Source organism: Solanum dulcamara, chromosome 12 (assembly GCF_947179165.1).
Source record: "Solanum dulcamara chromosome 12, daSolDulc1.2, whole genome shotgun sequence".
Classification (NCBI taxonomy): Eukaryota; Viridiplantae; Streptophyta; class Magnoliopsida; order Solanales; family Solanaceae; genus Solanum; species Solanum dulcamara.
The window spans coordinates 11,456,542-11,517,489 of NC_077248.1; the positions used below are offsets into that span (position 1 = coordinate 11,456,542).

At 34.2% G+C, this 60,948-nt stretch overlaps 3 protein-coding genes and 1 long non-coding RNA gene across 4 annotated transcripts; all 4 read left to right on the forward strand.

The window, feature by feature from the left end:
• The first annotated feature begins 36,594 nt into the window (after positions 1-36,594).
• Positions 36,595-38,216, forward strand: LOC129877773 (peroxidase 22.3-like). The gene is made up of 3 exons (XM_055953303.1): positions 36,595-36,938; positions 37,015-37,209; positions 37,395-38,216. Exons 1-3 carry the CDS (start codon positions 36,726-36,728, stop codon positions 37,941-37,943), a joined length of 957 nt encoding a protein of 318 aa, XP_055809278.1. The 5' UTR covers positions 36,595-36,725; the 3' UTR covers positions 37,944-38,216.
• A 4,301-nt stretch (positions 38,217-42,517) lies between these two features.
• LOC129877774 (peroxidase 22.3-like) lies at positions 42,518-44,063 on the forward strand. Its single transcript, XM_055953304.1, has 3 exons — positions 42,518-42,782; positions 42,900-43,094; positions 43,293-44,063. The coding sequence occupies exons 1-3, from the start codon at positions 42,570-42,572 to the stop codon at positions 43,839-43,841; spliced, it is 957 nt and encodes a 318-aa protein (XP_055809279.1). The 5' UTR covers positions 42,518-42,569; the 3' UTR covers positions 43,842-44,063.
• Positions 44,064-53,377: 9,314 nt separating this feature from the next.
• On the forward strand, positions 53,378-55,221 carry LOC129876932 (uncharacterized). Its single transcript, XR_008763437.1, has 3 exons — positions 53,378-53,551; positions 54,440-54,490; positions 55,058-55,221. It is a non-coding gene; the product is annotated as an uncharacterized LOC129876932 (long non-coding RNA).
• A 4,104-nt stretch (positions 55,222-59,325) lies between these two features.
• On the forward strand, positions 59,326-60,716 carry LOC129876447 (peroxidase 4-like). The gene is made up of 3 exons (XM_055951896.1): positions 59,326-59,602; positions 59,692-59,886; positions 59,992-60,716. The coding sequence occupies exons 1-3, from the start codon at positions 59,390-59,392 to the stop codon at positions 60,541-60,543; spliced, it is 960 nt and encodes a 319-aa protein (XP_055807871.1). The 5' UTR covers positions 59,326-59,389; the 3' UTR covers positions 60,544-60,716.
• Positions 60,717-60,948: the final 232 nt, after the last annotated feature.

Consider the following 60,948-nt stretch of genomic DNA (forward strand, 5'->3'; position numbering starts at 1 on the left):
CTAAACCTCAGTTTAAGCTTATAGATGCTTGTATTTCCATGTTATGTGTATTGGGGAGTAATGAGAATTGGACTGGGTTATTGACTGTATGATTGGCCTTAAAAATAGAGATAAGGGATATAAAATGGTGATCTAATGACATGTATTGGTGGAATTGATATGTTGTGATTATGGGTTTATTTTGGACATGTGAAATGACTATGTTGATGTGAGATAGGAAAAATTATTATTGTTGTCATGTTATTATCGTGAATTATATGAACATAAATTGATTGCATTGGTTCTGACATATTATGTGAGACTGAAAATGATACGAAACAAAAAGGGTCGGGCCACACGCTCCGTGGCAGGTATTATAAAACAAAGGGGTCGGGCCACACGCTCCGTGGCAGGTATTATGAAACAAAGGGGTCGGGCCACACGCTCCGTGGCAAGTATTATAAAATAAAAGGGGTCGGGCCACACGCTCCGTGGTAGGATATATATATATTGAGGGGACGGGCCACACGCTCCGTGGCAGGTTACATGGACAGAAATGTCCCCCATGGGTTCCAGACTGTGATTCAGCGAATGTGTACCGATAGGACAGACATACATCATTTCATTGCACTGCATTGCACCTTTCTGATATTTGTGACTTTGTGTTTACCCCCATATTGCTTTGTGTGCTGAACTTGACTTGGTATGATTTATTGACGAGACTATTGATGAGTATTTGTGGACTGTATTACTGTTGTTATTGTACAAGTGTAGAGTTGGGCTAATTTTATGCAGGTTGTAGTTAAGGAGGTTCGGTTGGGAGGACAGGAGTACTTGTATCTATTAAACTTTGCTTAATTTTAGCTATCCACTTGCTGAGTACCGTGTTGTTTCGTACTCACCCCTTGCTTCCACACTTGTGTAGGTTGTGAGCCCGGACATGCTTGATCTTTTACTGTTTTCCACTACAACCGAGGTTATCAATTCTAAGTGTTGAGGTAGCTGTTACATCCATCTAGCGGACACCTCTTACTCTTTTATTATGTTTTAGTTCTATTCTAGAGACGAAGACATTATGACTGTATTTCTTTTCGTACTTCGATAATACATTAGTGGCTTGTACACGTGACAACCAGTCTTGGGGATTTTGAGATTATTTATTTGTTTTTGACTAAGTTAAACCTTGCTTTATCTCAATTACTTCCGCATTTACTTTCCGTTGAGTTTTAGGCTGACTTATCTCGGTGGGTTGAGATGAGTGTCATCACACCTGAATTCGGATCGTGACATTTATTTTGTAAAGATTAAGAAGCTTGTTAATTAATTAATGCCAATTCGTCTTATTTTATTTATGTTAACTGAATTCCCTAATTAAATTCAATTTAACTAATTTCTTAAATCAATATGGCTGATTTCTTAATTCAATTGGCCATAATTAAAATCATGTGACCCATTTATTAATTCCAAGTCTTGCCATTTTTAATCCCAAAATCCATTTTCTAACAACTATACCTATACTAACCGACATATATAATTCCATACACACAAATACCGTACCAAGAAGAATAACACATGAGCTATCCATTTTCCTAACACCTAATTCCAATTACAATTTTCCAAGCCTAAATTCCCACCACCCAATTGTTATACTACACATTAATACTACATGTGACCCACTTTTCAATTACAATAATACAACAACCTTCCATGCAACATACCCTTACTCCAATCCTTACACCTATACACCACGTGGCCACTCAAATATTCCCTTTCAATTCCTATCTTTAACTTTTAACTTTACAACTAGATATAATTATTATAAAAATTATTGTGACAAAATATTTTAGAGAAAGTAGGAGAAAGAAAAGAGAATAGAGGAGCAAAAGATTACATAACTTCACAAATCAAGAAGTAGAAAATATGAAGAAGAGAGAGAAAGATTAAGTTTTTTTCCTTATTCATTCTATTACAATGCCAAAACATGGCATTTATAGGGACGAAAAAAACAATGAGAAAGTGATGTCTATAAGGTGGGCAATCCACTTTCATAATGTGGACGATCCACCTTCATAACGCTCCCCCTTGGATATCCACGTGTAAAAAAAATACAAAAAATAATATACATAGTAATTCTCAACTCTCATAGATGTTGTGCCTCGTTAAAAAAACTTTACTAGGAAAAACCAAATGGAAAAAATCCTAGTGAAGGAAAAAGAGTACACACATCTGGTAATACGCCTTGAGTGCTGCCTCATTAAAAACCTTATCAGGAAAACCCAGTGGAACAAACCATGGTTAAGAGAAAAAGAGTGCAGTGCGTATTTTACTCCCCCTGATGAAAACTTCATTTGATATTTTGGAGAAGACGCATTCCAACCTTATATCTTAACTTCTCAAAAGTTGATATTGATAATGCTTTTATGAATAAATCTGCAAGATTATCACTTAAACGAACTTGTTGTACATCAATATCACCATTCTTATGTAGATCATGTGTGAAGAATAATTTTGGTGAAATATATTTCGTTCTGTCTCCTTTTATGAAGCCACCATTTAATTGGGCTATGCACGCGGCATTGTCTTCGAATATAACTATGGGTACTTTGACATCATTTTCAAGGCCGCATCTTTCTTTGATGAACTGTGTCATTGATCTCAACCACACGCATTCTCTACTTGCTTCATAAATTGCTATTATTTCAGCATGATTTGAAAAAGTAGCTACAATAGACTGCTTTGTAGATCGCCATGATATAGTAGTTCCTCCGTGTGTAAATAGATATCCTATCTGAGATCGAGCTTTATGTGGGTCTGATAAATAACTTGCATCTGCATAACCAATAAGTCTGCACAACCTTTTTTAGTATAAAACAAACCATATTAATAGTACTCTTAAGGTATCGCAAAATACGTTTGATACCGTTCCAATGCCTTTGCATTAGGGATGAACTATACCTTGCCAACAAATTAACAAAAAATATTATATCAGGTCGGATTGTGTTAGCAAGAAACATAAGTGCACCAATTGCACTTAGATATGGTACTTCAGGACCAAGAAGTTCTTCATCCTCTTTTGGAGGTCGAAATTGATCTTTTTCCACTTCAAGTGATCGAATAATCATTGAAGTACTTAATTGATGTGCTTTGTCCATGTAAAATTTTTTAAAGATTTTTTCAGTGTAGGCAGAATGATGGACAAAGACCTCGTTTGCTAAATGTTCAATTTGCAGACCTAGACAAAGTTTTGTCTTTGCTAGATCTTTCATCTCAAATTCTTTCTTTAGTTATTCAATTGCCTTTTGGACCTGTTCAGGTGTCCCAATGAGATTTATGTCATCAACATATATGACGAGTATAACAAACTTTGATTTCATTTTCTTAATAAAAACACATGGACAAATAACATCATTAATATAACCTTCATTTATTAAGTACTCACTTAGGCAATTATACCACATATGCCCTGATTATTTCAGACCATATAATAATCTTTGCAATTTCATTAAGTACATTTCCTGAGACTTATTACATGCTTGAGACAATTTTAATACTTATGGGATTTTCATGTAAATTTCATTATCTAGTGAACCATAAAAGTAAGTTGTAACTACATCCATTAGATGCATTTCAAAATTTTTATGTACAACTAAACTGATGAGATATCGATATGTTATTCCATCCATAATAGGTAAATATGTTTCTTCATAATTGACCCCGGATCTTTGAGAGAATCCTTGTGTAACAAGGTGTGCCTTGTATCTCACAATTTTATTTCTCTCATTTCTTTTTCGCATAAAAACTCATTTATAGTCAACTAGTTTTACACCTTCAGGGGTTTGGACTACATGTCCAAAAAAACCTCATGTTTAGCAAGTGAGTCTAATTTTGATTGAATTGTCTTTTGCCATTCTGGTCAATCACATCTACGTCGATATTTTTCGACGGATTTAGGATCAAGACTTTCACTAGTGTATGAGGTTAATTGCAACATTATATGCAAAAATATTATTCACCATAATTTTTGATCGATCTAAATTTATCTCATCACCGGTAGAATTTATTGAAAGTTCTTCATTCACTTGAGTCTCAGGTTCACTGATTTCTTCAGGAATATCAAGATTACTCAAATGGTCTACCACGCTTCAGGCATGTTTGGGATTCAGTAGCTATGATACTAGTAAATGGTCCATTTGGGACATCAATTCGGATAGGCACATTCACTGTAGAGACATGTGACTTAGTTATCCGTTTCAAATTAGTAAATACATCTGGCATTTGATTAGCTATTTTCTATAAGTGGATGATCTTCTGGACCTTCTACTCACATGTGCGGATACGTGGATCGAAATGAGATAGTGATGAAACTTTTTACGCAATTTCTTTTTCTGGTTCATTTTTCTCTCCTCCTAATGGCGGAAAAATTATTTTATCAAACCTACAATCTGTAAATCGAGCAGTGAATAAGTCTCTAGTCAACGGTTCAAGGTATCGAATTATGAAGGGTGAGTCAAACCCAACATATATGTCCAATCTTCATTGAGGGCCCATCTTTGTACGTTGTGGTGGTGCTACAAGCACACATACCGCACAACCAAAAATTCTTGGATGGGCTATATTTGGCTTATGACCAAATAGTAATTGTGACGGAGAGTATTTATTATAATGTGTTGGTTTGAGACGCACAAGTGGTGCTGCATGTAAAATAGCATGACCCCAAATAATAATTGACAATTTTGTTTTCATAAGTAGAGGTCTTGCTATTAATTTTAGGCGCTTAATAAATGACTCTGTAAGGCCATTTTGAGTATGAATATGAGTAACAGGATATTCAATTTTTATCCCAATTGACAAGCAATAATCATCAAAAGCTTAAGATGTAAATTCTCCAACATTATCAAGGCGAATGACCTTAGTTGGATAATCTGAGAATTGCGCCCTTAATCTTATTATTTGTGCCCACAACTTCGCAAATGCCAGATTGCAAAATGATAACAAGCACACATGAGACCATCTAGATGATACATCTATCAAGACCATAAAATATCTAAACAATCCACTAGGTGGATGAATATGTCCACATATATCTCCATGTATACGCTTTAAAAAGCCAGGATATTCAATACCAACCTTCAGGGTCGATGGTCTGACAATTAATTTGCTTTGATAACAAACAACACAAGAAAATTCATCATTCATAAGAATCTTCTGGTTCTTTAACGAATGTCCAGTTGAATTTTCAAGAATTCATCTCATAATTATTGATTCAAGATGACCTATTCGATCATGTCATAGCACAAATGTATTTGGATCAGTAAACTTCTGGTTTACGATCATATGTGATTCAATTGCACTAATATTTGCATAACATAGGCTAGACGATAAAGTTGATAATTTTTCCAAAACATATTTCTGGCTTGAGACACTCTTGGTTGTACCAAGATATTCAATATTCATTTCATTTAGTGTCTCAATATGATATCCATTTCTGCGGATATCTTTAAAAATTAACAAGTTTCTTGGAGATTTAGAAGAAAATAGTGCATCTTCTATAACATTTTTTTTCCCTTAGGCAGAATTATAATAGCTCTTTCGGAGCCTTCAATCATTTTTGAATTACCAGATATTATAGTAACATTAGCTTTTCTTCTAAGCAAATTGGAAAAATATTTCTCGTCTTGAAAAATAGCATGAGTTGTTTCACTATCAATTACACAAATATCTTCTTGATTGATCATTGATCCAAACAAGATTTGAGATATTTCCATATTTTCTTCAATAAGAAATAAAATAAGTATTAAAACAACACAAATTTAATTTATTTACATGGACTATAAAAATACAAATATAATATTTAGTACAGATAAATAAAAAGAAAAATTATTTACATATTGTTAATCTTATCGATATTCATATTTTTTTCTGAAGAATTAAAAAAATCAGCTACATCCAAATGCATAGGCTCAATATTATCCTCAGAGATAAAATTAATCTCTAGATTATTTTCTGTCCTTTTGAAGGATGTCTGATATAGCTGAACCAAACGTTTTGATGATCGGCAAGTCTGCGACCAGTGTCCCACATCTCCACATCTATGACATATACTTTCTAAATTTTTCTTTGGTAAAGCTTCTGGTTTTTTACCTTGTCTTTTATATTGATGATCATTTTTCGGTGCCAGCCGAGTATCATGATTATAATTTTTTTTTACTCATGACCATGACTGGGGCCATGACCTCTTTTTCGTTGGTTATAATTTGTTTGATTAATTTTTGGGAGTGACAAAGAACCAACGGGCCGACTATCATGATTTTTCATTAATAATTTATTATGTCGTTCAGCAATAAAAAGGTGAGATAACAATTCAGAATGTGGAGTATATTTTTTTTGAGTTTATCTTGCTCAGTGATTTTGTTTCCGCATAAATTTAACTGAGTTATAATTCTAAATAAGACAGAATTATATTCAGTTATATTTTTGAAGTCCATTAGTTTCAGATTTAACCAGTCAACTTCAGGTGGTCATATCTTTCTTTTAAATTTTTTCACAATATCAGGGGATACTTTAATGTAAGATATTGTAATTTGATCTTCTCGTCAAGATGGTGGCGGAGGAAAATCATAGCTTTTGCATGGTCTTGACTAGATGCCGTGCTTTGGTGGTGTCTGCCAGACTCATCGATTCTAGATGAATTTCGGCATCTAGTGCCATAGAGGAGTTACCTTTTCCAGAAATGTCCTGAGCTACAAATTCAAGTTTTGAAATATTTGTCATTTTATGAAAATAAAATTAAATAAAACTCTTACCACTTTTTATTACCTTAAAAAAAAATAGTCAGAGCCTCGTGCTGATAACGTGTTATAAAAATTATTGTGGCAAAATATTTTAAAAAAAGTAGGAGGAAGAAAAGAGAATAGAGGAGGAAAAGATTAAATAACTTCACAATTCAAAACGTAAAAAATATAAAGAAGAGAGAGGAAGATTAAATTATTTTCCTTATTTATTTTATTACAATGCCAAAATATGACATTTATAGAAATGAAAAAAACAATAAAAAAGTAATGTCTACAAGATGGGCAATCCACTTTCATAACTATAATAATATATACAACAATTCCCTCCAGCACACAATTCTATATTCCACCAACCTTACCAATCGTGCATGCCACCCACCCCATTCCTTCACATATAATATTAAACACAATAGAAGCCCATTATGTCATGTCCTTTACACATAATACTCAACAGCTCAACTGCACAGACCCACGCCCAAAAACCCATACACGTGCATACACCCATTCTTGATTGTCTTCTCCCTTGATAAGAATGACTTTCGACAAATAGTACAGAAGGGATGGCTCCTGGGCACGTTTTCCTGGTCCTTGGTTCGGTTTTGGGTTTGGGGGGGATATTTATTGAGATGAGAAAGAGAAGCAAAAAAAAAAAAAAAAAAAGGAGGGGGAGGGGGGACAAAAATTTTTTTTTGGAGAAAAGCTAAAGGCGACAATTGAAAATTTTATTTGTTGTTCATTGCTTCTCGAGGGAAATTGTGGTGGCGGAAGTCGGATACGGCTAGCTCATTGTCGTCTCTGGTTCGCTGCTCCAAAAAAGGTCAACCCTCTTGCTTTTTATTTTGATTTGTTTTAGTTACATCTATTTTTGGTTTTCCTGTATATACGTTGTGGTTTTGACTGAAGTGTGAATTTAGTCTTAGTTCTTGCCCTTAGTGATTTTAGCTTATTGATTTGTTCAGTCAATATGGGTTCTTTATATTGTTCTTGTTGCTATCATTGAGAAAAGTGGAATATCTTGATTTGGGTTCAAATATTTGCTCTCTTTTGTTGTTGTCTCAACCTTAGATTTTTATTTAAGTTTAGGCCTTAAATTATGGTATCTTAAGCTCATTGTTTGGTTCATCTATGTCTAACATGATGTCATACAAGTATGGATTTATTTTAATCTAAGTTTAGTTTTGTATAGCTGATTGCATTCCTATATTTCTAGCTCAACTTTTTTTTTTTAAAAAAAATAATAAATAAAATACATATTTGATTTTAAATTTGGAAGTTATGGTTGTTGCTACTTTTTGTTTAGATTATTGAAAATATGTTAGGGTATTAAATATTTAAGCGTTTGTTTACTGCAAAGCTTTTGATAGTTAAAATTACAATTGCTCTTATTATTGGTCACTGTAGTGCCGAACTTGTTAGGTAATTTAGTATTCGTATTGGAATTGAATTAGTTAAAATATGTGGCATTTGATAAGGATTCTCGTGTATGCTCGAAAATCTAGTTTTAGGTACTTAGTGTCACTAAGTCTCTGTGTTATTTCTAGCTTCCTAGAATATACTTAAAGTGATAAAAATGCAAAGCCATTTTACTTCGTACTTTTATATTTAAACTGTGAGTTTTGTTCTTTTCTCCTTGAATCCTCTATTTCAAGGATGAAATTAGTTTTCCTACTATGTTATATGTTTCTGATGTTGGCTTGAGAGTGTGGTTCGATAGTAATTTTATTTTATTTTTTACGCATGAACTGCATCGTGAGTTCATTGAACTCTTTCTTTTCCCTCACATCATCGAATGGGCCATGGGATCCCAATTTTTTTAAAGTCAATCCCTTCTCTGCGGTAAGAGGGAAGCTGGTATACAGATGGCGAAGATCGTATACGCCTAATATATGGTCAGATATACAGGGAATTTATGTTGTATACACTGATATATAGTATGTATACAACTGTGATATGAATGGCCCAAAAGTTTGAAATAAAGGTGGTCCAACAACTTAGTCCAGGCGTACAAACACTAAGTGTCGGGCCAGATTTTCATTACTTTATTCATTTATATTTAATTTGGATTGTAATAATTTATTTTTGTATTTACTTTATTTATATTGCTTAAATATTAATTATAGTTAGGTTTAACTTCTTAAATCCCCCTAAAAGAGAAATTGTTCTCTCTTATGACTAATTTATCCTTTTAAAAATAATTTACCTAAATGATACACACACACATATATATATATATATATATATACACACACACATATATATATATATATCTACATACATCAGTTTTTCTTTTCTTGTTCATTTTGACCATAAATCCTCCTTTCAAAATATTTTAAAGTATTTTCAAATAACTAAATTTCGTTAAAACAAACTCAAGCGTCTTTTCTTTAAATATTTTCTAAATAGTCAAATGATTTATATCGTTGGACAACCGCATGTTAGCGGCTATTTTGAATACTAAAACATTCTTAAAATAGTACTATGAATCTCATACCTTTTCTCTAAATTTTTAAGACTTATTTCTGTTAAAGTCTTTTAAATTAATATTTTCTTAATTTTTTTAAAAAATTAAGTGGCAACTCCTTTTAATTGGCTTATTTCTAAATCAATTTTAAACCCCGTCTATTTCTCGACATAACCTCTGGGGAATTTAGTAGGTGCTAATCATTAGATTTGATTATTTATTTAAATTTTCCAAATTATAACTATTGCACTTCATGACATTAAATTCCGCCAAATGGCGGATAGTTTGCATTAAGATTAAGGAAGGTTACGCAGTCACCTACGGCTGTTCCTTCAGAAAATAACCATTACTTTTTGAATTAATAAACGGGTAGTTGGTTCGTGGTTGTCCAACGCCGTTTATTATATTCAGCCCAATGTCTGTCTGACTTGGGTATCTAGTCTCTTTTCAAAGCCCACTCTAGTCCTCCTAGCGTAGAGCGAAACCAAATTCCTATTTAAGGATTAGCCTAAGGTGTCTTAATACCAAAGGTGTATTAAGTCCATTAGTAAACTGTCAAAACATGTCTCAGGTCCATATCTAAAGACATATCATTCTTATGTGGCATTTGAAAGATGTATGTGTGCAACCAAATTGTTACCCATGGAGGAGGGGGATGCTAACAGTACCTTGTTTTGTAGATATGACTCATTCTCTTAAATTCGACATGGTTATAGAAACGCCCTTGAATCATAAAATGTGGTGGAACAATCTCAATAGAGACCACAAAAAGATGCTTAATCGGCACATGAGGCTATTGCCATCACTCTTGAAAATGCTCGCTTGGCCTGAATTGATTGAAGCCCTCATTGGATACTGGATAATAAAAATATGGTATTTTGTTTTGGGACCGTCACCCCGACAATTGAGGAAATTCGAGATGCTATAGACACCATCGATACAGGATTAAAAAGAAGGTTCAAAAAAGAAGAGAACATTCTTATTCCCAATAAGCCAACCACTGAAGATATTATAAAATACCTCAAGCTGAAAAGGGATCGAGCTGATTGGGTTCGTGGATCAAGCGTTTCTTTCAGGGATCTGTACAATCAATTTGGTCATACAGATTTCTATATAACTATTAATCAGGATTTCTAGTCATACAAAAAATGGGATGAAACACGACCACTAGCATTTGCAATTGCACTATTAGGAACCATGGTGTTTCCTCAAGGTCCGAGCCTTGCTATTAACACTCGGATAATCATGTTTGCTCACACCACCTTCCATGGGCTTATTAGTCAAGGAGTAGTAAATTACTACCCGCTTGCACCTACTATCTTAATCGACATGTACCGCGCCTTGCGAAGGTGAAAGAATGGGCATAATTATTTTCAAAGATGTAATATGCTTCTCCAATGGTGGATAATGAGTCACTTACTCAAGGTACAAGGAACTCAAGAGCTCACTATTCTAGACGATAGAGACCCTCTCTTAGGTCTTAAACATGGAGTAAATTGGGGGGTATCTTGATAGGAGAAGAACTAAGAAGGAATGGGCTCGAATTTTCCTTGGGTTAGAAGACGATGACATACAATGGATGTTCAGTAGGTTCATTTCATACGAAATCGTGATATGAGGCCATAGGCAGTTTGGGAGAAAACAAATCATACCTCCAACAGGATATCCCAATATTTATGTGTTCGACCACGAAGACGAAAAGTCCCAAATGTAGGGAATATATTAAAAGAATTGAATAATCCCCCAAAATTGGTCGAAGGTACTCTTGCCAAAGATTGATTCAATGCCGAATACGTGAAGTGGCTAAGAAACAATGTGAAAGGTCTTTCATTTTCAGTTATAAACATTTATCGAAGTATTGAAGATAAAGTGTAATAAGCAAAGATAAAATTGGAACAAGTCAAGAGTGAAGCACAGGGAATACACAAGGTGTTTCTCTAAAAAACAAGAAGAGGATATGCATACTATAGAAATCCACCAACATACTATAGAAAACCTAACCCAAGAATTGAAAGACTTGAGGGGTAGTTTGAGAAATTTAGATACTTGGATGGAAGCGCAGAAAGCAAGCACAAGGTCTCCAAACTCGGGAGGAGAAGGGGCGTTGGTATGATGGTTAGTGGTTAATGGCTCAGTATACACTTCGTCAAGCTATGGGTCAAACAAAGAAGAGCCGAGGAAAAAAAAATCGTCCGGAGAACCTCAGTAGTTTCACCTAGGGCTGTTCACAGTTTTGATTAAAATCAAAACTAAACCGAAAATTTAACCAAACCGAATAAAAAACCGACATTTGGTTTTGTTTTAAATTTGAAAAACCAATAATATTTGGTTTGGTTATGGTTATTATAAAAAATAATCGAATCAAACCGATAATTATATACATAAAATTTATAATTATTTATATGTATAATACTAATTTTTCATAAATAATTAAAAATATTTTATACCTTTTAATTATTAATTTAATTTTGATCTACTTATTTTTAAGGCCCAACAATTCAAGCCCAACTCTCAAACCCAATTCTAAATTCTAATAAGCACTAAACAACAGTCCAAGTCCAACAATCCAACCCCGTTAGACCAATTCTAAATCCTCAATTTTAAATCCTAAATTCCTAATTAATAAACACTAAGCACTTAAGCAGCATACAACAACATAAGGTAAAAGTTAAAACTTTAAAACTCTAGTATTAGTTTTCCTTTTACATTTCTGTTCCTCCTCCAAGTTTTCAGTTCTCACGTTGGTTTCTCACAAAGTCACAGACGCATAATCATAGTCTCATAGACTAACAGTGAAGGCTCAAGAGCAACCTCAACTCCTCAACTCGAAGTACAAGATTGTCAAATTTTGAGAAGGTTTGTAAGAAGTTTTTCGAATTTTAAGTTGTTTTCTTTTTTGTTTCGAATGTTTAAGTTGATTTTAAGTTGTTTCCTTTGCTAGCTACTTGATTTTAACTTAAGTTGTTTCCTTTTCTATTTTGAATTACCTTTATTTTTTCTTGTCCGAATGGGTTCTAAACTTCTAAAAAATTTTAGATGAAAAGGATAGTTATAGAGGTTGAAGATTTGGAGGTTGAACATTTGGATCTTCCTGAAGATAGTTCAGTAACACCAACATCTGCTGTAACTCAAGCACATGTTAATGCTCCTAATACTTCTTTAGTGTGTAAACCTCCTAAAAAGCAGAAAAGAACTACTCCTTGTAGTCGAGACCCTAGGCCTGGGGATAATGGTAGAAGAACATCTAAAATTTGGGATCATTATACACAATTTACTAATAAAATAGGGAAATTGCAGGCAAAATGCAAGTACTGCCCAAAGACTTAGCTTGCCTGTCTAATTATGAGATTTCTAATCTTTGGGGACATTTACTTAATAAGTGTGAGAAATACCCTTTTAAGACCATTGATAGGAAGCAGACAACACTCAATATTAAACCTATTGAAGGAGAGGGATAGGGAGGTTTGGAAAAAGTTGTTTATAATATTGTCGAAGTTAGAAGGGCCATTGCCGAGTTTGTTATAATAGATGAACAACCATTTAGAGTCGTTGAGGGGGAAGGCTTTAAGAGGCTAATGACGGTTGTTTTACCTAATTTTGAGTTACCTTCTTGCATTACTGTTGCTAGACAATGTTTAAAAATTTATAAAGAAGAGAAACAAAAGCTTAAAGACTTGTTAAAGATCAACGTGTTTGTTTTACTAGCGACACATCGATGTCAATCTAAAATTTGACTTATATGGTCATTACTGCTCACTAGAATGATGATCAGTGGAATTTGCAAAAAAAGATTCTTAACTTTTTTCAAACTCCAGATCATAAAGGTGAGATAATTGCAAAAGGAATTGAAGCTTGTTTGTTAGATTGGGAGATCGAGAACATATTCGTGGTGACACTAGATAATGCATCAGCTAATGATGTTGCAATTAGGTACTTAAAAGAGAGAATTAATGATTGGAATGGTGTCATCTTGAGAAATGATTTTTTACACGTTCGATGTAATGCTCATATCTTGAATTTGATTGTAAAAGAAGGATTGAGTGAAAAAAATGAGTCCATTTCTCGGGTAAGGTGTGTTGTGAAATATGTTAAGTCTTCTCCTGCAAGATTTTCTTCCTTTAAGTCATATGTTGAGAAGGTAAAACTAGACACTCATGGACTTTTGAGTTTGGATGTTGAGACGAGGTGAAACTCTATATATTTGATGTTAAATATAGTTGTACAATTTGAAAAAGCCTTGTCAAGAATGTATATTGATGATCATAAGTACTTTAACTATTGTCTTGAATTGAGTGGAATAGCAGGGCATCCATCTTCGGAAGATTGGAAGAATGTGAAAGTCTTTCTCAAGTTTCTTGAGATTTTCTATAAAACCACTTTGAAATTTTCAAGTACTTTGCATGTTACTTCAAATTATTTCTTCTATTAGCTTTTTAATCTTCAAAGCATAATTGTCCAGTATTCGAATTTTAGCGATTCAATTTTGACTGATATGGCTAGGAAGATGAAATTTAAATTTGATAAATATTGGGGTGATTTTGAGGATATGAACATGTTGTTATTTGTTGCTGTGGATCCTCGCTATAAAATGAAGTATGTGAAGTTCCTTTTTAATAATTTTTATGATCGTGTCGAGTGAAATAGAAAGTCTACTAAAGTGGTGAACACTTTAACTTGCTTGTATAATCATTATAATAATTCTATTTCTGGGCCTTCTAGTGAAAATACTGGAGATCAAACTAGTGTGATGAGTAAAATTAGTGCAATCAATAGTTCTGATGTATGGCAATCGCAATGGGAGAAATTTCTTAAAGATGAGAATGATGTTGATAATAAGTCTGATCTTGAAATGTATTTAATGGATGATTTGGAGAAGATTAAGGATTTTAATATCTTGACTTGGTGGAAATGTTCATCGGAAAGATGTCTTATTGTCTCTAGGATTGCAAGAGATGTGCTTGCTATTCCTACATCTATTATTGCCTCAAAATCAGTTTTTAGCACCGGTGGTTGAATACTTGATTGTTATCAAAGTTCTCTATCGACAAAGATGGCTGAAGCTCTTGTTTGTTGTCAACAATGTTTACGGTCAACATCTAAAGAAAGCAAACTTAAAGACCTTTTAGAAGAAATTCAAAAATTTGAGATTGCTGAAAAAGATAATTTTACATAATTAACTATATGAATATTTGTTTCATTTGCTATAAATTACTATCTTAGAACGATAGTTGTTGAAACTTTGAGCTTTCTATGGTATTTTAGCTAATTGTTGCCACTTTAATATATGTTGCTACACTTTAATATTGAGAGCTAAAAACTGAGCTGCTGCTGTTGCTGAACTGTGCTGCTGCCACAGTTTTAGCAGTGCTACTGCCGCTGCTGAACTTTGTTGAATTTAGAAAAAAAATCCTTCTATGTTGGATCCATTATTGCAAGTCTGCAGGTTGCTGCTAGTTGTTGGATGTTGCAGGTTCCAAGTATCGTTGTGTTGGAGGTGTGTAAGTGGTTGTATAGTTGAGGTACATATTGTTGGAGGTTGTTAGGTGTTAGGTGTTGTTGTTGTTGGGTACTGCATCTCTGCATTATCTGAAAAGCTTCATGAGGTTGTTTCTACAAATAGAAAAACTCCAAGAGTAGCTCAACTGCTGTTAGCTGCTGAAGTTGTTGTAATTGTTGGTTGCTGAAGATGTTACAGTTGTTGGATGCTAAAGTTGTTGTTATATAGTTGAAAGATTTGTTAATGGTTGTTGCAACTTGCTACAGCTCTGTAATGTGTTGAAGATTGTTGGGTACTGTTGTTGTGGATGTTGCAGCTTGTTGTAGCTCTGCAATATGTTGAAAGTTGTTGGGTACTATTTTTGTGGATGTTGCAGCTTGCTACAGCTCTGCAATGTGTTGAAGGTTGTTAGGTACTATTGTTGTGGATATTGCAGCTCTACAATGTGTTGCAGGTTGCTGAGAACTGTTGTAAGGTGTTGTTCAGTAGCTCTTGGATGAACAAGTTATAGTTCTTGGATTCTTCAAGTTGTTTGAAGTTTGGTGGTGATGGAGAACACCATGGGGGGTCATATTGTAGCTTCTTGAGCTTGCAGGTACATGATGATTAGAGTACTTGAAAAAATCTTTGGATAATGTTTGTATTGGAAGCACTGCATGAATTGGATAATTTGTTGCAGGTCTGCAGTGTATGCTGCATCTCTTCCTTGTTTGATCCTTTTCAGATGTTGCAGTGCTGCAAATTGTTGCAGCTTGTTGGGTGTTGTTTAAGTCCAACTGCACCTTCTTGCATACTGCAGGTCCTGGATGTACCTACACAAAAGAAGCAAACAAGGAGAGAACTCCAAATGTAAAGTGTTCAGGTCTTCACAGCACAACAGTACAACAGCACAGCAGCACAACACTCTAAATTATTCAGCTGTGCTGCTGTTTTTTTTTTTAAGTTGCACTAATTTTTTTGCAAAGTTGTTGCTATATTTATTGGGTGAACTGCTATACGCCTATACCTTTATATTTTTAGACATTTAATGCCTTATATCGTGATTTCTTTTGCAGATTCTTTGGGCACTGTTTTGAGCATTGATTAGTTTGGACTTTGGAGCTTAAGCTAAGGAAGATGAAGTACTTTTGATTATATTATAGATCTTCTAGTTAGTTTAGTTTAAATATGTAATTTTTTTATTTTAATGAACAAAGTTGTTTGTATTTTGGAACTTCCGTGGGCCATGAGTAAAAAAGAGCTTAGTAAGAATTGGAAGAATGTAGAGAGAGAATATTTAAATTATCTCGACTAGTCATAAATTGAATAACCGAACCAAACCGAACTAAACCGACAATAACCAAACTCGTAGTTATTATTTTACTTGGTTTCGTTATGGTTTTAGATATTTAATAACCGATTAAATTGGTTTGATTATGATTTTAATCAATAACCGACCCAAATTGGACCATGAAAACCCCTAGTTTTGCCCCTGCGTGGGCTTCGTTTCATGTATTTTCAATTATTCACCTCTACGTGGGTTGACCTTTACGTATTTTATTTTGATGCATTTTTCTGAAATGACCCCTGCGTGGGCCTTTTTTGCTTTTTGTATTTCTCTTAATCCCATAGGTTTCATTTCGTTTTTGTCCTCTTGGAGGAACTCTTTATTATTTATGCAAATTATCTCGAGGTAATGGAATAGTTTAAATTTTCTTAATTTCTCTAAAAAATTAAGTGATAACTCCTTTTAATTGGCTTATTTCTAAATCAATTTTAAACCCCTTCTATTTCTTGACATAACAGCCGTAATCTAGATATCTATGTGTATCTAATGAAATACTTGACAATCTATTATGATTGCAATTTATTTGAATTGATTATTCCTCGTTACTTATGCGAGCATGTTGTTTGCATTGGTTCTGAAAGCACTGTGATGAGAGGCATATGATTGTGTGGTCAAGGTCATTTTTAGTCAGAGATATGATATTGTCGAGGTCATTTTTGATAAGAGATTGATAGGTCGAGGTCATTTTCGGCGGAATTATATTGCCTAGGTTATTTCTGATGAAATTATATGGCCGAGGTTATTTCCTAAGGTATTGTATTGCCAAGGTTATTTACGATTGAATAATATTGCCGAGGTCGTTACATACGGATTATATTGCCAAAGTCATTACCAGTGAGATTATATTGTCAAGGTCATTTTCGGTGAGGTTGTGGGACTGAGGACATTTCCGATTAGAGATCATGAGACCAAGGTCATTTCCTATTAGATTCTATTATATGGAGGTCTTTGCCGGTAATTGCACACATGCATGATCATTGAGTGTGCATATATATGTTTTGCATATCTGTGTGATACTTTTGATGTCTATTTATGACTTGTGATTATTTTTATGATATATCTGCTGACATTGATCTGAGATTTGGACCTTATTGAACTGTTTAGTATGAACTGTTAGATTGGGTTGATTTCTGTGTAGGTTGTAGTTATGGAGGTTCGGTTGAGTTGGGAAGGAGTTCTTGTATTCTATTAGATTAACTTAGTTTTTCTAGATAGTTTGCTGGGTACCGTAATATTTGGTACTCACTCTTGCTTCTACACTTGTATAGGTTCTGAACTTGGACTATGATCATCGTCTCTTTCCGATCATTCAAGGCTTCTAGGAGTTTGAAAGGTATCTATTGATATCCAGCGTACTAGGAAATTCTGATTTCCTATACTTTTATGCTTTAATTTATTTGAGAGTTGAAGACATATTGAGACTTGTATTTCATTTTAATTTTGTTTTCTTTAGCGGTTTGTATATGTGACAACCAATCTTTCGGGGTATTTAGGTTGAAATACTCTCTTTTGCTTATTACTTACTCGTTTAGACTGTTTTCTCTTTACTTTCTGTAAATGTTGGGTTTTAGGTTGACATGTCCAGTGGGAAAGGATAGGTGCCATCACATCCGAATTTGAGTCTTGATAAATTGGTATCAGAGTTCCAAGTTCATAAATCTCACGTGTACAAGCGAAGCCTAAGTAGAGTTTTGAGGATCGGTACGGAGACTTATATACTTATCTTTGAGAAGCTATGAAGACTATTAGGAAACTCTCTTTATTCATTATTTCTTATCATATTAAGTCATTATCGCTAGTGCTGAGTGTCGCGTGTTGTTTTGACAGATGTCAATGACCAGATCTATGTCTATTGGCAGAGGAAAGGTAGTCCCCGAAGCAGCTATTGAGACCTCAGCTAGGGGTAGAGGTAGGGGCCGAGTGAGAGGCAAAAGTCTTGGAGCGGTTGCTGGTAGAGGCCATGCCCGAGGAGAAGCACCTACCCAAGGTTGTGTTAGAGAGGCCTTCCAAGAGCCACAGGTTGAGGATGCTGAGGACCAGGTTCCTTCACAGCCCGCACCACTGTTGCTTCAGGAGACCTTTTTAAGGATGCTAGGTATGTTGGAGAGTTTCACTTAGGGTGTTGCAGGCACGCCAAAAGGTTTAAAAACTAGAATTGGTGTACAGACACCAGAGTAGCATCAGGTCCTAGTAGTTCAAGATTAGGTGGGCCAGCCATCATTGGTTGTCGCACCAGCTTTCGATGCACAGATTACTCTAAATATAATTATGACTATAAAAGATCAACAATTCTATTCCAGGGTGGTAAGAGTGAGGATGCACATAAGTTTTTGATATTTTACCGTGAGATGTTGGAGGTAGTGAGCATGGTTGATGCTCGGGATGTTCGATTTGTTACACTCCAGCTCCGTAGGTCGGCCAAGAAGTGGTGTAGGACATTCATAAGGTCCAGACCAGTTGGATCCCCTCCGATTAAGTGAAGAGCTTTTTCTAGTGCTTTTGAGGATCACTTCATCCCATAGAGAATACAAGAGGAGAGTTGATTGAGATTCGAGAGTTTGACTCAGGGTGGCATGTCAGTTGTTGTGTATGAGGCTTATTTCTACCAGTTGTCGAGGCATTCTACAATGTTGACCCTAGATGAGACGGAGAGAGTCTACAAGTTCGTGAAGGGTTTGACCTTCTCTATTCAATATTATTTGTCCAGATTTGCCCGTGAGGGGCTTCTTTCCTATCCATTGTGAGCACCGCCAAGGAGGCAGAATTCATAGTTAGAGAAGAGTTTGGGGACCCCAAGAGGACCCATGCTAATAGTTAGTTTTCGGGTACCATGTTTGGAGGTATAGGTTCAGAAAGAGGCGACAGCCAATTTTAATGCCAGAGACCTGTTCATGCTTCTTTGCTAACAACCGATAGTTAGCAGTTAGTCTGAGGGTCTCTGAGTTTAGTTGGAGGTAGTTATAGTTTTCCATCAGGGTCATCACAGTAGCCTGTTCTGAGGTCGTGTTTTAGTTGTAGAGATCTGGGTTATTTGATGTGCCAGTGCCCACTACAGACTCAATCAAGTCCCCAATACACTTATTCAGCAGCTCTAGAGAGAGATTCAGTGCCTTTAATTTAAGGTCGATATAGAGCTCAGATAGGTAGATGTGGTAGAGCCTATAGTTGTGGTACTATAGTTCCATAAAGTAGGGATACGGTTTACGAGGGTGGTGGTTAAGGAGATTAGTGTTATGCTTTTTCGTGGAGACCCTTGGCTGAGGCTTCTGATGCGGTCATTACAGTTATCATCCTGATTTGACATCGACCTGCATTTGTGTTATTTGATCCTAGATCTACATTTTCTTACGTGTCTATTTATTTTGCATCTGGATTTGATTTGACTTGTGATCGCATGCCCATGCCTGTACATGTCTCTACACCCGTGGGTGAGCCCTTAATAGTGGATCGAGTCTATCGATCCTATCTTGTTTCTTTAGCTGGGTATGATACTTGGATAGACATGATTATACTGGGATGGTAGACTTTGATGTGATATTGGGTATGTATTATCTTTCCCCTTATCATGCTATTCTTGATTGCTATGCTAAGACTGTGACTTTAACGATACTGAGTGTTCCGAGGATCATATGGAAGGGAATTATTGGTTCCTATCCTAGTAAGGCCATCTTCTATATGCGTGCTCAGATATAGATTGATAGAGGATGTATATCCTATTTATCTTTTATTCAGGATACTAGCGCTAAGTCACCTCCCATGAAGTCTATTCCCGTAGTTAAGGAGTTTGCCGATGTGTTTCCTACTGATCTTCTGAGAGTTCCTCCAGATAAGGATATTGACTTTACTATTAACTTAGAGTCAAACACTAAGCCCATTTTTATTCCACCTTATCGTATGGCTCTGGCATAATTGAAGAAGTTGAATGACCAGTTGAAGGATCTGTTGAGTAAAGGGTTTATTCTCCCTAGTATGTCACCTTGGGGTACGTCGGTCCAATTTATGAAAAAGGATGGGTCTATAAGGATGTGCATCGATTATAGAAGTTGAACGAGGTGATAGTTAAGAACAAATATCCTCTTCTTCATATTGATGATTTGTTTGATCAACTTCAGAGAGCGACCTTATTCTCCAAGATCGACTTGAGATTTGGGTACTATCATTTAAGGATTATATCGTCATTATGAGTTTCTTATAATAATATTTGGGATGACTAATGGTCTAACAACGTTCATGATGTTGATGAATGAGGTGTTTAGGCCGTATTTGGACTTTTGTGATTGTTTTCATTGATGATATCTTGGTGTACTCCAAGATAGAGGAGGATCATGCTAGTTATTTGAGGTTGGTGCTTCAGAATTTGAGGGAGCAAAATTTGTATGTCAAGTTCTCCAAATGTGAGGTTTGGCTTGATTTCGTGGTATTTCTAGGGCACGTGGTGTCCAAAGAGGGTATTAGGGTGGTTCCAGCCAAGATTGAGGCAGTTAGAGTCTGGACTAGGCCTATTTCCCCCATAGAGATTTTTTTTTTAGGTTTGGTTGGATATTACTGACGCTTTGTGTAGGGGTTCTCTACTATAATAGCCCCATTGACTAGACTGACTTAGAAGGCAGTAGAATTTTATTGGTCCAATGAGTGTGAAGCGAGCTTCCAAAAGCTCAAGACGTTTTTTGACTTCAACTCTTGTTTTAACCTACCCGAGGAGGGTGTAGACTTCACCATATATTGTGATGCTTCCGGTGTTGGTTTGGGTGGATTTTTGATGTAGAAAAGAAAGGTAGTTGCCTATGCATCTAGATAGTTGAAGGCTCATGAGAAAAACTACCATACCTATGATTTAGAGTTAGCGACAGTGGTATTTGTGTTGAACCTATGACATCATTACTTGTATAACATGCATTGTGAGATATTCATTAATCACCAGAGTCTTTAGTACATCTTAATTTAGAGGGAGATGAATTTGAAACAACGTAGATGGCTTGAGCTACTGAAGGACTGTGATATTACTATTTTGTATCACTCGGAAAAGGACAATGTGGTGGCTAATTCTTTGAGTAGTAAAAGGCTCTTAGTATGGGGAGTCTCACGGTGATTAGTGTTGATAGGAGGCCCTTGGCTAGGGATTTCCAAAGTTTAGCCAATTGCCTTGTTCGATTACGAGGTTCTCAGCAGAGTGGAGGATTTATCACTTCTATTGAGGCCCGATCTTCTTTGGTTGATCACTTTCTGGAGAGGCAATTTTATTATGAAAAGCTATGTCTTATTTTAGACAAGGTGTTGAGGGTTGAAGCCAAGGAGGCTAGACTTGATTCAGAGGGTGTTTTGAGGATTGAGGGTCGGATTTGTGTGCCCAAGGAGGCTAGACTTGATTCAGAGGGTGTTTTGAGGATTGAGGGTCGGATTTGTGTGCCCAAGGTGGGCGACTTGGTCAGATTGATACTAGAAGAGGCTCATTGTTCTTGATATTCCATTCATCCAGATACGACAAAGATTTATTATGACCTTTATCAGTATTATTGGTGGTGTGGGATGAAGAGGGACATCGCAGAGTTCGTGTCCAAGTGTTTAGCCTGTCAACGGGTCAAGTGTGAGCACCAACCAGAGGATGCCCATTCCTACTTGGAAGTGGGAGTGGATCACCATAGACTTTGTTGTGGGATTACCTCCCACCGTAGGTGGGTGTGACTCTATATGAGTGGTTGTCGACAGACTGACCAAGTTGCTCATTTCATCCCCGTTAAGGTGAAGTACACGTCGAATAAACTAGCTCAGTTGTATATCAATTAGATTGTTCAGCTTTATAGTGTACCAGTATCTATTTTTTCGGATCGGGGTTCAGTGTTTACTTCGCACTTTTGGTAGGCCTTACAGAAGGGCCTAGGCACTAGGCTTGAAATTAGTATAACTTTTCACACACAGACTAATGTCCAGTATGAGTAGATGATTTAGATGTTGGAGGATATGATCCGAGCTTGTATTATTGATTTTGATGATAGGTGGGATCAAAATTTGCCCTTAGCAGAGTTTTCCTACAATAATAGTAATCATTTCAGCATTCAAATGGCCCCATTCAAGGCATTGTATAGTAGGCGATATCGATCTCCTATTGGGTGGTTCAATTCAGTTGAGATGGACTCTTTAGACATGGACTTGCTTAGACATGCCAAGGAGCAAGTCCGGATGATCCAGGGTAGGCTCTTGACAGCCTAGAGTAGACAAAAGAGTTATGCGGATAGGAGAGTTCGACCATTAAAGTTTATAGAGGGTGATTATTTTTGGCTCTGAGTGTCACTCATGAAGGGAGTGATGTAGTTCGGAAAAAGGGTAAATTCAGCCCCTGGTTTAGCCCATTTGAGATTTTGGGGCGAATGGGAGAGGTGGCTTATAGATTGGCCTTGCGACCTAGCTTATCAACGGTACATCCTATGTTTCATGTTTTTATGCTTCGGGAGTATGTTTTGGACAATTCTCATGTGTTATCTCTTGACACGGTAGAGTTGCGTCCAGATTTGACTTTTAAGGAGGAGCCCATAACATTTCTTGATAGACAGGTCCATAAGCTTAGGACTAAGGAGATAGCTTCAGTGAAGGCACAGTGGAGGCACCGCTTAATTGAAAAGTTGACCTGGGAGTCATAGGACGACATACGGGCCCGATATCTATAGCTTTTTGAGGCTTCAGGTACTTTCTTTTACTTTATACTCAAGGACGAACATGCTTTTTAATAATGGATAATGTAGTGACCATAAAGGTCATTTTTTAAAAATATTTTGTAAAAAGAACATTTTACCCCTATCGATAGTTTTTTTGATTCATATTTGACTGATATTTGATGTCGGTACTATGGTTTTCTTGAAAAGTTATGATTTTTGGTAAACTTTGAGTTTTAGAGGTTTTGAATGACTCAAAGTGGTATTTGAGATCATTTAGAATTTTTGGTCTCAGAACAGAATTCCATCGATTTCATCAGTTTTAGAATGTTTAAATTTGTCAAAAAGAGTTGACAGAATCATATTTGGGGTCATATCGTGGATTTAGGGTGTTGAATTAAAAATATTTGAATTTTTGGCAATGAGTTTGACTTTGGTCAATATATGGAGATCGAATGCTCGGAACTGAATTCCGACGACTCCATTGTATTTGGAGGATGATTTTAGATCTGGAGAGAGTTCATGTGTATTTTTTGGAAGCTTCGAGGGCATTTTAGTCTTTTGAGGTATAAAGTTGATTTAGTTGTGACTTTTTGGTTTTTGGGTCAGGGAGACCTCGAAATCAAATTTTGATGATTTCATTGAGTCTGAAACGACGAGTTTAGTGGGATTGCATAAATGGTTTGTATGTACGGGATTCCAAATAAATCCCGCGGTCATTTAAAAACTTTGAAACTTGGTAAAATTGGAGACTTCAGTTGTGTCTGGTGCAGGCCTTGCTTTAGCGAGGGGGTGTCGCTAAAGAGACATCCACTTTAACGACAAGCCTATCGCTTTTGCGATAAGAGTCACTTAGGAGGAGTTAGATTAAGCGAGCCCCTGGTCGCTTAAGAGATGAGTCGAAGGTCGCTAAAGTGACCAAATGTCTACGATAGAGAACATTGCTTAAGCGAACCCCCAGCCACTTAAGCGACATTCGAGAGGGGTTTTGGTCGGGATTTATACTATTTTTTCCATTTTTGAACTTTGGAGCACGGTAGGGGCAATTTGACGAGGAATTTCTCGTGGGATTTCATTGGGTAAGTTATTTTGACTCTACTTCGTCATTTCCCAATGATTAATTGTTGTTTTTAACATGAATTTGGAAATTTCAATGGGTGAAAATGATCCTTTTTCAAGTACTTTGAGAATTTCTTAAAATGGTGATTGTGACTTGATTTGGGTTAAATTTTTGAAATGGTTTTCACTATTGAGTTCCTAAGACTAAGAGAAACAGTTTTATCCAACAATTCTCGGATTTAAACCTCTATTTTCAAAGTCGAATTTTTAGCCTTTGACCTCTTTTTTCACCGAATTTCGCATTCTTAGTATCGTTGGATTTGATTTTTGATTGTGAAACAATACTTGAATAGATTGTGGCGATTCAAGGTATAATCGGAAGGGCAAGACTCACTTGGATTGATATTAAGGCAAATGGATTCTTAAAACTCCGTGAATTTCTTAAAATCTTGAATATCCCATTGTGTATGTGTTGGGGCGTAATGAGGATGAGGTTACGGGTTTAATTGTTATATGAACTATCTAAATGAATCGATGGGGTTAGTAAAAGATGATGCATGTTATTGTTGAAAAATTGAATGTTACATGCCGTAATCTAGATATCTATGTGTATTTAATGAAATACTTGATAGTCTATTATGATTGCGGTTTGTTTGAATTGATTATTCCTCATTAATTGTGTGAGCATGTTGTTTGCATTGGTTTTGAAAATACCGTGATGAGAAGCATATAATTGTGAGACCAAGGTTACTTTCGGTCAGAGATATGATATTGCCAGGTCATTTTCGGGCAAGAGATTGATAGGACGATGCGGGATTATATTGCTGATGTTATTTCCGATGGGATTATATGGACGAGGTTATTTCCGGTGCGATAATATTATCGAGGTCATTTCTGATGGGATTATATTGTTGAGGTCATTACCGATGGGATTATATTACCGAGGTCACTACCGAGGGATTATATTGCTAAGGTCATTTCTGGTGAGGTTGTGGGACCGAGGTCATTTCCGGTCAGATATCATGAGACCTAGGTCATTGCCGATTAGAGTCTATTATGACGAGGTCTTTGCCGGCAATTGCAGACATGCATGATCATTGAGTGTGCATATACATGTTCTGCATATCTGTGTGTGACAGTTTTGATGCTTATTTGTGACTTGTGATTATTTGTACGATATATCTTGTTATATTGAGCTGACATGTTAACTTTATTGAACTGTTTAGTATGAATTGTTAGGTTGAGATGATTTCTGTGCAGGTTGTAGTTATGGAGGTTCGGTTGGATTGGAAAGGAGTTCGTATATTCTATTAGATTTACTTAATTTTTCTAGTTAGCTTGCTGGGTACCGTGTTGTTTGGTACTCACCCTTCCTTTTACACTTGTATAGGTTCTGAGCTTGGACTTTTATCACCGTCTCTTTCTGATCATTCAAGGCTTCCAGAAGTTTGGGAGATGTAGCTATTGATATCCAACATACTATCAAATTTCCTGTACTTTTATGTTTTTCTCTATTTGAGAGTTGAAGACATATTGAGACTTGTATTTTCTTTCAGTTTTATTTTCTTTAACGGTTTGTACATGTGACAAACAATAGTTGGGGATATTTAAGTTGAAAGACTTTCGCTTTTGCTTATTACTTACTTGTTTAGACTGTTTCCGCTTTATTTTCTGTAAATATTGAGTTTAGGTTGACTTGTCCGATGGAAAAGGACAGGTGTCATCACATCCAGATTCAGGTCGCGATAATTTCCACCGCTGTTACCACCATCTTTTTCAGCCACCTTTCTCCCTCACCTCTATCATTTTCAACTGGAAATATTATTGCTATTTCCTTTTTCATTTTCTTTAAATCTGATGGATACTAGATCTTATTCACCGAAAAAATGGAGACTCACGCAATAACTACTCTATTTCTTCCTCCCTTCTTTTTTTTTCTTCTTGAAAAATATATATCTATACTTAAATAAATCAGATCTAAAATAAAAAAAAGAATCAGTTTCCTTCCTCCTTTCTTCATACTTTGCTTAATTTGCTATTTTCAAATTAAAAAAAAACAATCTGAAAAAACATGCAACTAACTCCTATGCATGCCATGAATCATTAGATCTGTAGCTGGGTCGATAACGACTTCAGTTATTCCTTTATTTCTTTTTTCCCCCTCAAAATGCCAGTTGTATGTCATTTATTTGTTAATTTGCAACGTCATCGCGAGTTTATTACACGCATTTCATATTTTTAGTTGATTATCAAAAAAATGTTCAAAATGTTCAAAGCCAAATTAATAGAAGTGTTCAATAGGTGCTAGTCTTAATTAAGGTATAAAGAATTGTCAATATCAAAATATAGAAAAAGGAACGGCAAGTTAGGACGTGTTGGTGGGAAGGAAAATGATTTTCATCAAAAATAATTGTTTGAAAAGTAAGTGGTTGGTTAGTTATTTTTTGGTGTTTGATAAGTCAACCGTCTCAAAAACATTTTTTCATGTGATGGAAGTGGGGAGGAGGCAATTAGTGTAGTAGATCTATCATCTATCATCTACCGACTTAGGCCATCTTCAATACATGTCAAATTTTACATTAAACTTGGTGTGTGAATAGTGTAGCACTGTTCATCACATTAATTGTCTTTTATTATATAATATTTTAAATTAAATATTATATAATTTGATATGTTTTAATTAAAACATTTTATTAGTTTTACGTAATATTTTTATAATATTAATTTTAGATTTTTTTATATATTATTTTTTTACTTGAATTTTTGTTGAAATTAAATTTATATTAATTCTACAATAAATTTGAATTGGATATAAGTACAATTAGCCTTGAGAAAAATTAAATATGCAAAAATATAAATCTCGACATAAAAAAATTAAGGACAAAGAAGCTCATTTTGAACTACATAATGCATTAATAGAGCTTTATGGGAGCACCATAGTGATGTTGAAAGTTGAATATTCATGTAGAGCTTAAAATAAAATTTCCAAGTGTGTAATGTTTATTTAATTATATTTTGTTAATGATTTTCCTTTTATTTGTGTTATCCATTACTATATATAATATGTAATATTTGCTAGCAATTTATATTATTTAAGAAATTATGATATAAAATAATTTTATATTAAACGACTATAATTTGAAATAATATGAAAATTATATACAGTGAATGTTTTATAGAAAGAATTTTATTTTATGAAATAAGAAAATATAAATGAAATAAGAAATAATAATATAATAATGAAGAGAGAGAAAAATATTATTTTTTGGTGTAAAATTTGGTGCAGTGGGTTGAAGTTGATTTACATCAAATTTGGTGCTAGTGTAAAATTTGATGCTAGCACCAAATTTTATGTAAAATTTGGTGTTAGGGTTGGAGATGCCCTTAAGAAATTCATTTTTCCATAATTTTATTACACAAGTCACTTTCTTTCACTTTTAAGAACTTGTTTTTTTTTTTAAAAAAAAAAACTAACTAATCAAACATTAAGAGGTCGTTTGGTTTGGATATAAATTATGATGGGATTGGTTATGTTGGATAAGTTATGCTGGGATAAGTTATGTTGAGATTAGTTATGATGAGAGTAGTTTTTATTGCTTGTTTGGTTTTTCATATTCAAAATTATATTCATTGAATAAATAAGTTGTTTGTTTACAAAAATAGCCTCCACCTTATTTAGTTTTTTTTTTTTACATTTTCTTTACAAGCTTTAGTTATTCATTCTTTAAAAAATATGTTTATCTTATCTAACTTAAATATTTTTGTGTATGCATTTCCATAATTGTGCCGTGTGTTTTTAAAATCAAACTTTCATCTTATCTAACTTAAAAATAAAACTCCCATCTTATTTAGCTTTAAATAAAATTTTCACCTTAATTATTTAACTTAAAATTAAAACTTTTATCTTATTTAGCTTAAAAATAAAACTTTCATTTTATTTAGCTTAAAAATAAAACTTTTATTTTAAATTTATTAAAATAAAAAAATTATTATTAAAATTATCTACATTTTAAATTATTCCATACTATATTAAATGTCAACGCTAACAACATGGAAATAAAATAATTTTAAGGAGGGGTAGCAATTGGTTAAGACTGATGTTGAAGGTCTTAAATCTTAATTAGTTCCTTAAGTAATAGAGTTGAATACTATTGCCACAGTTATATTTTATTGGCTCATTCATTTATCATTGCCACATTTTTCTAGTTTCGAAGGAGATTCAAAATTGTATGATAATTGTATATTGAATTTATATAAAATTTTATTTTAAATCTTGTATGCTACTTTAGTTGTATTAAACTTGTATGAAAGTTGAATGTAATGTTGTCGTAGTTGTATTAAATTTTTAAAAACTTAACATGGACTTTATACAATTGCGTACATATTTCATATTAATTTTATACAGTTTTTATGCACGAAATTGTGATCGAAATTCTAAGTCTTGAGTAAGATATAAATATTTCATACACATTTTACACAGTTTTCATATACGAAAAATGTGAGCGAAATTCTAAGCTTTGAGCGAGATATACATATTTCATATCGATTTCATACACAAATTTTTAAGCGTTGATAAATTTTTTGTATATGTTTCGTAAAAAAACTCTTAATATATTTTGTAAACTGAAATTTTTTATCACATTTTGTAAATATGTTCCTTATTATGCATTTATAAGTGATTCTCCCCTATTTTATCTTGTGGCGACTAACAAATCAGTTACGTGACACTCTTTCCTTTTCGGTCTCCAAAAAATGATATTATTTTATATGTAGTAAACATTTAACTTTAAAGTTCTCATTGTACTCTTAATGAGATGATTTATAGCACACAAATATCTGTGACTTCTTTTAAACAACAAATTTCAAAAATCTTTCTTTTTTAATTTATAATTTCATACCCAATCAAATACATTCATTGATGGTAGTTGTTCACAGTAGCGGCGGCAGTGAAAGTGATAACCATGGATATAATTATACTGATAAAGGTGCTTGGTGTGCTACCCAGTGGCGGACCCACATGGTGTCCAAGGGGTTCATCCGAACCCCCTTCGGCGAAAAATTATACTATTTATAGATGGTTAAAATATTTTTTATGTATAAATAGTAGATATCGAACCCCCTTCGGCTAGTTCATGTGTCTATTTTTTCATATTTTGAACCCCCTTATTAAAAATTCTGATTCCGCCACTGATGCTACCGACCGACAATAATGATACTTGATAAGGGTGGTGGTTCCTACTGGTTGTGGCAGATGGTTGGCGAGGTAGTTGTATTGGTGGTTTTGATGGTAGAGGTGGTTAATGGTGATGGTTGGTGATTGTAGATAAAGTGATGGTGAAAAATATCCACACAAAATACTTCTTAATGATATTAAGACTTTATTCAATATCAAAACGATTAAGACCTATTCAAACCAAATAAATAGTTAAATCTTAATATAAATAAATATACTTAAATAAACTAAGATCTAAATTATTCAAATTCAAACACCCGTCAAATACAAACAAATAAGGCTAAGACTGATGCTGAAGGTCTTAATAAGTTCCTTGAGTTGAATACTTTGCCACAATTGTATTTTATTGGTTCATTCATTAATCATTACTTATAAACTATACTATATAAGTTAATTCAAGATTATATATATCATATGGTCCCTTGGAATACCGTGTGTCACGGAAAAATCTGTTTCAAGTATGTTGAAGAAGAAGCGTGATCAGTAGATCAACAACTATGTTTAAATAATACCCATTATGTTTTTTTTTTTTTGAGGATTTTATACCATTCCTTGAAGATTTTCACTGTTAACCCAAACCTATTTTCAACTCAATTTAACATGTTTTAATTTAACTTATTAGATTTGATTATTAGTAGTTGAATATTGAGATGATAGTAAACAAAAAACGACATAATGTTAATAAAGTAAATAAGAAAAGAGATTGTATGAAGCTTTAGAGCTTCAGTGATGTCGATGAGAACTAGATGCGGTGTTAGTAGCTTCAACTCTAAGAACGATTCGATGGAATTAATGCTATAAGACAAAGACTTAATGAATAAGGAAAACTTGGAGCACACGATTAATGTGAAGTATTGCTATTGTATTTCTTTGAATTAGAATGTCCTACAGTGTGTGAAATAAATAATTTATTTATAGGTTATAAATATAAAGCATCAATCAATAAAAACGCTCCACTCGAGCCCTAAAGTACCACATCCAATGAATGTTGACCACGTAGCAATGTCGTTAGCGCTGTCAGCTAATATTTCTCTATTGTACTCAGATTATCTGTACGATAATATCTGTGAGTCTGCCTTTTGGCCATATCATTGGAACACCAGTCTTTCTGTACTTTTCATTCTTCGTGCTCTCAGATTGTTCCTTCTTCATTCTTCGAACTTCGAATCTCCAACATCCCTTCAATTGCTTCTCTTTGAAACTCTGCCAATGGTGCCACATATCGTTTCTCTCGTGTCGCCATATGTCCAAATAGCTTTTACCCCATACATAATGAGCCAATAAAATAGAACTGTAGCAAGTATTCAACCTACTACTTCAGTGTCACACCCCGATCTTAATAGGGTGTGATGGGCACCCGACCCCATGCTCGGAGCCGAGCGAACCCGCTACCTCATATTACATACTTAATCTATTTAGACTTATACATCAAAAGAAATGAAAAATATAGCTAAGCTTTGCGAATCTTGCTTTCCAAAATCCATCATCCCATAAAACTCGTGACATACGACATAATAACATATCGACTGATGATGCCGCTTACAAAGCTGACACTCTATACCCACGACTCTGTCTGCAAAGTCTCTAACTTCGAATGAAACATCATAGCGCATATACTCTGACTCGGCAGCACTCTAGGAACAAGTGGAGTTGCTAACCCACTGCAACATCTTCTACAATAGCTTCTACTCGTTTGGGTGTACCTGCGCGGCATGAAACGCAGCCTCCGGAGAAAAAAAGGGTCAGTACGAGTAATGTACCGAGTATGTAATGCATGAAAATCAGCATAATAAAGAACATAAGGTATGAACAATCATATCATAGAATCATAGAACATATAGTAAGATAAGAGAGTAATCTGTACATATGAGTGCCTTTTAGGATGGATGCCATCCATGCTTGTCTTTTTCTTTAAAAACATTTCTTTTTCATATACATAGAAAATAGAACATGTCATATCGCCCACATATGTTCCGCGTTCGGGCATTCCGCGTCCAAGATGAAAATTACGCCAACTGACCAGGTGGAAATGCGTCTATAGCGCAACATATGACCCTTCCCCATATCCCCCATATACATATACATATAGACATCATGCATGAGAGCCCAACGAAAGTCATGTATCTATCGGAGTGACAGAAGGTCGGTAACCTCCAATTGTATTATGGACTAACCATGGTCGCTTTGTCTCACCTAGAAGGAACAATTGCTATAAGATGAAAATATTATTAAAAAATCAAGACGAGAGTCATATCAAACACCTTTCAGACATGAAGCCGTTCTTATCATAGCCATCATAGACATATTCTCATCCTCGACATCATCAATGTCGTTGTAAATCATATCCATCATTATTGTCATAAAAGCTTGTAATACTGTAAATCTGTCACGCCCCGAGAGGGTACCCTAGGCGTGGCCGGCACTCAAAAACCATCTCTGGCCTCTGAGAGAACCACTTGGTCTCATCACTTATTCATTCATCAGCGGAAGACTTAATAAGAACACTTATATGGGCTCTCTATTAACAACATCTAATGAAAGAGAAATTTTTTTTTAGAAGAAGTAGTTTCAAAGGAGAACTACTCCAATTACATCATTAAACTCTGTCTATGAAGCCTCTAATACTCTTAGATGGTGCCAATGACATATTCATGGCTATCTTAAAAGAAACATAATACTCAACAATAATTAAAGGATAAAGAGTTCCTCCGAATATAAGAAGGACTCACCAAATAGCTGAAAAATAATGATCTTCAATGAAGCGCCTGTTGAGGATCTCTAACACCTGTATCTGCATCATAAAACGATGCAGGTCGAATGACGTCAGTACTTGGAATGTACGAGTATGTAAAATGGCAGGAAGGTAAGGACAAATATCAAGAAACTTCTTTCAAGAAAACTCAGCTCAGAACTCAACATCATCTCAACATCAATATGTAATGCAAGTTTAAAATATAATAATAAAAATAATAGTAACAAGCAATACTTACTCAATTGGGAGTTTCTCTAACCGACAACCATCACTTATGAGCTAGCGATGATACAACGAAGCGATGTCGTTGCCACATCCATCCAATACCTTGCCAGGGTAAAGGACATCACCATCTTGGATCCACTCATCAAAGTCCTATTTTTGGGACTTAAGAGGCATAGCCTCCATCCTACGCTGGCTACGTAGTTCTGGGGTTTGAGTCAATTAAACTCTTACCCAACTCGATGCTCAATACTACTCCAAAAAATATGTGCTCATATTAAACTCATCATCTAGTCTCATTGGACTTTAATTTAAACCATCAAACTCATCTCATTTTATGTTCATCAATCATTATACTTCCAAAAACATCATTTACATCTTATCAAAACATCTTGCTCAAAATATCATTTTCTCAAATTCATTCAAATTCAACTCTTTTGCTCTTTCAAAACTCAATAAAATACATATATAGTATTAATTCATATAACTTTCTTTTTATCAATGAAAATAATAAAAAGCCAACATCTTTACTCAAAACATGTGTAAAAATATTCATGAACATCAAATCAATTAAGATTCATGGGAAAGTAGCCATGAACAATAATTCCAATAATATGAGAGATGATAATAATAATAATAATAATATTAATGCATAAATATATCAAACTCAATAGAAAAAGAATTATTTCATTTAGAATTCAAGATTTGGATAAAACTCAACTATAACTCAATTATAATGAATTTAAATATTGGGCGCATGGACGAACTCAATCCAATGCTATGAAAGCCTTACATACCTTAAATCGGAAGCTTTAATTCGAATTGGAACACTCTTGGACCCCTAGCCTTTTTTTCTTGCCGGTTTATTTTGTGTACTACCCGGAGTATAAGAATCACTAGATTAGTATTTTTATACTACTAAAACTAAAACTATATTTGAGAAGGAGTAAAGAAGTATATAGAGAGAAGAGTTTCTTAAGAAAGCTTGGTGAATAAAATGAGGAAATAAGATGGGTATTTATAGGTGTGGAGGAGAGACCTAACAATAAATAAACATAATCATAAAGGATGATCTTGAAAATTCAATGGAGAATTTTGATGTCATGGATGATGTCAAATGGTTCTAGATCTTTCTATGGTAGGTGAGATGAAATCTCTTTTAACAGAATATCTGTTTTCGAAGCTACGTTTGAATAAGATAAATTCCTTATTAGGATTTGGTGTCTTCATAAGAATTGTAGATATAGAAGTCTAGTTTCAGTTAGTTCAAGAATCATCCAATTTGGAGCATTCTACATCGAGATATGAATTTTATTCTACAAACACTCCATTCCGTCACAGCACTATGTCTTGCAAAGATCAATTTATTTGATCTACTTAAAATCCGAATCTTAAGATATGTTCTTCATGAAAGTTGTAGGTAATGATGTTGTGTCTATTCAGAAATCACCTAATTTGGACCATCCTATGAAAAGTTATGCCCAAATTACTTTAGGCATGAGGGAACATAATCAAAATACTTTTAGAACATGATCAAAATACTTTAGAACATGATCAAAATACTTTAGAACATGATCAAAATACTTTAGAACATGATCAAAATCTTTAGGCATGAGAGAACATGATCAAAATACTTTTAGAATATGATCAAAATCTTTTCATGCCTTCATATAAGGACTTTTGATAAATCAACAATTTAATGCATTTAAAAGCCAATATAAGTTAATGTAAAGGTAATTAAATTTCATATATTTAATAATCTATGCATTTGGAATCATGATATAAAAAATCCATAAAGTTTCATGCTTGAATTAAATAAAAAACTTTGATAATTTATTTGGACTTCATGAAAGAAAGGATCCATGAATCAATAATATTTAAGGGTGTTACAAAATCTTTGTTTTGGGAAACTATAGACATTTTGGAAAACATTGACTGGTTATAAGAAAAGTAGTCATTTCCTTGGGACCATTGATACCTAGCTTTTGAAAACAAAAAAAATATGGAAGCACTTATGAAACCATAACATCGGGATCATGCCTTGAAAGAAAAGGGTAAGCCTTACATACCTTGTCCGCTTCCTTAGTCAATCTCACTTAACTCTTGGCCTTCCCAAAAATTTATAACAATGTTAACGAATGCAAACATTAGCTGTAGATATCCAAGATTCTCATCCTAAACTAACATTTTTTTTCTATCGAAATTTCAGCAGCACTTCCCCTGTAAATACACCATCTCCGAAATTTCAACTTGGCCATAATATCAAAAACCATCCAACAACAACAACCAGTAGCACATATACCATTAAATCACTTCAATATCCCACAATACAACTCCAAACAACTAGCTCAAAATTTACGATACCAAAATAGAGTTTTTAACCTTTATTTCGCAAAATCTTTAACCATACCGCAGCACCACAACGACAACACACTACGCGACTTCGATTTAACTACTATGACTTCCATTTAGTTGTTTCTAACGTCACGCATCCTTATACATTTTTTCCCACTTCCAGCATCATTTAATACATTTAACATACCCCATAAAAAACCTCATAAACTTCAATTGAAAGAGAAAATCTTACCTTGCTAGAAATTCACCAAACTCGCCAAAACTTGCCGCAGAAGTTCTCGTAGCGCGGCTAAAATTTTGGGGCTGTTTGGTAACGTTTTGGGCTTCTCCAAACCATAAATGTATATTACCAATACCTTCATAACATCTTGGTATACCCTAGATAATTAATTCACGGAACGAAATCGGAAAACTTACCTCTTTTCTTCTCCAAATTCGTAGGTCTTTCTCTCTTTCTCTCTAGTTTTCTCTCTTCTTTCTTTCTCTAGAACTCTCTTGAACTTGGAAGATAAAATGACTTGTTGATAAGGTTGATCATCAAACAAACATATATATATATATATATATATATATATATATATATATATATCTTCCACCACTTATTCATATTTATAATTAAGCCCCTCAAATAAGAATAAAGACACATGACCCCCTTCTCCATTTTTTTTAGAATTTCTTAAAAAAATAAAGATGACTTAATTGTCTTGTCATGTACACTTTGGTTCATATATATTCATCACATGGCCATAAAAGAGTGCACCCCTGCATGAATTTTCCCGAACACTTTGGTCTTTCAAGAACATTCTTGAACACTTTGTGAAATTTCCGTTTTACCCCTAGCCTTCCACAATATTACCATAGGCTACTTTGTGAATTTTTCTTTTTGCCCTTTGCCTTTCCCAATATTTTCACACTATTAATGTTCATAAATAATATTCATAACCAACTTGTATATTAAAATAAATTTTGGAAGATAGTCATTCCCTTTACTTTACCACGGTTACTTTAAAATATCCAACCGTATAAAATACGGGATATAACATTCAGGAACTAATTACTGCCTCCTTACATACAATTACTTTCTTTGTATGTTGTTAAGGGTTGACAATTAGCTTAATTACTCAAAAGGGTGTTTTTTCATGTTATAGTACGTGCACAGGCCACACTAAGGTTGTGTATGGTATGGAGAACATTTTTTGAAACATTTTTCTATTTTTTTGATTGGTTAATTTTTTTTGAAAACATTTTTTGTTCAAAAAAAAGTTCTTAAAAATGAAAAAATTGACTTTTCTAGTGAAGTTAATGTAGAGAAAACAAATTTCACAAGTAGATAACACTTGCCTATATTACCTCCCTCACATTCAAACACCAGATTGCCCCCATCCGACCACCCTATCCCACTTTCACTCTCACAGTATTTGCTTGAATTATATTAAATATTTATTTGAAATAATATTTTATTTTATTTATTAAACATCAGAAATTAAGTAAGAAAATAACTTATTTTCAGAAAATCATTTTCCGTGAAAATCATTTTTCTTCATACTAAACACATCCTTGTTCTTTTCCTGTATTTTGATATATATATTTTACAAATTAGGAGTACTATTTTTTGTTTGGTTGTCAATTAGTTGTTAGTCGCCACAAAATTAATATTATCCTCGATTACTCCCTCCCTCATCATTCTTCAATTTTTAAATCTCAGTATCATGAACTAGTGGAAAGTATCTTGGAAAAAATCAATACAATCTCGATTATTTTAAAAGCTCAATAAGTACCCCTCTATACAGAGTAGGACAAATTATACTACCTGTGTTGATACAAAAGTTTCAACTAAGAAACCAATCGAGTTATCAGATAATTACTTGATCAACATGTAATTCGATATAATTGACTTGGAGCAATTATGTTTTTCAATTCTCGGTAGGTAAGAATATTACTAGTAATTACATCAATTTTTACAAATTCTCTCTTTATCTTTATTTTATGAATACATTGTTCTTTTTACACTCTGTCTCTTCAATTTCAAATACGTGAGGAACACTTATGAAAAAGGATTTCATGATGTTTTACTAGCCTTTTTTCCTATTTATTATACAAAGTACTTTCTAAACTCAAACATATTCTCTTGCATTTGCTTCATATATTTTATAATCTAGGATACAATAATAATGTCCTTCAAAAGGATCAGGGAAGTTGGTAACTTGCATTACTAAAAAAAGAGTGTTGTTAGAGTTTGTCAATGTCTGTCTTATTCTTAATTTGAGAGTTGCTAAACCTAGAACATTGTCGTGTTTCCATAGTCAACATTTGTCCTAACTATAAATAAACACACATTTTACACTCTTCCTCACACCAAAGCACATAAGCGTGTAGCAATTTCATAAACTAGAGCATTTCAAATGGCTTCTTATAGCTTCTTTTTTCTTCATGTGTTAGTCATGTTTTCTCTAGCAAGCATGACACTTTCGAATTCTCTTTCACCTTATTTCTACGATCATGTTTGTCCTGAAGCTTTGCCAGCCATAAAACGAGTCGTTGAGGATGCAGTCAGGCAAGAGAGGCGAATGGGTGCCTCTTTGCTACGTTTACATTTTCATGATTGTTTCGTCAATGTGAGATTCTTTCATTTTCCTCTTTTCATACTTACATATTTCTATTCATGAGATAATGTATGTCTTGTACATGCAGGGATGTGACGGTTCAATTCTTTTAGACAAAACGTCTACCATTGACAGTGAAAAGACTGCAGTACCTAATAACAATTCTATTAGAGGATTTGACGTGATTGACAAAATCAAGTCGGAGGTTGATAAATGTTGTGGACGTTCTATTGTGTCTTGTGCAGACATTGTCGCTGTTGCAGCTCGTGACTCTGTAGTTGCGGTGCGTTATTTATCAACTTCATTTTACTCTTGTCAATTTATAATAATTGTGAACAAGGCATTAGAACGATAATTATGCAAGAAAAAATCTTGTATGCTACAATAGCTACTATAATTGATGAACCCTTAACAATTACTTATATTTTAATTTAGTTCTAAAGTAGTGGATGATTTTTTCATGAACAGTTAGGTGGACCAACATGGGAAGTGCCACTGGGAAGAAGGGATTCCACTACAGCAAGTAGAACCACAGCCAACAATGATATCCCAACTCCATTCATGGACTTACCTGCACTTATCAACAACTTCAAGAAGCAAGGTTTGGATGAGAAAGATCTCGTCGCTCTCTCTGGAGGACATACACTAGGGTTTGCTCAGTGTTTCACCTTCAGGAACCGCATCTACAATGAGACTAACATCGACTCCACTTTTGCAAGACAACGCCAAGCCAATTGTCCACGCAGTGGAGGCAATTCCAACCTTGCTCCACTCGATCCAACTCCAGCTCTTTTCGACTCAAAATATTTTAGTAACTTGGTATCCAAGAAAGGACTTCTGCACTCTGATCAAGCACTGTTTAACGGAGGTCAGACTGATAATCTTGTTAAGAAATATAGTATCAACCTCGGGAGTTTCTCTAAAGATTTTGTCGATTCTATGATTAAGATGGGAAATATCAAGCCATTGATAGGGAATCAAGGCCAAATTCGCGTAAACTGCAGGAAGGTGAACTAAGAGTTGGTAATTGATGATGTTGATCATGAATAAAGCGTTTCAAGAATTTGATTGTTTTCAAGTGTAATTGTGATCTTTTATCAAAAGCCTCTCTTGACTCTTCCATCAAATTGTAGAGTTGTGTGGTAATTTTTTCATTAGTGAGAGATTGGATCTTGTTGTTTTGATTGCTCAATAAATCGAAGATGTGTTTTGAATGAACGAGTTCCTTTTACCTTTGATGTACTATTGATTATTTTGAAAGATTTCTTGCATGTTGATAGATTTTAGTGATATATGACCAACACTTGACAAACAACTATTTCATGATCAAGCAAAGTTTGATAAAATTACGGAGAAAACATTCATGCAATAAATGTAAAGGAAACACAAAAATTCGACTGCAGCTTTTTCAAATTTTGATAGACCTAGGGATATCAAAGTCGAGGATACCTAAGTGCCATTGAATCAAGCAGAGGACAAAAATCAAAATTTTAAAATACAAATGAAACAACTTCATCTTGACAGTCGCTAGTTCTATATAAAGTAACAGGTTCTCTAATGAGTTCCTCTGGTATTATGTTGTGAATTTCTCATTTCTTCTTCGAGATCCGTAAGGACCTCGTTCTTGAATCTTCAGTCTTGTTTCTTCGTATGGACTGTCACTTGTACACAGTTTGTCAATCATCAAAACACTTCTTGAATGTAGATTTAGAGATCATGGTGCTTCGACAAATTACCCTTTTTAACGATGAGAAACCCATAAAATATTCATGTCTTCATGTGCACCCTTGTACGTAGAAGATTCAATTTTCGTAAGCTCTTGATGTGCATTTTCACCCTTAATTATATCATAGCTTCTATGTTGTCAATCTTCGCCCTAAGAATCGATCAACTCCTTGTTGTTCAACACCTACAACTTCATGTTGATACAACTAGGCTCACTACACAAGATTTCTAAGCTTGCAATAGTTCAACCTCAATTATTTCAGTAAGGTTCGTAAGCTTCCTGAATCTGTAGGCTTTAGCAACTTTAGCTTCTTCTGTCGATAAAATGAAGTAGGGTGTATGTCAAACCCTCCACTAAGCTTCGCTTGTCAACTAGGTCGATTGAAAGCGACCCATTTAACCTAATAAGAATCCAGCTTGACACAAACCGACTAGAAAGCGAGGGGAATGCTTGCAGTACTGTGATCCGAATTTAGTCAGAGTTCTATGGGCTCCAAACAAATGAATGGGAAACAAAAAAAGAAGAAGCAAGGGGGATGGACCATAGGGGGACTAAACAGAGGGCTGGGTCGGATGAGGTCTTGAGCCTAGCAAGGTAGCCGGCACAGGGCCCATCGATGCACCGGCCAGACCATATCAATTTATTATATATTTTTATTATACTTTTACAATTTTGGCGTAGTAAATCTAATTTAATATTTTAAATCATATGTCAAATGGACCAAAAAAAAAGTAAATTAGCAATAAAAATAAAACAAGTTGTAAATGGTAGAAACTATTTTAAGGTCATAACTTTGAGCTAGTTGTCCAATTAACATGATGTCTTTTATTTCATATATTTTTTCAAGATTTATATTGCAAGGCGGTTGTCTAAGATAGTTTTGAGAAAAAAATACTCTATTCGTTTTAATTTATTTGTTTAATTTTGATTTGACACGGAATTTAAAAAGTAAAGAAGATTTTAAAATCTTGTAGTCTTAAACTAAATATATATAAAATGTATGAAAATGTCATTTAATCTTGTGCTGTTAAGCATGTTATATAAAATTAAAATGGAGGAAGTATTACTTTCTATTTACATTATCCCTCCCCCCCCCAAAAAAAAAAAAAAAATAGTATGAGATTTTAATCTTTCGATCATTTTATTTTAATCAAAACAATAGATTTCAATCCATGCAGAACCAATGTACCATAATTGCATAAAGTCCTAAACAAAGAGACAAAGTGTATTATTTAAACGTAGTTGTTGATCGAGCTTCTTCTTCTTTTTTGATTTTCCACTCGGTGGCTGGAGTTTGTAGAGCTCTGACTAAATTTGAACTGTGTACTGCAGGGCCCATTCGAGAATGACGCTCCCAACAGGATTTTCTCCATACCCAAAACTCAAATTTGAGACATCTGGTTAAGGGTGGAACAGTCCTACCACTGCACCACAATCCATGTTGGTATCGAGCTTCTTCTTCGTCATATTTTATTTGAAGGAGTTTTCGGTGACACACGCTATGCCAAGGGACCAATAAAATAACTTATTTATTATAGTCGATGATTAATGGATGACCCAATAAAATATAACTGTGGCAATAGTATTCAACTCTATTACTTAAAGGGACTAATTAAGACCTTCCACATCAATCTTAACCAATTGCTTCCATACAATTATTTTTTTCCATGTTGTTAGCGTTGACATTTTGTATAACTACTCAAAGAGTGTTTTTAATTTCATCGTATAGTCTACACTAAGGGTCCATTTGGTATGGAAATAATTTTTTAAAGAAGTTTTCTGATTTTTCAATGTTTAGTTAGTTATTTTTTTTTAAAAAAAAAAAATTCTTTTTTTCTAGTATTTTTTTTAAAAAAATATGAGTGAAAATGCCTCCAACTCACATTCCAGTCTCTTTTGCTTTTGCTGCTCCAATAAATTGTGATAGAAGCTCTTGCAACTGTTTTTGGGGTTCAGTGGTGTAGTTTAACTAACGGTTATTCACAGTTTACACTTGAGCTGGTCTCTCTCTTGATTGTCTAAATGATAGAACAAAGAGACAACAAGAACATCAAGCTTAGAGAGATCTTAGACACTATGTACCCGCTATTGGATCATGTCTGAATTACCTAAAGCTTTCACTGATTTCACAAGTCTGCCTAATGAGATTAAAGGTGCTTATCACTTGGATGGTTGTCAGCTTCCTAGCATCAGAATCAAATACGACAAAACTAATTTATTTGTCAGTTAATTTTTGTATTGACTTTAAAGTTTTAGAGAATAATATATTTTACACCGTTAATATTTCCTTAAACTGTCCAGAGGTCATGTTTAGCCCCCCTCTATTTTTGTATTACTTTTAGCTAAATATATATATATAGGAATGTGGGCTCTTTTTGAAAAAAAATATTATAATCACACAAATATTTATTATTTATTTTAAACTATAAATTTTAAAAATATTTTTAAAACTATATGTTCAGTTAAACTTATGTTATATGAATTAAGATGGAGGGGAATATTATGTTTTGTTTGGCTATCAATTTGTTGTTAGTAGCCACAGTATAAAATATTATCCACGATTACTCCCTCCCTCCCTCATATAATATAATATAAAAAATATCAATCGAATGAAACCGTTCTTATCATGAAGTAAACCTTTTGGTCATACCCTCGTAAAAAATGGTTATATAATTCTTCAATTTTTAACTCCTAATCATTAGTTCCATCATTAGAGTATCAACAAAAGTAAAAAGTAACTTCAAATAAAAGTCAAGTAGGGTAAATTTATTTTCTTTTTCTTCAAAAAGTCTTTTTCTACCTACTCATGCAAAAAGAAAAACTAATTAATAAGTGTCCTGCTATACAGAGTGGGACAAATTACTACCTGTGTATATACCAAAGTCTCAACTAATGAACACACACTTTCATCAAATAATTACTTGATCAACATATAATTCGATATAATCGATATAAATATTTCAATTCTCAGGTAAGAATATTTTTGATATTGATTTTTCAAATTTTATTTTATTTTTATTTTTGAATATATTCTTCTTCTTACACTATCTATTTTATTTTAAATATGTGAGGAACACTTATTAAAAAGGATTTCGTGTTTTACTAGCCCCTTTTCCTATTTATTGTACCAAAATACTTTCTAAACTCCAACATATTCTCGTGTTATCTAGAAAATAGGGGGAAAAAAATCATGAATTTCATTATATTCAGATGAGTGAATAGATAGCAATTACTTTTACGGTGTTAGTTATCAATTTATAATTATTGAATATTTAATTTAAAAGTATGTATTTAAAAACCTAGTAATAAGTAATTTGATCTTATATGCATAATTTTTTATTGTTTACTTTATCTTGCATTTGCTTCATATCTTTTTGTATAAAGGATACTCCCTCCGTCTCATATTAGATTGACACTTCTAACTTTATAGGTGATTAATTAAGAAATTATTAATATATTGGAAGACTTTACCATTTTGCCCTTTGTTTATATTAATTCAATATAGATAGAGTATAGACATAGCTAGTATTGAGAGTTGTTTACATTCAAAAGGCCATATTAATTGTAGGGGTAAAATAGAAAAAAATTAATTAATTTTATCTTGATTTAGTAAATGATCAAGTAATATGAAACAAATATTTTTAAGAAGATGTCCATCTAATATGGGATGTAGAGAGTACAATAATACTATCCTTCAAAAGGATCAGGGAAGTTGGTAACTTGTATTACATAAAAAAAAGTCTTGTTAGAATTTGTCAATGTCTGGCTTATTCTTTTGAGAGTTGCTAAACCTAGAACATTGTCGTGTTGCCATAGTCAACATTTGTCCTAACTATAAATACACACACATTTTACACTCTTCCTCACACCAAAACACACATAAAAGTGTAGCAACTTCATAAACTATAGCAATAGAAATGTCTTCGAATAACTTCTTTTTTCTTCATGTGTTAGTCATGTTTTCTCTGACAAGCATGACACTTTCGAATTCTCTTTCACCTTATTTCTACGATCATGTTTGTCCTGAAGCTTTGCCAACCATAAAACGAGTCGTTGAGGATGCAATCAGGCAAGAGAGGCGAATGGGCGCTTCTTTGCTTCGCTTACATTTTCATGATTGCTTCGTCAATGTGAGATATTTTTCCTCTATTCATACTTACATATTTCAAGGCTCTAAATTAAATTAGTACTAATGTAATTACATGGTTATACTCTATTGGTTTCTTGATATTTCTTTGCAAATGCAGGGATGTGACGCTTCAATTCTTCTAGACAAAACGGCGATTATTGACAGTGAAAAGACTGCAGTACCTAATAACAATTCTATTAGAGGATTTGATGTGATTGACAAAATCAAGTCGGAGGTTGACAAATGTTGCAGACGTTCTATTGTATCTTGTGCAGATATTGTCGCTGTTGCAGCTCGTGACTCTATAGTTGCAGTGCGTTCGTTATCTATCCACTCTAATTAACTTCATTTTACTCTTGTCAATTTATAATAATTGTGAACAAAGCATTAAAACGCTAATTATGCAAGAAAAAATCTTGAATGCCAGTTGCAATAGCTACTATAGTTATTGAACCCTTAACAATTACTTACATTTTAGTTCTAAAGTAGTGGATGATTTTTTCATGAGCAGTTAGGTGGACCAACATGGGAAGTGCCACTGGGAAGAAGGGACTCCACTACAGCAAGTAGAACAACAGCCAACAATGATATCCCAACTCCATTCATGGACCTACCAGCACTTATCAACAACTTCAAGAAGCAAGGATTGGATGAGAAAGATCTCGTCGCTCTCTCTGGAGGACACACACTAGGATTTGCTCAGTGTTTCACCTTCAGGAACCGCATCTACAATGAGACTAACATCGACTCCACTTTTGCAAGACAACGCCAAGCCAATTGTCCACGCAGTGGAGGTAATTCCAACCTTGCTCCACTCGATCCAACTCCAGCTCTTTTCGACTCAAAATATTTTAGCAACTTGGTGTCCAAGAAGGGACTTCTGCACTCTGATCAAGCACTGTTTAACGGCGGTCAGACTGATAATCTTGTTAAGAAATATAGTACCAACCTCGGGAGTTTCTCTAAAGATTTTGTCAAGTCTATGATTAAGATGGGAAATATCAAGCCATTGATAGGGAATCAAGGCCAAATTCGCGTAAACTGCAGGAAGGTGAACTAATTAGAGGTTTGTAATTGATGATGTTGATCATGAATAAAGTGTTTCAAGAATTTTATTGTTTTATAGTGTAATTGTGATCTTTACTCATTTGAAGAGCCTCTCATCCATAAAATAAGTTAATTGTGAATGGAGAGACTTCATAGAGTTGTGTGGTAATTTGTTAATTAGCGAGAGATTGTATCTTGTTGTTTTGATTCCTTAGTAAATCCAAGATGTGTTTTTAATGAACGTGTTCCTTTTACCTTTGATGTACTGTTGATTATCTTTATAGATGACTTGCTGATAGATTTAGGAATGTAAATAGGGGAGGGTTAGAGTGGGGCAAGCCTTAACCTGCTTAATTCTTTACCAGCACAGCTTGCACTGATATTCCTATTTGAGGAGCTTGCTGCATTTTGCTCAAATTTAACCTGCTGAACTAACAATTGTATAAGTTGAGCCAATAAGCCCCATTAAACATTGTAACAATACCTCTCATCTTCTAGTTCCTTGCTTGTCTTGTCTTTTTCCACCACAATTACAATCACAAACACAAAGAGATAAAATATTCATAGCAACTAACTTGTCCTAGCTAGATACCTTTCAACTTGAATAAATTGGTTATTATACTTAGGTTACCTTGAAGTAAACCTGATTAACTCTTTTTACAGTTTGGAAGAGTTTTGCACCATTGGTCTACCCATATCTTACCTCCAGATCTTCCCAAAGATATTGCTCACTGTGAGAAAACAGAACACCTATTGTAGTGTTGTCACAGACAAAAATTCAAGGTCATGATGACACTTACACTATTTCATCAGTAGGTAAGCCAATCATCTATTCAAAATGTAACGATTCGTTCTAGTCGTTATGGGTATGCCAAGGATGAAAGAATTGGGCCAGATTTTCTTTTTTGGGTAGTGACTTAAAAATTCGAGACTAGGTTAAACTTGAACGGGATCTGAGTCAGGTAAGGTCTAAGACAATACGGAAGTCAAGGTATGGATTGATTTCCCTAATAGTGAAGACATTAAGGAGTCCATAGGATTTTATGGAATTGAATTCGGGTGAGTAGAACTCTCGAAAATTAACTTGGCGTGAAAGGGATGATTTGAAACGTCAAGAATTGAAGTTGTTTTGTAAAATAGGCTCTTTATGAGATTTTTGGAGTTGCAGTACCATGCAATCTGCTATAGAGGGAGGACGACGCTATAGTGGATCGCAGGCACTATAGCGTGGTTTAAGCGCTATAGCGGGGTACTTCAGGCGCTATATTGGGGGCGAGCCTCTACAACGGGGTACGACCGCTATAGGGGGTAAGTCCGGATTTAGTGAAGAAATTCTCAAAATCAATCATAATTTGGTCATCTCGTTTTGGAGAACTTTAAGGGCGACTTTGTGTAATTTTCATGACCAGTTTTTCATCGTGGTCATCGAATAAGGTAAATTAATTAATTTCTTCCCCAACTTGTAAATTCGATTTTTAATCTTTGGAATCCATGAGGGTAACCTTGGAAAGGGGTTTTAGCTTGAGATTGATGGTGGGAAGCCCTAGTTTTGGGTAGAATGATCATGAAGTGGTGTGGGGGTTAGAATTTGATTATAATCTGGGTATTATTAGGCCATTATCATTGATTGTTTGTATTTCATTATTTTTTTAGATCAAGAACAAGTCAAGATTCGTAACAAGGGGAAAGCTCAGATTTCATAGAGTTTTCAAGGCTTGGTTCGAGGTAGGTGATGGTTTATGTGTTTCCAAATTGTGTATGTATGCATGTCTACTGCTTTGTAGTATTACTTGTGCAATGCATATGGGGAAAACAAAAAGGCTTATGTGAAATGACATCATGTTGATAATCTTATGCAATGAACATGTTTTATTAATTTATGGCTTCAAATGTATTGTTTGTTGTGATAATGTGGGACATGTGTTACGCATTATTGTTTCAGGATATTGAGGTTAGGAATTTTGTATATTATTGTGACTGTTGCATATATGTGTTGGCTAGTGTTATACTATATTGTGGCTGTATGTTTACTTTCATGCTTTGGAGTGGCTGTGTGATCTTATCAGTACACGTTTTTTTGTGTACTGATACTGCACTTACTTTTTCTTTGTTGAGTATAAGACATATTTAGGCGGCTATTGAGAGATCTCAGTTGAGAGATACTTGATCATCGAATTCAAGGGTGGGCCGGTTCTTTTAGGCTGCCATGGATTATTCCTCTTAGCTTCTTAGTCCTTTCTTCTCAGACTCAGACTATCTTAGACTTTAGTTTAGGTTTATTGTCACGGGGTTGCATTCCCATATTCTAGGCTTTTACAGTGACTTTCAGGTTCTAGGGGTAATGTTTGCAATTGAATTTTTGGTAATTAATTGAGTTTATGAGAACTCAAGTTTTTATTGTTTAAAATAGTCTTATTCATATGATTCCGTGTTCTGATTTCTATACGTGAGATAAGTTGGGTTAGTTATTGATTCTCCCACCGGAGGATTAGAATGAATGCTTCTCACGGAGGGGTCAGGACCGTGACACAAACAATGGTGCAGAACTACTAAGAAAAGTGGAAAGTCTCAAAATCCAAAGCTTTCAGAGATTTGTACAATAAAAGTGTGGAAATAACAAATTCCAAAATACAAGACTATATAAAACAACTAAAGGACATATAAGTAACATAGGGAAAGATATGCTTTTCTCCAACGCTGGTAGCTTATCAAATCTTTCATATAAACACTACCTTGGACAAACTGAATCAACACGGTCTTTTAGTGCTAGAATCTATATCAAAAGATACAACAAGAATAGTATGAGTATGATAACACGAATACTTAATAGACATCATAGATCACTGAATTAGAGTTAGTCAATTATATCATAAAAAGTATGAAATGAATCACGTTAAGTCAATAATATAAGTCCACTAACTTTTGGGGAAAAGGGATAAGACAGCTAACCAGAATTCCGATAAATAAATACAAGAGCATCAATTAAGGTAACTAGACAAGAAAGGTGCAAAGCAATGCAAAATAAGAATATGCAATGTAATGACCAATGATCCGAACAATATACACTTTTTCCACAGTGGTATGCTATGAGATAGTTAGGACTCATGAAGGACTCGTTAGGTTCATATAATCGCCGAAAATAATTTCTCCTCCGCCATGCGAACCAAAACTTTACCTTGGCATCATATTATATATATCAAATACGCAAAATCATTTCTCATTGGAATTCATCACTTTGTTATAACCCTCGTGTCATATCCATAATTCATGAAGTTACTATGACTGCATGATTACAATAATAAAGGATTAATTAATAAACGAGGTAGGGTCTATGCCTAACCCCATCATCCCAGGATAACTGGATAGATGGTTTTATAAAAAAAATGATTAATCATATATAGCAAGAATAAATATATTATTTTCAACAAAGTGCTCATAGGCCACAATATATCTCTTTCAAACAGTATCTATAGGGGTTAGGGGTGTACATGGATCGGGTTGGTTCGTATTTTTTATAAACCAAACCAAACCATTTGTGTCGGGTTATAAAATCTATAAACCAAACCAAACAAATAAAAGTCGGATTTTTCGATATCAATTTTTCTCGGGTTTTTTCGAGTTTTTCGGGTTTTTTCGAGTTTCTCGTATTTTTCATAATATCTAATAAAAAGCACAAAGCAGTGCTTCTTAAAAAGAGTTCTAGTACAAAATATCAACATAAAAGATGGAGGCAGAACACTGTTTGAAGTTTTAACTTTATAATATAACTTTATAAGATGAACTTTTTTTGTATATTATTTAGATGAGCTTCTCAAGTCCAAATCTAAATGTAAGAAAGAAAACAAAAATTATGAAAAAATTTAAAAAATTATTTATAAATTATATTTTAATAAATATTTTTATATATAACATAATTTAAAAGTAGTATATCTATAATCGGGTCGGTTTGGGTTCGGTTTGACTTTTTTTAGTTAAAACCAAACCAACCCTATAATAGTCGGGTTTTTTTTCCAAACACCAAACCAAGTCAAACCAACCACTAGTCGGATTTTTTTTCCGATTTGATTCGGTTTGTCGGTTTGGTGCGGTTTATCGGTTTGCCTTGTACAGTCCTAATAGGGGTAGTTTGATATCTAGTTAGAGTTATGCAAGTATTAATAATGTAGAGATTAGTTAAGAGTGAATATATATATTATTTTATGGAGATTTTAGTTATATAGGGATCAGTTATATATGTACTAGTTATTCTAACTTCTATTCTACATTAAAAAAAAATACATAGATTTCCTTTGAACTTAGAAAAACAATAATTTATAATTACCATTTTATCCTTAATGAAATGATTTACATCCACACAAATATCAAATGATTGTTTTAGACTACAAGTTTTAAAAGTCTTTTGTTTTTCTTAAACACTGTGCGGTGTCACATAAAATGGGACGCAGGGAGTATTAATTTTATATATAAATAACTTATTTTCTATCTACCTACCAAATGTCGTATAAGTTATATGAAAATTAATACTACATGGATAGCTTATTTCTTATTTAGCTACCAAAAGACCCCTTAGGCCTCTAATATACTTCTTTCAATAGTGTATCACTACTAAAAAATGGTTCAAAATTAAGGGTCAAAACCGACAGATAAGGTCATTTTCTAAGAAAAACCTATGCCAAATCAATGAATTGTACATCATCGAGTTTGCCTTCATTGATTTTGTGAAATCGACAGACATGATCGATTAAAACCTCGAAACAACCAACCCTGTTTGTTGGTTCTCGTCGATTTTAAAAAATCAATGGATAGGGTCAAAAGTCAATCAAGGTCCTCAAGGTCAAAACTGAAAATTGATTTACCCCTGATGTAAAAAGCTTATGCGATAAAAATCAACCAAAACCGAGAACAAATCGACCTCAAATTGAGAAAATCCCACATTAGAAACTTAGGGTAAAAGCCCCAATTCTATTACCAAAACGTGCATTAAAGTTCAAATCATTTAAACAAATATCACTCTGAAGCTAAGCCAAGTTGAATGACAACGACCGCACTGAGTAGACTTTCTTCTCAACTCTTTAATAGTTATAAGTGTTTTTATATATATTCACAAAGTTCTCCTCTTCCTAACCAATGAGGGAGAAGCAACGAGGGAAAAATGAACTTAGTTTTAAAAAAATCCTATCATTTCCCAATTCATACCTTTAATTTTTTTTTAAAACCAACTAAGCTACAATTATACGTGAGAGATATATGAGTCAAATTAATGAGGAAAAGTATAGTAAATATCAATTGGTGAGAATAATTTTATCTTGAATGATGTAACTTTCTCTGTTTTAATTTGTTTTTCCTATTTTTTAGTCCGTTTTTAAAAAATGTGATAAAATAGGAGCTGTGACTTAACTAGTTAATTAGAAGGTTGTTATTTGTTTGTTGTAAATAGTGGTTAGTTGTTATTTGTTTGTTGTAAATGGTGGTTAGTTGTTACTAATTAGTTTTAGCCAATTAGTAAAATATCTAGCATAGATAGGGACATGTGTATACAATGTGGAAGACTCTAGAATAAACATTTCACTGGAACATTTTCAATATTCTCCCAAATATGGCAGAAGGCTTCCATAGCTAATCTCTCTTTTTTCTTCTTCTTCTACTTTCGTCTACTAATAGTAGATACTGTTTTCTTCATGTAATCAGAGCAATCGTCCATAGATATGGTCTAGATCGAGCTGGCTCAAGATCGAAGCTGTTAAAATCGGTGAGAGAAACAATGGCGGAGGTTCTGGACAACGAGCTACCAGAAAAGCTGAGTCATAACCATCAGTTGTATCTGAGTGCTTCAGACACTTCCGGAGTGGTGTTGATTTCTATTCAGTTGACGGGATCTGAAAATTACTCGATTTAGAGTCGTTCGATGCGAATATACTTGGATGCAATAAGTTGGGATTCATCAATGGAACATGTAAGAAGTCTAATTTTGGTACGAACTTGACAGATCTGTGGGAACGATGCAACGCGATAGTTTTGTCATGGATAATGAACTGCGTATCGAAGGAGTTGCTAAGTGGAATCGTGTATTCTTCTGATGCAAGCTCTGTGTGGAACGATTTGAAAGAGTGCTTTGATAAGGTTGATGGATTGAGGATCTTCCAGCTGCACAGATAAATCGCAACCACAACTCAAGGTACGAGTAGAATTTATGAGTATTTTACGAAGCTGCATTTTTTGTGGGCTGAGTTTGATAGCTTATCCCCCTTTCCTAGGTGTGATTGCAAGAAATCATGGGATTTCGAGGAGTTTATGAAGAGACAAAAATTATTGTAATTTTTAATGGGACTGAATGAATCGTATGAACAATCTCGAGGTTAGATTTTGATGTTAGTCCCACTTCCATCCATCAATCAAGCCTATTCTATGATGATTGAATGAGAAAGTCAAAGAGTTATGATCAATGTGATTGGGTCATCCATGAATGGAGAAATCACAGCTCTCATGACAAATCGAGGAGGAAATTTCAATAGATTCAAGAAGAATATGGATGTGCAATATGATTATTGCAAGTTGAAAGGTCATCTAAAAGTGGATTACTACAAATTGCATGGTTATCCTTTAGATTACAAATTTAAAAGAAAACCAAATGGTCCCAACTCTATTCACACACGTGATGGAGATCTTAGAAACAGTGGCTACCAAGTGCTAAGAGATGAACCTAGAGGAAGAGTATATAATGTGAAGGAAGAGACTTCCAAATTGCCTGGAGAAATCAGAGAGAAAATACCTGACAATGAAGTCTACAGAAGAACAGCTCTATCTCATGATTCTGAGGGTAACTACAATCAGTTGATGAAGTTGTTAGAGGATCCTTATCGCTACAATCGATTGATGCAATTTCTAAATAAGGAACGTCAAAGGGAAACCTCTTCAGTAAACATGGGGAAGTTGTCAAATGCAGAATCTTCTAATATGGAAGGTAATATTCTTGCATCCAATGTGACTGTGATTGATGAATCAGGTATTATTTCAGCATCTTGTGTAAAAGGTAAAAGAGAGGAATGGATAACAGACAGTGGAGCTACAAATCATATGGCATCTAATAAATAGATGTTATAAGCAGAACATGTTACTGTTACTGATAAACAGGTGCATCTACCTAATGGTGAGGTAGTAAATGTAACTCATACTGGAGATTGTGAAATAATTGATGGCCACACTATAAGCAATGTGCTATACATACCTGACTTTAGATATAATCTATTATCAATCGCCAAGATTATCAGGGAGTTGTGTTATTCAGTTAATTGTTTTCCTGAATTTTGCATATTCCAGAACCTCTCAAGTGGAAAGGTATTGGAGATTGATAGAGAGAAGGAAGGCCTTTATTTGTTGAAGCATAGAATAAAAAAACCACAAGACAAGCAGCAACTGCTTAGAGGATTGATTGCCTCAAAAAATAAAATAGATATTATGTTGTGGCACAGAAGAATGGGTCATGCTTCTATTGGTGCAATGCAGAAGCTCCTGGATATTGATCATGATGATTGCAAACAAGTTTTAGACAAGTGTGAATTGTGTCTTCTTGGTAAACACACTAGAATGCCTTTTCTTGTTAGTGACACTAAGTCTTCTACTTTTTTTGATTTGATACATTTGGATGTATGGGGTCCTTTTCATGTTCAAACTGTTGATGGATATAGATTGTTTTTGACCATTGTTGATGATCATTCACGTATGACCTGGATATATTTGCTCAAACTTAAAAGTGATATTGTAGTAGCACTTCAAAACTTTATACAGCTGATCCAAACTCAGTTCAATAAAACCATTAAGGTGTTCAGGTCAGACAATGGATCTGAGTTTGTTAATTCAGAATATGTGCAGTTATTTCTAGATAATGGGATAGTGCATCAAAGAATTTGTGTCTACATCCCTCAACAGAATAAAATAATTATGAGAAAACATAGATACATTTTGGAGTTGGCCAGAGAAATCAGATTTCAAGGAGCTTTTCCTTTGAAATTTTGGGGGCATTGTATTTTAAGGGATGTTTACATGATGAATAGATTATCCTCAGTTGCCTTAAAGGGAAGAACACCTTTTGAGGTATTTCATGGTCACAGATGTTCTCTTAATCACCTCAGAACCTTAGGTTGTTTATGATATGCCAAGAAGTTGCCATCAGGTAATAAATTTAATCCAAGAGTTGTGCCTGCAGTGCACATGGGATACTCTTCAGTGACTAAGGGTTATGTATTGTACAGCCTGATCACTCATTCTTTTTTCTTATCTAGAGATGTGCTTTTCAAAGAAGATATTTTCCCCTTTAGGACACAGACACATACTAGTCCTATCTTCCTAAGTACTTCAACAGATCCTTTTATATCTGAGCCACATGCCACTTTCCCTGCTGAGGTATTTTTTGACGCTGTCTCCTTGAATGATTTTTCTGCTGATGAAGTTTCTGTTAGTGTAGTTTCTGCTGCTCCTGTTATTCCTGATACTGTACCTCTCTTTGAGGTACCAACTGTTAGAATTTCTTCCAGACAAAGAAAGCAACCTACTTGAATGACAGATTATGTTTCCAATAGTGTTGCAGCAAGAACTCCATATCCCCTTTCTCATGTGCTGAGCCATGCCAATCTCTCTCCTTCTTATCAGCAGTACCTAACTATTTTTTCTTTTGTTACAAAACCAAAATCCTATTATAAAGCTTGCTCAAATCCACATTGGATCCAAGATATGAAAGAAGAGATTCAGGCCCTTGAAGATAATCATACTTGGAAGCTAGTTTCACTATCTCCAGGTAAGCATCTTATTAGTTGCAGATGGATTTACAAAGTAAAATTCAAGGCTGATGGTCAAATTGAAAGATATAAGGCAAGATTGGTTGCAAAAGGCTATAATCAAAGGGATAGACTTGACTACTTGGATACCTTTTCTCCTATTGTGAAGATGGTCACAGTGAGGAGTGTGTTATCTATAGCTACTGCTTCTGCCTGGCACATTCATCAAATGGATGTGTGTAATGCTTTTTTACAAGGTGATTAATATGATGAGGTGTACATGACTCTGCCTGAGGGATTTTCTAGCCAGGGAGAGTCACAAGGCTTAGTATGTAGGCTAGTCAAATCTCTATATGGCCTTAAACAAGCCAGCAGATAATGGAATGTAAAACTTACTGATGCTTTGTGTTATAACCCGTATTTTTCACATTAGGACAATTTGGGGATAATGGTAATAAGTCAAGGGCAAGGCTATGTTTGACCTTGTTGGATACAAAATTCTTATGACTAAATTGAGATGTGGAAATATTGGAAATTTGTTAAGGGTAAAAATTGAAATTTCTCATGTGGAAATACTATAAAAGGTTAAGGGAAAAATTAGAATTTCTCATGTGGAAATACTATAAAAGGTTGAGGGCAAAATTGGAATTTCAACTTGGAAATATTAGAAAAGATTTGGGGCAAAGTTGGAATTTCTCATGAAGTCCTTTAAATCATCAACTCTTAGAACTTTCAAGACAATTCAAGAAAGAAGAAAAAAACAAAGGAAAAGAAAATAAGGGGAAAATCGATCATGGAAAAAAAATAGGGAGAAAATTGAAATCTTGCTCCAAAAATTATTTTCTCCTAGTATTCCTACTAAGTCAAGGGTGCTCTACAACATGGTGTAGTTGTTTTGGAAGTTTGGAGACTTGTTTAGTTGATTTGGAGATTTGGGGAAGTGAAAGAAAAGGTAAGAATTAATCTAATTTCTTTGTGTTATGAAGTTTGTTGATGTTGTAGTATGTGGAGGTGTGTGGAATTTATGGAAATATGAAAGTTTATATGGTAATATGGTGCCATGTATACATGTTTTTATATGAGTAAGATTTATTCAATTTTTGTGTAGTATTTTTGTGTAGTATTTGTATAGTAGTTATGATAGTTATTTGATGTTGAAAATGGAAGTTGGATGAAATTTATTGAAGTTGGAAATATGGGTTAGGTGATGTAATTGGAAAAAAATTAAGTTTGTATAATTTGTTAGTTGTGGTTATGATTTTGGGGATATAAATGAAGTTTAAATGGTGTAAGTTGGTATTAAATTAGTTTGTAGGAATTATGTAATTTGAGTATGATATTATAAGAATATGGAGGTAAATTATTAAAAGTATGGAGTGTTGTTGTTGGTTGTGAAGTTGAAAGAAGAAAATGAATTTGATTATGAAGTTGGAGGAAGAAAATGAATTATAATATTTTTGTTGTATTTATGGAATTTTTGAGTGAAATATGGAATTGATAAAAATTGGATAGCTTACTTGGAATATTTTTCACTTATGTTGGAATGAGTTGAAATTAATTATGGATATGAGATATTCATATTTATTTGGAAATGCAAAATTTGGTTGAAAGTTGTTGCACTAATTGGAAAATTACACCAATTTATGTTATGGTGTGTTAAATTGATTATCGATGGAATTGGTGTTGTTGTTGGCTTGGTTGTTAATATTGTGGCCGAGTTGTAATCTCGGGGTGTCATATATATAGGGGAGATGCTGCCGAAATTTTTGTAGACAAGTATTGGAAAAATTGAATTCTTAAAGTCTTATGAATAGTAATTGGTAAATGTGACCAATTGTAGATTTTGGAGGAAACGGGAATTGAACTTGGACAACCGTAAAAGGCCAAAAAGGTATGTAAAGCTTTATATTTTCTTCTCTTGGTATGTCCTAGATGTAATAGGAATGAATACGAACCTCGGGGATCACTCTACTCTTCGAAATCGACGCTCGAAAATTTCCCTTTTCTATTCAATAGAATTGAATTAGGTAATTATGAATAGTTTTGGAAAAATTTTCTAAAATTCTAGATTTTGCACAAATGAATTCCGAATACCTTGAAACTCTTCTAATAATGTTATGAAGTTTAACGCACGTGATTTGTATACGCCACCTCATTTGATCGAGGTGGGCCCCACTATTCCGAATTTTTCTTCGTTATTCCGTTTGAATTACGGTAGGTAGAATTTGAAAGAAACTCTTTGCTATGCTTCTTAATATTATATGAATAATTATTCCGTTAATTCCCATAATAAATTTGGAAGTACGGAGATGATTCGGAAAATACTATTTTTACGTAGACTATTGTGATATTGGAAGTACTTGTACTATTATTATTATTCAAGTTTCCTTTTATGATTTGTTATCGAAATTATGCCATCGAGTCTGTATAAATGTTTTATAATTTAAATTGCATTTAGTTTCTCACTACTCCACTCGTGGATGCCTCAATGCTTCTTTCACTGAGCCTGGGCCAGGATATGTTTTCGTGCGTATTTCTCTGCATTGTTCGCCGTGTCCCGATGTGAGGGGGCAGGTATGACATGTACATGGGGTGATAAATGTTATGCCACAGAGTTATGCTGTGCCATGTACATATATGTTTGTGATATGATATGATTTAATATGGCCATCTGATATGATATGATTTGTTACGGAGATATTCTCTACTCTGGTGTTATGTTGTGCCGTGGTGCCGATGATGGGAGGGCAACCACACTTTGTTCACCGAGTCCATAATGGGGTCGGATATGGCATATGTCTGTGCATATATGGTTTGAGATTTTGATAAGCATTTTGAAATTCTAAACGTTGATTTCATGTTTTGCATATACTATTCAGATTATGATTTTATATATTACAGTACATGCTTTACATATTCGGTACATTTTCCGTACTGACCCCCTTTCTTGGGGGGGGGGGCTGCGTTACATGCCCGCAGGTACCGAAGTTCGATTTGATGATCCATCTGTTTAGGATATTTGCTGCGTCGTTGACAGTGCTCCCTTGTTCGGAGCTTGTATTTTGGTACTGACTTTATCTCTGTATATTTGGATATTTTGGTCAGGGGTACGACGGGGCCCTGTCCTGTCATATGACTATGCTATCATCTGTAGAGGTCTGTAGACAGATTTATGTTGTGGGTTTTGTATATATGGTTTGGGTTTTGTGTGTTTTGTGGCGGCCTATCATCCCTCGTGCCTACACCTATTTTTTTGATCTATTTAGCAATTTTTTTTATCACTACCTTTGTTTATTCGGTTAAAAGGCTAATTTGGGATAAGGGTACGTTTGGGTGCTCAATTCGGGCACCAGTCACGGCCTACGGGGTTGGGTCTTGACACTTTGCTTACTCTTGGTTTTCTACAAAGTGGCCTGGATCATTCATTGTTTATCAAGAGAAAGCATGGAAAGATTGTGGTGATTCTGGTATATGTTGATGATATGCTGATAGCTGGCAATGACTTGATGCTGATTGAGCAAACCAAGAAAGAACTGCATGCCAAATTCAAGATCAAAGATCTTGGAACTCTGAAATACTTCCTGGGAATTGAGTTCTGCAGATCAGTGAAGGAAATATTGATGAACCAAATGAAGTATGCTTTTGAAATGATTGAAGAAGTGGGTCTGACTGGAGCTAAACCATTATGGACACAACTGGATACCAATGTTAAGTTGACAACCACAGAAGTAGATGAAGAAGCAGGAACAACAAATGACCCAATATTGGAGGACATAAAACCATATCAGAGATTGATTGGAAGATTACTATACCTGACATTAACTAGACCAGATATTTATTTTGCAGTTCAAACCCTGAGCCAATTTTTGTAGAAGTCAAAAAGATCCCATATGGAAGAAGCATTGAAGATAGTGAGATACATAAAAAGGAATCCTTCCATGGGATTATTGATGAGTAGCTGAAATGAGAACAAACTGACAAGGTACTGTGATGCTGATTGGGCATCATGCCCAAATACTAGAAGAGCAGTTACAGGTTTTTTGATCAAACATGGTGAATCCTTGATTTCTTGGAAATCAAAGAAGCAAACAACCATCTCAAGAAGCTCAGCAGAGTCAGAGTACAGGAGCATGACTTCTACTGTTTCTAAAATAATATGGATTGTTGGACTATATAGAGAACTGGGTGAAGAATTGAAAATACCAGTGGAGCTCTTTTGCGACAATAAAGCTGCACTACAGATAGCAGAAAATCCATTTTATCATGAGAGAACGAAACACATAGAAATAGATTGTCATTTCATTAGAGAGAAGATTCAAAAGGGACTGATTAAGCCTTTATTTTTTAGCACACATGAACAACAAGCAGATATAATGACAAAAGGGCTATATAGATCACAGCATGATTATCTTGTTTCCAAGCTAGGGGTACTGGATATTTTTGTACCTGCCAGCTTGAGGGGGAGTGATAACATAGGAGCTGTGACTTAACTAGTTAATTAGAAGGCTGTTATTTGTTTGTTGTAAATAGTGGTTAGTTGTTATTTGTTTGTTGTAAATGGTGGTTAGTTGTTACTAATTAGTTTTAGCCAATTAGTAAAATATCTAGCATAGATAGGGACATGTGTATATAATGTGGAAGACTCTAGAATAAACATTTCATTGGAACATTTTCAATATTCTCCCAAATATGGCAGAAGGCTTCCATAGCTAATCTCTCTTTCTTCTACTTTCGTCTACTGATAGTAGATACTGTTTTCTTCAAAATGTCTCTTTATCTTTTTTAGCAATTCTTTCATCCTAACTTTTCACATGACATGTTTATATTAAGACCACAAAATTAAAAGATATTTTAATACATCTAGCATATATTTAATTTAAGTGCACAAAATTAAAAAAAAAATTTACTTTTTTTAACTCCATGTCAAGTTAAAATAAGGATAAACAACTTAAAACAAAAGGAGTACTAGTTTTCTACTTCTACTTCTACTTGCAGAAAGCAATAGAAATTTATATCTTCTTGCCAATAATGAAAGACTTTTCAATTTTGGCCAAACACAGTCAAATCTAAAAAAAAGTTATTTGTAGCTTATGAAAAGTTTGACCAAACATGCTAGTATCTTAATGCATTCAATTAAGTACAGTTTTTCATCAATCTCATTTTCCAATTAGTATATGTTCATGCATGCAGAAACATGATACTATTAAAACTTTAATTAATACTTTGACAAAAGATACACCAAACATATTATTCAAACATAGTTGTTGATCTACTGATTGCGTATTTTCTTCTGCATATATTTTATCTAATATATTTTTGGTGAGTGCGACACGGCAAGGTGCCATATAATTGATTAATTAATATTTAATTAACTTAGCTTATAAATAATAATTGATGAATGATCCAATAAAAACGAAGAGTGATAATAAGCTAGCAGTCCACTCTATTTCTTGCTATCTTTTATTTTCTTAAAGTTGACCTTTTCCTTTTCAAATTTGGAGTTGGTATTTGCATGTAATATAATGCTAATAATGTGCAAAACTCTTTAATAACTCTTGTCCAATTGTGTGACCATGAGAGGTGTTGATACCATGTCGAAAGGATGATCATCTCATCTATAAATTTATGTTATTAAATAAAGCATATTTATATTTGCTTCATTATGTTTTTAACAATTTTCTCATATAATATCAGTCTAAATAACCATTCTCGTGACGTAAATATAATATTTTTGCCGTATCCTCGTAGAAAGTAATATTTAGGGTGTGTTCGGTAGGAAGGAAAATATTTTCTTAAAAAATATTTTAGAATATAAGTGGATTTTCTACTCTTTTTTTGTGTGTTCAGTTTGTATGCAAACATTATTATCCTAAAAGTATTTGTATATAATTTAGAAAAATACTATGAGAGGTGGGGATGATAAGGAAAGGGTGGATGAGGTGCGTTGGAGGGTGGGGAGGACATAACCAATATGAAATGTGTCACTAGTAGAGTTTATTTTCCCTACTTTTATTAGGGAATTTATTTTCCTCGCTTTTTAAAGGCTTGTTTTTCTATAGAAAAATATTTTTTAAAATATTTGACCAATCGAACAGACAATTTTGTCTTCAATTCAGTGTTATCTTTAGTTACTGGCTTCGATTCGAGCATTTTTAAACAGGAAACTTCTCGGTAGAAATGTTTTTTCCCCTTTTATTGGCCTTTTCAATGCAATCTAGATTAATAGATGTTCTTCCTATATAATCGAGAATATCTTTTGGAAGGTGAAATTTTTTTTAAAAAATTCAAATGGTTTTGTAATATTAATTCCTCAGCGCTCCCCCCTACCCCACCCCACCCCCTCACCCCACCACCACCAACCACAAACACACAAAATCCAGCAGATAAAATTATGTCAACAAAATGCTTCCGCTACACAGAGGAAACTACAACGTCCGATATAATTATCAAGTCAAAATTGATATGGTTTTAATCTAGTCATTTCCTAAGTAGTAGGTTGTATTTTAATTTATCATAAAATGAGACACTCAGTCCCACTCAAATTTGCATTAAAAATAATTGACAAATTTGCATTAAAAATAATTGACAAATTTGCCTTACAAATAATTATTAAGTCTAAACATTTCGTGAGTGAATTGTCCTCTTAGTTAGAAATTGTCAAAGTTGGCTCATTCTTGTGAGAGAACCATAGTAGACATTTTTTTGACCTATAAATAGAGCCACATATTACTCTCATCATCATAACAAAATCAGAAACAACATATAGTAGTGTAGAACTTGATAAAAAATAATGGCTTCTCGTAGCTTTCTCTTTATTCATGTGTTATTAGTCATGTTTTGTCTAGCAGGCATGGCATTTTCGGACTTATCCGATGATTTCTACGACCATATTTGTCCCAAAGCTTTACCAACCATTAAACGGGTTGTTGAGGAGGCAGTCCGAAAAGAAAGGCGAATGGGCGCCTCTTTGCTACGTTTACATTTTCATGATTGTTTCGTTAACGTGAGTTTCTTTTTCTCCCACTTAATGTTTGGTACTTTCGTTGTTTGTGATGTCGTTACTAATTATTGTATTCCTTGTAATAAATATAGGGTTGTGATGCTTCGATTCTTCTTGATCAAACGTCAACTATTGACAGTGAAAAGACTTCTCGTGCTAATAACAATTCTGCTAGAGGATTTGAGGTGATCGATAAAATCAAATCGAAGGTTGATAAAGTTTGTGGACGTCCAGTTGTGTCTTGTGTGGACATCTTGGCTGTTGCAGCTCGCGACTCCGTAGTTGCTGTGCGTATTATTACTCCTTTATTGTATTAACATAAGCTAAAACTATATATACTTCTATCTGGTCAATTTTTTTCCTAACCATAGTGAACATTTTTACATGAACAGCTACATGGACCAAGTTGGGAAGTGAAACTCGGAAGAAGAGACTCCACCACAGCAAGCCGAACCGCAGCCAACAATAATATTCCAACTCCATTTATGGACTTACCTGCACTTATCAAAAACTTCAAGAAGCAAGGTTTAGATAAGGAAGACCTCGTGGCTCTCTCCGGTGGGCACACACTAGGGTTTGCTCAATGTTTCACATTTAGGAATCGCATCTACAATGAGACTAAGAACATTGACTCCACCTTTGCAAGACAACGCCAAGCAAATTGTCCACGTAGTGGAGGTGATTCCACTCTTGCTTCTCTTGATCCTACACCTGCTCTTTTCGACTCGAAATATTTCAGTAATTTGGTGTCTAAGAAAGGGCTATTACATTCTGATCAAGTACTATTTAGTGGAGGAAAGACCGATGATCTTGTTAAGAAATATAGTAAAAATCTAAGGACATTTTCGAAAGATTTTGCCAAGTCTATGATTAAGATGGGAGACATCAAGCCATTGACTGGGAAGCGAGGCCAGATTCGTGTCAACTGCAGGAAGGTGAACTAAGAAGTGCTAATGATGCTGAAAAAATCTAAGTGTTTCAAGAATTTGGTTATTTTTTCAACTGTAGTTGTGATTTTTATTCATTTATAACGTTTGTTAAGTTCATTGTGTCGTAATTAATTTTCCATGAAATTGGATGTTGTTTTCATTGAGTGAATCAAGATATTTTTTCTGAATGAATGAGTTCCTTTTCGTTTTTAATAAGTTCCCTTATGCTTTGCATCTACTGTTTTTTTATCCTAATTGCTAAGGAGAGGAGATACTCTTCTCTCAACACGCAGAACACCACTTTAGCAATAGAGTCCAAAATTGTAAAGATATGAGCATATTCCTATCTATCAATATTGTTGAGGATGTTAAATTTTATGTCCCCTCTTAAATATATTCACCTTTTGGATTTCAATTTAC

Excerpts from the sequence above, each read along its gene's own strand:
- LOC129877773 (XM_055953303.1), top strand. The coding sequence starts at position 36,726 with ATGGCTTCTTATAGCTTCTTTTTTCTTCATGTGTTAGTCATGTTTTCT. Across the intron at positions 36,939-37,014 it reads TTCATGATTGTTTCGTCAAT|GGATGTGACGGTTCAATTCT; the intron begins GTGAGATTCTTT and ends TTGTACATGCAG. Across the intron at positions 37,210-37,394 it reads CTCGTGACTCTGTAGTTGCG|TTAGGTGGACCAACATGGGA; the intron begins GTGCGTTATTTA and ends TTTCATGAACAG.
- LOC129877774 (XM_055953304.1), top strand. The coding sequence starts at position 42,570 with ATGTCTTCGAATAACTTCTTTTTTCTTCATGTGTTAGTCATGTTTTCT. Across the intron at positions 42,783-42,899 it reads TTCATGATTGCTTCGTCAAT|GGATGTGACGCTTCAATTCT; the intron begins GTGAGATATTTT and ends TTGCAAATGCAG. Across the intron at positions 43,095-43,292 it reads CTCGTGACTCTATAGTTGCA|TTAGGTGGACCAACATGGGA; the intron begins GTGCGTTCGTTA and ends TTTCATGAGCAG.
- LOC129876447 (XM_055951896.1), top strand. The coding sequence starts at position 59,390 with ATGGCTTCTCGTAGCTTTCTCTTTATTCATGTGTTATTAGTCATGTTT. Across the intron at positions 59,603-59,691 it reads TTCATGATTGTTTCGTTAAC|GGTTGTGATGCTTCGATTCT; the intron begins GTGAGTTTCTTT and ends TAATAAATATAG. Across the intron at positions 59,887-59,991 it reads CTCGCGACTCCGTAGTTGCT|CTACATGGACCAAGTTGGGA; the intron begins GTGCGTATTATT and ends TTACATGAACAG.